Source organism: Zalophus californianus, chromosome 5 (genome assembly GCF_009762305.2).
Source record: "Zalophus californianus isolate mZalCal1 chromosome 5, mZalCal1.pri.v2, whole genome shotgun sequence".
NCBI lineage: Eukaryota > Metazoa > Chordata > Mammalia > Carnivora > Otariidae > Zalophus > Zalophus californianus.
This window is the reverse complement of record NC_045599.1, coordinates 6,483,319-6,543,804: the sequence shown is the minus strand read 5'-3', so window position 1 is coordinate 6,543,804 and position 60,486 is coordinate 6,483,319. Positions and strand designations below refer to the sequence as shown.

The 60,486-nt window shown below is 42.2% G+C and overlaps 1 protein-coding gene across 12 annotated transcripts; it reads right to left on the bottom strand.

The window, feature by feature from the left end:
* Positions 1–3,903: 3,903 nt before the first annotated feature.
* ZFP62 (ZFP62 zinc finger protein) lies at positions 3,904–57,719 on the bottom strand. 12 transcript variants are annotated; one of them, XR_003522033.1, is made up of 6 exons: positions 44,640–44,706; positions 43,017–43,124; positions 34,371–34,498; positions 25,525–25,638; positions 7,674–8,207; positions 3,904–5,313 (listed from the first exon to the last, which is right to left on the bottom strand). XR_003522033.1 is itself a non-coding variant. In XM_027605291.1 (4 exons), exon 4 carries the CDS (start codon positions 34,419–34,421, stop codon positions 31,719–31,721), a length of 2,703 nt encoding a protein of 900 aa, XP_027461092.1. In that variant the 5' UTR covers positions 34,422–34,498; positions 35,010–35,181; positions 43,017–43,124; positions 44,640–44,696; the 3' UTR covers positions 30,629–31,718. The 12 variants fall into 12 exon arrangements, 8 of the variants coding, with proteins under 8 accessions (XP_027461092.1, XP_027461093.1, XP_027461095.1 ...); XR_003522030.1 differs by lacking the exon at positions 3,904–5,313 and having other exon boundaries at positions 5,342–8,207; XR_003522031.1 differs by lacking the exons at positions 3,904–5,313; positions 7,674–8,207 and adding an exon at positions 23,774–24,593.
* Positions 57,720–60,486: the final 2,767 nt, after the last annotated feature.

Here is a 60,486-nt window from a genome sequence, read left to right as displayed (position 1 = left end):
CGTAAGTAATCCTAGTAAAACCCAGAATATTAAGCAGAGACTTGAGATGAAGGTTAGGTGGCAGGTGGAGTACACTGGGGATTTCAATTCAGTCATGGGATGAAAGCTACTTAAGTACACTTAGAATCATAGCACTTTCTTCATTTCATTTCACAGTGAAGGATGCACTGACCCTCTTGTATCTGGTCTTTCCTTATTAAATTGTATTGTTATTTTAATTATTTTAATTTTGAGCATTTCTCCCCAAATGGACTATGAGTTTCTTTAGGGCAGAGACCTGTTTACCTTAAAATACTCATATATTTCTGTATTTGTTTAATTCAGTTAAAATAAATTTGTATAATTTGTTTAATTCAGTTAAAACAAATTTGTATAATTTGTTTAATGCCAGCTTGGCTCCTGGCTCCTCTGATTTTTGTGGTGGAAGATTTGGTTACCTTTTCCAACGTGCAGATAATGAAATATATCCTTCACCCCTGGCAAGGTATTCATGAGGATCAAATGAAACCATGGCTGTGAGAACTCTTTTAAAACTGCAAACAGCAATGTAAATATCTATGGGGTTTAGAAGTTTACAGATAGCAATCGGAAAGTGCCAGGGTGGTGGTCACATTGAGTTTTCATGGGAGATCACTTAATGCCCTCTCCATCTGAGAACAGAGAAAGCCCTGAGGCCCACCTTCCCCCCTTGCCCCTTTAGGAAGCTACTCCTGTTTCTCACCTGGCCTGTCCCTTTTTCAGGGCTCTCAAAGTATGATTAGGCCATAGTGAAAGCTGGTCTGCTTTTAAACACCTTTCTTTAACAATTATAAGTTCTGACTGTCACTGGGTTGTTTTTAAATCTGTGAATTTGCATTTAAACCAAGAGCAGCTTGGGTCAGCATTTCCATAGACCATCTCCATTAGTGAGGGTTGTCCAGTTACCTACTGAGTAAAACACCTTGAATCCTGATGCCAGGAGGCTGTTTCCCTGTACTGAGCTTCCACAGGTGGTGGGTGTAGCTGGGAGAGAGGAGGAGAAGGGGAAGGGAGAAGTCAAGGGAGCACTGTCCAAAATAGAAGTACCTTTTGCCTTCAGAATATATCAGTCACAGGGAAAGAGGAGACTTATTCTCAAGAAAGAATAAAGAAATGTACAAGTAATAAACTGAAGACATTTCAGAAGTACTGAAGAAGTGTTTAGAGGGACAAAAAAAATTAATCTGGAATATCTCCAGGGGTTAAGTGGGTCATCAGCAAGGTCTTAAAGGGTAGGAGAGAGTAACTCCTGGTTTGGGGTCATGCATGCTTTACTTCAAGCAGAACCAAGTTCAAACAGGAATATTCTTACTCCTTATAATCTACGCTGGTTTTGATATCAGGGTGCTTGGACTCAAGATCCTGACTGCAGCGACCAGCTCTCACATACCCCAACCAAATCCTTCAACGCTCCTCATACAGGAGCAGTTCAAAGTACTTGGGAGAAAATGATTACAACTATTAGCCCCAAACTATCATTATAACCTTATCATAATTCCCTTATCTTTTTTGAAATGGGTTTTAAACCAGAATAACCATTTCTAATTATTGGAAACATTTTAAGTAACTTTTAGTAATGATCTTATTAGTCATAAAAAGGAAAGGACATACATAAATCTTTCAAAGTACCATCTCTGATCTTTTGCTAGATGTGTGATTCACTGTTTTCCATCTTATTCTAGGAAAAAGTGTCCACATATGTCCCCCCATTTCCCCCCACCCCACCACACCCCCACCATAGGCTACTTTGGAATATTGGAAGAATGTAAGTTAAAGGCAACCCAGCACCCCAGTAAACACTCATTAGGAATCATCTGGAAACTGTTTAAGGAAAAAAAGAAAGCCACAGGCTTCTGGGAGTTAATAATCCTTTCCTGTGCCTCCCAAATGTCTCACTACAGTGTGGCAATCACCTCTGTGTTGTGTCACACACTGATTGATTCCTAGTACCTGTTAAAGGGCTGACCTTTTCAGGTGATTGACCCTGCTAAATAATCAGACCCATGTGAGAACACGTCTGTGGAAATACCAGGATTGCATGCTTGCATTCTTTTTTTTTTTTTAAGATTTATTTATTTGAGAGAGAGAGAGCATGCACACGAGTAGGAGGGGCAGAGGGAGAGGGAGAGAGAATCTCAAACAGCCTCTGCACTGAGCATAGAGCCTTATGCAGGGCTTGACACAGGGCTAGATCCCCTGACCCTGAGATCATGACCTGAGCTGAAACCAGGAATCAGACACTCAACCTTCTGAGCCATCCAGGTGCCCCATGTGCTTGCATTTAACATGCTTTCTTGAGTGGGAAAAAACAACTGGAATTTCAGCAGAGAATTGGGTGTGTGTTTGTGTGTGTGTTTGTGTCTGTATGCTATTTTATACATACACATATATATTAAATAGATCAGATATACTCAGCTACAACCGAGAGTGAGGAGAATATTCCAAGAAAAAAAATAATTTACTCTTTTCTGGACTTTGACAATACCTAGAATAGCACAGGCACTTCATTCCAGGGAAGAGACCAGGGATCTTTGGTCTGAGGGACACGGAGACTCTGAATTCATCTCCCCTCCCGCAGCCTGGGCTCTACTCTGTGCTTCTCTTTCCCCCAGAAAATCTTTGGAAGTCTTTTATTACCAGCTCAAATGCCACTCCCTCCTTGAAACCACAGTAGTTGTCAGCACTGATTCTTCTTTGCCTTGTATTGGAATTCATCGTGGTGCAGCTGTCCGGGTGGTATTCCTTCCCATGTTCTTCAGTTCCACCCAGCCCCCAGCAGAGACTGGAGTGGAGTGTGAACAGCTGTAAAATGTAGCTAGATGTGAGCAGCCACTGAGGAAACCAAAGTTTTAGTGAAGTGCTGTATGGAAATCCTGCTTGGGAAGCTGTGGAATCAAAACCAAGAAAGAAGGGTAGGAGAGAGAGAATGTTGAAGATTTAACCTGATCAATTTTGAGAAAATGAGGAAAGAAACATGACATAGTGAATGAGGCAGGACTTTGGGCTTAAAATCTGAGTGAAATTTACAGATTCCAGTAAGCCAAATCCCTAAAAAGAGATACAGCCATTGTTCCATAGATACATAGTTTCTAAAATGTTAGAAACTGGGCTGCAAATTGTACCAGTTTGAATCCAGAGGACCAAGGTTGTAGGTAATGGAAAATAGCGGAGGCTTTCCAAGTATATGGTCTCCCTCCTTAAAATGCGAAGAAGTGCAGCCTGAAAAGTAAGTATGGGAAAGCCTGCGCAAAGGCCCGCAGAGACGCAGGATGGACGTCTGTGTCATGTGCACGTGACAGCCTGTTGCCTTGGGTTTATATACCAGCTCCAGAATGGAGTGCTGGGTGGTTCTCAACCTCCATGACTAAATTGCCCCACCTGCCGAGGGGGAAATGAATAATCTCATGGTATTCTTATGAAGACTGGAAGAGTTGCCAGCAATAGTGCCTGGCACAGAGTGAATACAGTATCTTGTTATTTTATTATATAAAATTTGAACAATCTATTTGGAACAAGTAAGGAAACTTTAGGGAAAATCTGATCAAATGCTCTGATTCCACAAATGAGGAAAGACAGTGTCATTAGATGACCTTTAGAAGCTATGTAAAATGCATTTTATTATCTCCTAGTCTTTTAGGGTCATCCTGAAATGGCTTTTAAATGTATTCAAATCTTGACTTTCACTATGAGTCTTGAATGCAGGAACTTGTGTCTTAACCTTATGTGACCCTAACAGTGTTAGCCCCAAATAGCAGATCTTCATAAATATCTATGAGGGTTTTATTTTGTTTTTTAAATACAGAATTTCATTTATCCCAGTGGCAGCCATTTGGACATCAGTTTTGTTGTGTTGGTTTTTTTTTTTTTTTTTTTTAATAGCACTTGGGACAACCCAGATGGCCCTGGCAGAAAGGTCTGGATAAGTAAGGGTTAACAAGGGGAGAGAAGGCCCCAGAAGAAATTGTGGCCTGGGCAACAGGGATCTGTTGATGGATCTCGGCAATCAGAAGGAGGAAGGTGTGTTTCCTGAAAAGGTCTTATGAAAGCAAAAGGAAGGGACGGCAAGGATCATGGCCCATACTTTTCAACTGCCCCTCTCTGTCCACCTGCAGCAGATTCTCCTTCATGTACTAATTCCACAAATGTGGAGCCCCTGTCCTTGTGCTGCTCACTGCCCACTGAAGAAACACGGTGACTATCTTACAACCCAACCCAAGCCATGGAGGGAGGCCCTGGAAGGCCCCCAAGCTCACTACTCAGACTCAAAGCCTTTACTGGGAGGTGAGATTTATTCTTGCCATTAATCAAATGTGAGGCACAGAGGCAGAGAAGATCCCAGCGCCTCCCTAAACCATCCATTTGTGAGCAATTTCAGGCAATGACCAATTGTCTTGGGGTGGTATGGGGGGGGACAGTAATGAGAAGAAAAACCAAGTCCAAAGGTGCTAATTCTGAGGGGATGAAGAGGCTTTGAGGGAAAGGCAAGCATGTATCTTTGAGATATATAGACTTGGAAGCAGAAAGGAGGCTGGGGATGTCGGCTCAGGAGGCGTGGAGTAGGATGCAATTCTCTGTCCTCCCTGTAGGCTGCCCCTCATGGAGAGGATCACTTATGGAGACTGTGATTCCGTCAAACAGCTAGATCGGGCTGGCGACTGTCCTTTGGCATCTCTGAGGTCTGGATGCCAAGGTTCCAAGAGGACCTGAAGGTCAAGTGGACACAGCAGGAGCGGGGTTTGTGCCCCCTTGCCTATCCAAGGGTGACTACTGGATGGGAGAACCCTGAAGGGGGCTGTGGGGCATGTCGCCAGCAATTAAAACTGAGGAGAGCAGAAGGAGGCTAAGCCAAAATGTTCCCCCTCCCAAGAGCAATGCCCACATCCTGTCCAGCCTAGATCTATCCTTAAGATTTAAGATGTTCAAAGTAAAGGGAAACAGGGTGTGCGGCCAGTTGGGTTGTCCGATACAAAACAAAACACCCAGTTAAATGTGAACTTCAGATAAACAAGGAATTATTGTTATTTTATAAGACATACACTAAGGAATTATTGTTTATCTGAAATTCAAATGTAACTGGGCATCTTGGTTTTGTTTGCTTGCTTTGCTCTGCTAAATCTGGCAATCCTAGTGTTGTGTCAACATGCTAAGTGAACCTGAACATTTTTGAAGATGGAATTAAAGGAGTAGTGGCAACTTCTATAAATAGCACTGAGTCCTCCAGGCTCCAGGGTTTGGTTACTGATTCTGGGGTGACAGTACCTTCTCCAAGCACTGAGCCTCTCTTCCTTCTGGGAGCTGTGGAACAAAAAGAGAAAATAGGTAATTGACACAGGCTGGTTTGATTGGCCAGCCAAAGCAATAAGCAATGATAGCTTAGGGATTTCACACAGCCGGTCTCATAGGGTATGAGTGCAAGCATGCCAGCATTTGGGGGAAAAGAGGGAATAGAGTAGGTTGAGGGGAGAGGGTCAGAGTGTTTTGCTTGTATTATGTCATGAAACTGCATCTGTGAGTGGCTGTGTGTATACACAGCTAACAATATTTCTTATTGTAGTTAGGGTCCAAAATGTTTGGAAACCACTGACAAGAGGTTGATGCTTGCAGGGCATTATGGTGAAAACTGTGATGGATCAACAGCCAGGATGAGTTTGCTTCACGCTCACAGGCAAGGGTGAGCTTTGCCTTGTTCTAGAACAGTCACCTTCTGGAACCACCTTACCTTTTCATAGAATCTGCAGTCCCTTGCATATATGGATGGCCAATGCTTCATTTATTTTTTTATTTTTTTTTAAAGATTTTATTTATTTATTTGACAAAGAGAGACATAGCGAGAGCAGGAACACAAGCAGGGGGAGTGGGAGAGGGAGAAGCAGGCTTCCCGCAGAGCAGGGAGCCCGATGTGGGACTCGATCCCAGGACCCTGGGATCATGACCTGAGCCGAAGGCAGACGCTTAACGACTGAGCCACCCAGGCGCCCCCAATGCTTCATTTAAAGTGGAGTTCCTAGTTTTGTGATTTTTGTTCATTTTGCTGCAATCACTTACTAAAAACATACACTGGGATCCAGCATTGTTGCACCCAATCTTAGGCAATAAATCTAATAATAGATAGTATACAAATATAATAAATACTGTGGGACTAAACACACTGTCCAAAAGACTTTAAATTTTATTTATTTCCTCCTCTAAAAGGAAGATTTTTCAAATTTAAAATCCCTGGACCTCACTTGGCTTAATTCCTCAGAACTATCCCAAATGGTTTTGAAAGAGTCATTATTTCTCTCATGCACTGAACATATGATGCTCTTACTTAGGAAGAAGAAGAAAAAAATGTTTACAGTCCCATTTTGTACATTAAGAAACGTGTATAACACTAGCTCTTGATTCAGAAATGATAAATAAAGCTGTTGTATTATCCAATGTTACTGAAACACTGTGTCCTGTGATGTTTTAGTCTTTATTGTTCCAGGGATTTCATTTTTATTTTGCACTTTTTTGGTAAGAAATAGCTTCTTAATCCTAAGCCTAAATATTTGTCCTACACCACTCGCTCTGATCTCCAACGTTTCTGTGAATTTTGCTTTTGTGCATGGATCAAATGGGTTTGCTGTGTTTTTTTTTTTAATGGACAATACCAGATATACCTGGATCTGAAATTAATCCTGACAGACAGGAACACTATAATTTTGAAAGGCATACAGAAGCTTGGAGCCTCAATGCCCTTTGCTGTAAAATGGGCATAATACAAGTACCTACCTTGTAGAGCTGTGGTGGGATTTCCATGAGAGAATGAATGTGAAGTCTGGTATGGCACAGACAATGCTATATAATTCACCACATGCCATTTCTGTTTCCTCTTCATGAAGAATGAGACACATTTTCAACCTCCCTTGTATTGGCTTGGGGCCATGTGACTGGGCTCTGGCATGACTACTCAGTCTGGTGACCATGGGGAACATCTGTTCCAAGTCACATGGCTTTAAGACATAGGAGGTGTCCTACCCCACACAGGACTTTATGTGAGCAAGAAACCAAACTTTATTTGTAAAGACTTGGGGGTTTGTTTTTTACTACAACATTGCCTGGCCTACCCTGACATACACTGGACATACATATGTAGTAAATAGTTAATGAATTTTAGCATTTAACTTAAATCTATGAATGAGTATGGAACAATTCCTTGTGTACATGTTATTAAAAAAAATCTAGACAAAGAATATATAGTGTTCTGCATTTGTGTAAGAAAGAAGGGGAAATTAAAATGTATATATATATAGATACATAATCCCTATATATATCCCTATATACATAAATATATTCCTAGCTGTGTTCCTGAGGAGCCTAGAAGAAATGACACCCTAGTATAGTAGCAGTGGGTACAACTAGCCCCCATACCTTGCAACTCCTGATTTAATAAGTGGTTCAGGCAAGAATAATCGATGGGTACTAAAACCCCATATTCCTATGGGGCAGATTGTCACTCCACAGATCATTACTAGTTTCAAAGAGAAAGATATTCCTTTTGGTATTGGATCCAGTGTATGCCCACTCCCACAGATGCGTTTGGCCCTGCCTGCCTGCCTCTCAGGACCCACTTGCCCTGATAAGGTCCCCGTGATGGATGTAAAGCTCCAGACTCCATTTTGTCACCTCACCTCCTACAATGATAGACATCTGTGCCTTCGGCAAGGCTGTCGTTACACCGGAAAGGTCTACAGAAGCTCCATACCCAAGTCAAACACAGTGGGACCCACAGAAGCCCCGGCTTTCCCAGTGGCTGCCCAAAGGCACTGGAAACAGTCCAGAAGTACAGGGGCATTTACACGCTGTGGGCTTTGCGCCAGAGAACAACTCTTCCCATATGAAACGGTGCATAGAGCACCTCCAGAGATGCCCCACCTGACCAAGTGGGGCTGCTTACAAAACCATGACCAGCTTGGCCACAAACCACGTTGCATTCATTTTCTCTCCTTTTCTGCTTCAATTCTTTTCCCCTGCCTTTTTTGCAGTCATAGGATTGCATCTGTCATAGAACATTAGCCTGTGAACTTGGCCTCAATCTCTGTTTCCGGGCAGACCATTCTCCATGGAGGTTTCGCACTTTCTCAGCCAAGTCATCACTCTCAGCATCTCCACTAGTGGAAAAACCCGGTGCATGAACATTCTTCTGAGATGCCTGCAAAGTATTCCTGGGAAAAAAAAAAAAAAAAAAAAAAGTTTAACCTAAACCTAATTGAGTCTCCAGACCTAACTTCCATTTTAAGGACAATACAGGCTTAAAAGCAAATGTTAAAGAACACCATTCAGATATATTCAGACAAATGAAGAATGGGTGACTTTCTTTAAGTTATTTGGCCTGGATTCTTGAAAAATCAGCTTCATAGGTCAAAACCAAACCGAAGTTAGAGTGGGGGAGAGTTTCCAGATGAACCTCCAGATGGAATCCACAAACCTTGATTAGATCATGGGGGAATTGCCTAGAAATCTTAAGGAGACAATTGGGAAAATGTAAATATGGCTTGGATATTAGTTGTGATTATAGAATGATTGTTAATTTTCTTGGGTGTGATAGTGGCATTGTGGTTATATAGGAGATTGTCCTTGTTTTTAGGAGATTCGTGCTGAAGTATTAGAGATCATGATGTCATATTAGTAAGTTATTTTCAAAACTGGTGTATTTTGGTATGTTGGGAGGAGGGAGAGAAGGAGAAAAAGCAAATAGGGTAAAACATTAACAATCATTGAATCTAGATGGAAAGCATTTGTGGTTCTAGTCTTTCAACATTTTTAAGTGTTTTTAAATTTTCATAACAAAGAGTAGGAACATAAACACCAAAAAACAAAAACAACAAACAACAAACAGACAAACGAAGAGAACCTAGATAAAATTTAGGATGTATTTGTATTTGAAGAAATGTTTTAAGCAATGTTTTATTTTCCTCAGTTTCAAATAAGCAGCCAATACTTTATCAGGGATGAATTCATCTACCTCAGAATGGATATTCACCCCTAAATCGCTGTGCTTTCAAAGTTTTTTTTTACCTCTTGCATATTTCTAGCAGTTTCCCACATAGAAAAAATTCGATGCCGAGTCTGTACACCCGAATTCTTGGCAGAATAGTCAGCAAGTAATATGGAGAACTGCTTCCTTTAAAAGGCTGCACTTATCATGCAGATTGTGAGTACTGAGGAGCCAAGGCACCTTGGAGAAATGATCCTTTAGAGGTAACGTTTGATGGATCCCATACATGCATCAGCTGTCTTCCCGTGCATTCCTAATCTTGTATAGGATACAGACCAGAATGGCAGCTTTCTCTACAGCTATCCTGGCAACAGACAGACACTGATTAACTATTTAATACGGTGGGACACATTTATTTCAGGTTTCTAGTATTAGCACCATCTCTTGCCTCACAGAGAAAACTCTTCCCAAACTTTGTTTAGTTAATATGACTGTTTTATTCGTTAAGGCACAGACAGAGGGTCTCCCGGTCTGCTCTCACTATTCCAGTTGCTTCCATCCACAATAGAATTCCAGGAAAGTGCTCCCCCTTACGTTATATTTGTGCAAACCGAGCCCTCCACAGCTTGGGCGGTCTCTGTCCAGACTTTGTCCAGGAAGGACCCCTCTCATCCCCACGGAATTTTCATGGCACACTAATGTGTGTTCTTCCCTTCTTCTTCTTCTCCTTCTTTTTTTTTTTTTTTTTAACACTTTATTTATTTGAGAGAGACAGAGAGAACCCAGAGGGAGAGGGAGAAGCAGACTCCCCATTGAGCAAGGAGCCTGATGCGGGACTCGATCCCAGGACTCTGGCAGACGCTTAACAACTGAGCCACCCGGGCACCCCATGTTCTTGCCTTCTTTAACAGTAGGACTCCTCAGTGAAGGCTGACCTCATGGCCACTGCATGAAGTTTCTGCCGCATTGATGTTGCATGACAAGCAAGCCCAAATCTCAGTGGCTTCTCCTCCCCTCCACCAAAAAAGCCGTTTATTTTTCTTGCAGCTCTGCTTCAGGCCATGAACAGATTTAGGGGGGCTCCACTTGTCTTATCCTCTGGACCCCTAGCTTCCTGCAGCAGCTCTTCTCATGGAGGGTGGCAGTTGTGCCAGTGGGGTGGGGAGGAACATGAGAGGCCACTTAAGGCCTCGGCTCAGAATGGACACATTGTCACTTCTGCCCACATTCTCCTGGCCAGAGCTGAACATCAGTGGGGTAGGGAAGTACCCCCCACCTTGGGGAACCCTGCCAAGCGCAGGGAGGGAGGAATAATGGCAGCGCCATAACACCATCAACCTCCGTCTCCCTTGTAGCTTGATATGTGCTTGCAACTCAATTCTGGCCAAAAGGATGTGAGGGAAAGCAATGAGTGCAACCTCCAGGCCTTGCACTTGGAAGGACCGGGCATGTCCTGACTTTCTCTGCCCACCAGCCCAGGACAAGGTGGGCTGCAGGAATCACCTGGCCCAGTGGCACATGGCACAGCTGTCCCCACCAGTCCGACCTCTGGACTGTTGTAGGTATGTCATTTACATTGGTGGCTTTTTGCCTCTCCTTTATGGCTTCTGAGAACCCTAGCTAGCACAGCATTCATTCATTCACTCAGCGAGCATTTACTGAGTGTCTTCTTTGTCGCAGACATTGCTCTAGCAGCTGGGAGGAAGGGAGAGTGAGCAGAAACAAAGTTGGCCTTTCTGCATCTTGACTGTGGTGGTGGTGGTGGTCACACAAATCTACACACATTATAGAATTGCACAGAACTAAATAACAAACACTTGAGTACAGGTAAAATTGAGGACATCTGTACAAGATCTTGGCCTTGTACCAATATCGACATCCTAGTTGTGATATTACATTAGAGTTTCGCAAGATGTTACTATTATGGAGAAACTAGGTAAAGGATCTCTGTGTTCTTGCAACTGCTTATGAATCTAATGATCTCAAAATAAGAAGTTAGAAACAAAAAGCCTTGGACTCTGGTCTCTTTTTGCTTACAGTCTAGAATGGTGTCAAGAGAAAAATCCAGAGAGACTTACTTGATATGAATATTTTATTGAGCCAGAAAACAAACTATTCGTGAACAGGAAGACTTCAAACCAAAAGTGGTTATAGCTGCCTCTCAGCTGTTCCAGGGCAACTTACAGAGCATGAGGAAATACATTGTTTTCTCTTGTGATTGCTTACTAGAAACTAATATTCCTTCTACGGTAGAAGCACAGCATAAGCTTAAGTGTGTGTAGGTGAGTAGGAAGCTATAGGTTATGCTGACGTGAAGAAAGCTTAATTTTGGTTAAGGTCAGAATGAGCATTATTGAAAAATCAGGACAGTTTTATCTTTCAATTACATGACTAAGAGTGCTTGGGCTAGGGGTATATTCAAACAGTGGCCTCCACTTTGGTCTTTCTTTAACCATGGGACTCAGAAGATTAAAAAGTCAAAAAGTCACTGGGGCGCCTGGGTGGCTCAGTTGGTTAAGCGCCTGCCTTCGGCTCAGGTCATGATCCCAGGGTCCTGGGATCGAGCCCCACGTCAGGCTCCCTGCTCAGCGGGGAGCCTGCTTCTCCCTCTCCCTCTGCCTGCCGCTCTGCCTACTTGTGCTCACTCTCTATCTCTCTGTCAAATAAATAAATAAAATCTTAAAAAAAAAGTCAAAAAGTCAGGGCGCCTGGGTGGCTCCGTTGGTTCAGCATCCAACTCTTAATTTCGGTTTAGGTCATGATCCCAGCATGATGAGATCAAGCCCTGTGGCAGGCTCCGCACTGGGCATGAAGTTTGCTTGAGATTTTCTCTCTCTCTCTTTCTCTCTCCCCCTCTGTCCCCCCCCCCCACCCCTTGAGCACACTCACTCTCTCAAAAAAAAAAAAAAAAAGCCGCTGATGACAACCTCAACATGGCAGCAGCTCAGCTCCAACCATCCGGATGACAGCAGTGCTCTGAAGCTGGCAGAGGACAGAGCTGCCAGGCAACAGTGCTCACTTTGGACTGGGAACAGTGCTCACTTTGGACCCGAGAGAGATTTAAAGTTCTTTGTTCCTTAAGTAGGGCGTCCATATGATTTATCATCCAAACTGAGACACCTGTGAAAATAATCACACTGGCCCAGCTTCTGCAAACAGATCAGTCGGTTGCTCTGTTTTAACAACATTGCATCATTGAGTCTCTTTGTTCTAGCAGCCTAGCTTCCTCTAACCAGTGGAGGCTAATGGATGCTGCCTTTGTCAGCACAGACTAGCCTAAGAAGTGAGTTGATGTGCTTCAGGGTTTATTTCTTGCTCATACAATGTCTACTATGGTGCAGGTGACCCTCCTCCATCTTCTAGTCGACTCATTTTGAGTATGAACTTCCCAGGCAGCGGGAACAGTGGAAGGGAGAGCTGGAGGTCTACAGAAATTTTTGTGGGCCGAGCCAGGAAGTAGCTTACATCATACCACCCACCTTTCATTGACCAGAACCCGGTCACATCATCACCCCTACCTGAAAAGGAGCCTGGAGAAAGTCGTCCCCCTACGAGCCCAGGAAGAGGAACTCCACCACGGATGCACGATTACAAACTGGGAGAGGACACTAGTCTGGCCTCAGCCTCTTTACCTAGCTCACTACCCCCTGTGCCATTCATAGAGAAACCACTGAAGATGCAGGAAAGCAGTTTAGTACAGCCTAGAGCAGCGAATCAACTTCACTTCTCTCTGGTTTTTTCGGTTCGTAATCTACTGGCATTGATCTCTGAGAACACTGTTTTCTCCAAAATCTGCAGGCTGGAGACCCAAGGAATAGCACTGATGCTGGGGTTGAAGTCTGAATGCTCAATGCTGGCAGAATTCCTCTTGGCTCAGGGGAGGTCAGTCTGTCTGGTCTACGCATGCCTCCGATTAATTGGATGAGGACCACCGCCATTATGGAGGGCAATCTGCTTTCATCTATCAATTTAAATGCTAATCTCTCATCCAGAAACACCCTCACAGAAACATCCAGAAGGATGTGTGGCCACATATCTGAGCACCATGGCCCGCTAAAACGACACATAAAATCAATCACATCCTCCAAGGCCAGCTTTTAATACTTTATATTTCTTGTCTAAAGTGGAAGGAAGAGGGGTATGGGGGGGGAAGGAAGGTCAAGGCTGGGTTCAAATCCCTAATCTTACTCTGAACTCCAGTCTCATTTGTAAAATGTGAATAAGAATGTTTACCTTAAGTAATTCTGTAAAGATTAGATGCTGTGTATGTGAGACACCTAGACCTATGGCTGACTCATAAAGGTCGGCAATTATTAACATTTCAACTTGAAAAGAAAGTCTGCTAAACACTTTGTGTTTCTTTTTACAGCTGCTTCTTACTTGGAGGTGACTCTTGACATTTTCCGTTTTCCCTCTGAAGTTTAGCAGTGTCTCAGCAGGAAGGTTCCTGCTCTCATGCAGTGTCACCATCTCCTGGTACTCAAGTCGCCATCAGTCAGCTACGTCCTACTTTTCCATGAGCCATCACTGAGGACCCATGTAATGTCACATGTTTGAACAACTTACATAGGCACTCCAGGGAAAATCCAAGGGGAAAGAGGAGTGAGAAAGAATCGCCTTATAAATAAAGAAAGGTGGGAGCTAGCAGGAAATGATGCAAGAAGAAAAGTAAATAGAAATCAGATTTTCTACTAATTTCCTTTGTGTTCTTACACCATTTCAGAAATTAGCATCTACATCGATGCCTGATTGGATGATGAACCAATTTTTCTGATCCTCTCATTCAACAAACCTGCAGACTTCTTTATTGGGGGGTGGGTGTTGAGGAAGTTTTAAAAGTGGGCCAAATACAGCCACTTTGAAAAACAGTGTGGAGGTGCCTCAGAAAATTAAAAATAGAGCTACCCTGTGACCCAGCAATTGCACTCCTGGGTATTTACCCCAAAGACACAGATGTAGTGAAAAGAAGGGCCACATGCACCCCAATGTTCATAGCAGCAATGTCCACAATAGCCAAACTGTGGAAAGAGCTGAGATGCCCTTCAACAGATGAATGGATAAAGAAGATGTGGTCCATATATACAATGGAATATTACTCAGCCATCAGAAAGGATGAATACCCAACTTTTACATCAACATGGATGGGACTGGAGGAGACTATGCTAAGTGAAATAAGTCAAGCAGAGAAAGTCAATTATCATATGGTTTCACTTATTTGTGGAACATAAGCAATAGCATGGAGGACATTAGGAGAAGGAAGGGAAAAATGAGGTGGGGGAATCAGAGGGAGAGATGAAGCATGAGAGACTATGGACTCTGAGAAACAAACAGGGTTTTAGAGGGGAGGGGGGATTGGTTAGCCAGGTGATGGGTCTTAAGGAGGGCACGTACTGCATGGAGCACTGGGTGTTATATGAAAACAATGAATCGTGGTTCACTACAACAAAAACTAATGATGTATGTTGACTAACATAAATAAAATAAAATAAAATAAAATAATAAAATAAAATAAAATAATAAAATAAAATAAAATAAATAAAATAAAATATAAAATAAAATAAAATAAAAAAATAAAAAATAAAATAAAATAAAATAAAATAATAAAATAAAATAAAATAAATAAAATAAAATAAATAAAATAAAATAAAATAAAATAAATAAAATAAAATAAAAAAATAAAATAAAATAAAATAAATAAGATAAAATAAAATAAAATAAAATAAAAAATAAAATAAATAAAATAAAATAAAATAAAATAAAATAAAATAAAAGTGGGCCAAAGCCACATGGGAACACATGTGAACATAAGTGAAATGATCTTCCATACGTTGAGCATGGCTGAGGGCTTAGAGTAGGGAACGTGTAAGTTATCAAACTCCTCCTTTGAGCCTTGGTCTCCTGGTTATGCAACTGGCTGAGCCACTTTCCAAAAAGACCCAAACACACTGGCTTTAACGAGACTGACTCTCCAAGGTCACTGGGCAATGATGCTGACGTGTTGGCTTCCCATCGTCAATACATGATATCTACCCGTGGGCTCAAGAGCCACTCCAGTTGTCCCTTTTCCCAGCCAGGTGCAAGAAGTAAAGGAAGCAGAGGACTATGAGATTTATTTTCAGGGAATCACCTGAGAGTTGCCGTTTTCTGCTCACATTATGTTGGCCAGAAGCTTGAGGGAAGCTGAACAGGTGCCCTGCCCAAACTCTGCTGGGTGGGGTCTGATTGCTCAGTGAAGAAGGTGAGCCCAGGTGCCTTGGAGTGGTCAGTAGTTTCTGCTGTACCTGGTTCTTTGGAGGTGATTCAGCTCCCCCTGGAGAGGCTGTCAGACCTCTTGGGCAACCCCCCAATTCCGCCCTCTAAGAAAGAAGTCCTACTTGCGTCTGTTTGAGAGCACTATCTAAATTTCTATCTGAAAAAAAAAGTTTCTACACATAAACATTTTACAGATTCGTGTGTCGAGGCAGGAAGAAAAGCTCAAATCAATGAAATGACTTAGCCAGAGGCACTGGTTACATCCGGAGCTGGCCCCCACCGTTCTGACAAGCAGAACCCGAGGTAAGAGGGTAGGTAACTGTCCAGAGCCAGGCCGCACCTCCTCACACATGAAGCTCATTTGCTCTGCCACCCAATCCCTCTCCCACACTCATACCAAAGAGTTCTCGATCTCCCGAGAAACTAAGAATTCCAACGTTGAAAAATCCCATCTTGCTCTGAGTGCAGTCACCAGGGGTGGTGAGCAGAATCAGGGAAGTGGAAAGATACACGTGCGGGCTTAGGCCATCTCGATTTTGCTAACCGGTGCTTATGGACGCTAGTCTCCTACCCTCCTAAGGAGACTGGGAGGCAGGGTCCTTATCCTCACGTGTTGGCTGGAATAGCTTGAAGTTTTCCCACACAGGAACTTCAGGGGCTGGAGGAGACGTCCCAGGGACATGGCCTTGACCTGTTAGAAACTATGCTAGTATCTGCTCCAGTCTCTTAATGCAGGGTTTGGACGAAGTGGTTGTGTGCCAAGAGTAGCTCTGCAGGGCTCACAGTGCCCACCCCCACTTCCATATCTGGGATCTTTGTGGGTGGGCCCCAGAACAGCTCGGCCCTTAGAATAGGGAGACTGAATCCAGCCCAGGTCTTCTCTGCTCGCAGCCCCACACATCCCTGCCTTCTCCTAAGCTCCTCCGCTGGGATGGAATCTTTCCTGCCCTGCACAAGCTGGGAGACGAGGAGCCTTGGTGGCCATCACCCATCTTCTTGGTCGTCCTTCCATTTTTACAAATTAGAATGGGCTTGTAGTCACAACCCGGATCCCCAAGCTTCCTAGAGCGGCCGAGCAGGGCGCAGGACCCCAGGTCACACTTCTGGAGGCCCCTGACTGCTTTGGCTGGGTTGTGGGTTTGAGCTCCGACTGCAGAGCATGGCCGGGGTTGGGGCCTGGCAGGCCGCAGAGCTTTGCAGAGGCACCAATCCAAGCTGTCTTTGGAGCTCTAGCCCCCTGCCTAGTATACCTCACTCCCCAACTCTTCTCCATACCCCAGCTCCAACCCCTGCCCTGTCCCTGGAGCACTTTCCTTCTCTCTTTTACACACGTCCTTGACCCACCCCAGTTACCATGTGTATTTGCTGGTGCAGCCTCTTTCTAGCAGTGTGTCTGCCTATAACTTTCTTCTTCCTCCTTGGCTCGACTAATGCCTCCTCAGCCTCAGCCTCAGCCTCAGCTGTCAACTACAACACTGCTTCTGCATTGTGCCCTTCCCTGAGCCCCCAGACCAGGTCAATCTCCACTCCCTCCCATCTCTGGACTTCTACCAAAGTGAGGCCCCAGCTCATGTGGAGTCTGATTGTGGAAAGAGGCAGAGGAATAGAGAAGTAGTTTGCTGGCACAGCAGAGTGAAGGCAAGGCTGACTCAACACTGGCTTCAAGGCCAGCAGGTTGGAAAGCAGAAGCTTAAGTGCCAGTGGAGAGAAGAAAGCTGAAGAAGCTGGTGAGGGCAGCAGAGTTGGAGAAGGAGCCCTGGTTTAAAAAGGCAACAAGAGAGAAAGGAAAGTATGCCCAGCAAGACAAAGAGGCAGGTATCATAGGCATCCCTAGTGCACCTGCCCTGTACCTGTTGTCCAATAAATGTTCGAAGGGAGAAGGTGAAAAACTATGGTTGCCTATTTCAGAGGACCTCAGTCTTCTTAGAGAAGTAGGAGGCTTAGGTCTTATAAAATTTGGGCATTGGGAGTCAAGGGCCTATGAAGAAATATTCTCACTTGTTGATGTATTAGTTAGGATTGACTGACTACTGAAGGGTCAACTAATAAAAAAAAGTAGACCCAAAATGCAAGGCTCTAAAATGTAGTCTCTGTGTTACAGAATTTTAATTTTTGCTCACTTAGTAGTCCAGGATGGGTATTCAGGTCAGTATTTACCCAGGCCCCCCGTCCTCTAAGGTCCCAAGGAAGCAGAAAGAATAGGAGGAGCATGCAAAGGAGGTTCTTGCAGGCCTGGTATGGAAAGAACACACACTTACACTCATCTTCCTTTTGAGGGGCCTCACCCATTTGCAGAAAAAGACTGGAAAATGTAGTCTAGCTGTGTGCCCCTAGAAGGAAGAACAGAGTTTGGTGGACAGCTAGTGGTCTTCACTATGGTAGGCAGAGTAATAGACCCCAAAGTTGTCCTAATCCTCAGAATCTGTGAATATATTGCCTCACGTGGCAAAATGGACTTTGCCGATGTTTAGGATCTTGAAATGAGGGTGTTATTCTGGATTATCCCAGTGGCCCAATGTAATCATGAGGGTTCTTATAAGTGAAAGAGGGAGTCAAAATTGATGCAGCATGAGAAAGTCTTGTCTGGTCATTGTTGGCTTTGAAGATGGAAGGGGGCCATATGAGCAGGAAGCAGACAGTCTGGATTGGATTCTCCTCTACAGCCTCCAGAAAGAATGCAACTTCTGCTGACATCTTGATGTTAGGCCTAAGATACCCATTTTGGACTTCTGGTCTCCAGAACTCTGAGATAATAAATTTATGTTGTTTTAAGCCACCAAATTGTGGCAATGGGAAACTAATACAACCACGTTTAGTACTTCCTTTTTTAAAGACACGACCTACTGGTAGTAGGAAGCATCATTTTAAATTCTTTTTTTTTTTTAATATGTTATGTTAGTCACCATACCATCACCAGTTTTCGATGTAGTGATCCATGATTCATTGTTTTCGTACAAAACCCAGTGCTCCATGTAGTACATGCCCTCCTTAATACCCATCACTGGACATTATTTTAAATTCTAAGAAAATAAGACTACGTCTTCATCTTCCACCTTGTGCACAAGCCTACTGACTACTGCATGAGCAATCAGGGGCCAGTCAGGCTGGTGGACTTTAATGTGGAGAGGCTCTAGAACAGTGGTTCTCAAAATGTGGTCCCTGGACTGGCAGAATCTGAATCAACTGAGAATTTTCTGCAAATTCTTAGCCACTCCCTAAATCAGCTCTAGGACCCAGTAGTCTGTGTTTTAACAAGCCCACCACATGATTCTGACACTTGTGCAAGCTTGAGAACCACTGTTCTAGGATGGGAGCACTGTTCTAGATTGAAGGAGACCAAAAAAATGCAGAAACTAAGTTAACAATGCAGGATTCTGAACTGAATATTTTTATTCCAAAGGACATTACTGGGACAATTAAAGAAACTTGGATGGGGTCAGGACATTGGATGGTAGTACTGAGTCAATGTTAATTTTCTGGTTTTGATGATTTTATGGTGGTGATGTAGAAGATCCTTGCTTGTAGGAAATATACACTAAAAGTATTCAAAGGTGATGGGGTGTCTGGTCAGCCACTTAGCTTTCAAATGGTTCAGGAAGAAAAGGAGTTTTATATTGTACTTTCCATTTTACTTTGAGACAGTTTCAAGATTTAAAAAACCAGTATAGAGCACTTGGATGGCTCTGTCGTTAAGCGTCTGCCTTCGGCTCAGGTCATGATCCCAGGGTCCTGGGATTGAGCCCCGTATCAGGCTCCCTGCTCAGTGGGAAGCCTGCCTCTCCCTCTCCCATTCCCCCTGCTTGTGTTCCCTCTCTCGCTGTGTCTCTCTCTGTCAAATAAATAAATAAAAAATCTTTAAAAAAAAAACCCAGCATATACCATTTTTCAAATATCAGCTTGTCAAAGATGAAAAATGTTGATAATACCTAGTGTTGGTGAAGGTGTGGGGAAATAGAAAGTTCTATACACTACTGTTGGAAGTATAAGTTGTTGCAATATTTTTGGATAGCAAGTTTATACTATCAAAAATTTAAGGCAAATTTTGACTCAACAATTCTGTCTTTAGAAATGTAACCTTCAAATATAGCCAATGATATTATAATAGTGTTGTATGGTGATACTTGTGGTAAGCATATCACAAGATATAAACTTGTCAAATCATGTTGTACTCCTCAAACTAATGTAACATTGTGTGTCAACTATACTCAGATAAAAAATTTTTTAAAAACCAAAAAAAAGAGTTTAATTTCTATGATTCTAAAAAAAAAGAAAAAAAAATAAATGTATCCTTCAGATAAATTTCTGTAAGGGTGAGAAAATATATTTTATTGCAAAACTGCTTATACTAGCAAAAAAACTGGAAACAACCCAAATGTTTTTCACTGGGAACTGGTTCAGTTATGGTATAACTATACAGTAAGTTACTAGGAAGCCCTTAGAAAGAACACAAAAGATGTCTATGTCCTTTTGCAGAAAGGAGAACCACCACATTAATGCATGTATGGTAAGCTTCCTTTCTGTGAAAAATTGAAAGCAAAAGTTTGGAAGCAAAAGTGCCCCTTTTGAACAATGCGAAGTGCCATCTCAATTATACTTCCCTTCATGTGCTCCCTGGTGCTGCTGGGTCTGGTTCAGGACCAGTGAGAACCTCTTGTCTGTACAAATTCTTGAAAGTATAACTGTACAGATTATTGGTTTGGATTCCAAAACAGTTATCTTGAGTTTAAAATGGTTGTGTCCTGACCAAAAAAAAAGCTCTAGATCTGGTCAGATCCTAGCCACTTAGGGACCCTGGGCACCAAGGTGAACATCCCTGTGATGTACTGAATCCTGCCCAGATGCTATCTTGCTTCTGATAAGATTTTGAAGCTGGCTGGGGCACCTGGGTGGCTCAGTCATTGAGCGACTGCCTTCGGCTCAGGTCATGATCTCAGGGTTCTGGGATCGAGCCCCACGTTGGGCTCCATGCTCAGCAGGGAGTCTGCTTCTCCCTCTGCCTGCCCCTCCCGCTGCTTGTGCTTGCTCTCTCCCCCTCTCTCTGTGTGTGTCAAATAAATAAATAAAATCTTTAAAAAATATATTTTGAAGCTGGTTAACTAAACGAGGAACTTATTCTAACCCTACAATGGGTGTATGTTTGTGGTACCTTCACACCAGTCTGCAGCCCACCTGAAATACTGCAGTTTGGGACTGGCTAAAAGAGGTAAGCGGAGATCCCCAGATGGAGGCCCCATTTAGTCATCAAGACTATGTTCTGTGCAGAAGTTCTAGGATGGTGTTTGTCTGCTATCTCCTCCCCCTGACTGATTAGGCACTAAGGCACTGTTAGTCTTGGAGAATGGTCTAAGTCAAGGGCTGGTGTGCCCAAGGGCAGATCTCTGCAGAGGCCACGAGAGGGTCAGTCGACTTCAGAGAGGGCTAAGGGGCTGGGGGATGAGGAAGGCCCTGAGGTTGCTCCTCAAAGCCCCACTAGTCATCATTTCTCCAGACAGAATAAACTAGGTAACATCCAAGATTCTAGATGTGGGGGGAAGTGAGAGCAGAACTGGGCAATGATGTAACTCTTCCTCTTAAAGGTAGCTTAAAAAACACTTTTTTTTTTTTTTTTTTGATGGGGAGGAGGGTAGTAAGATCACAGGAAGAAATGTTAGTCAGAGTATTGCTATTATAGTATTTCTGTTGTAACATACCTTTATCTTTATCTTTAGAGGAAAAAAACCCTCCTGATAAGGAAGGTGGAACCTAGGAGCTCCAAGGTTTGTGCTCACTGAAGTGTCTTGTTTTGTTTTGTTTTAATTGTATCTTCAGACGACGGGCTCTAAGAAATAACTTTTTTTTTTGAATAAGTGACTTGGAAAATTTTAAATATGTAATTGAAACAGCTTCAAGATGACTTAACTATTAGTAGATAACTAACATATGTATCTCAGATATTGTTTTGTGGAAGAAGAAAGGGAACTTGCTTGAGGACAGGCCAACTGAAACAAAATTGGGAGGATGGCAGTGTTACCCCCAAAAAATGTTATCCAAAAATTATTTACTAAGTCTAGGAGTCTTTGAGAAGGGATTCTTGTTTTTCAGTTTGTGTTCACTTTAGACTCCTAGCTTTAGACAATAAATTTTGTAGCTCCTGAATCAAGTTCCCTTTTGCTGAAAGTTAACAAAATATAAAGGAGATCTGTAGGCAGTGAAAAAAAAATTTGTAGAAAGTTTAGGGCCCGGGGTTGAGAGCTTGGCAGATAGCAGTGTATCCGTCAAGTTCCAACTAGGAAACAGAAACCACTCTAAGTGTTTGGGCAGCGGGAATCTAATACAGAGAATTTGTGACACACTCAGAGATCAGCATCAGAGAAAGCCCCTGCCAGATCAGATATCTGTATCATCAGATAGCTTTTAAAATAATGTTTAAGCAAATAATGTTTAAGCAAAATAAAGAGACATATTTGGCATACTATAAAAAAGGAAACAAATGGAAAGTCTCTAACTGAAAAATAGGATATCTGTTTAATGGCAGATTACACAGCTAACGAGAGACTTAGTGAACTAAAATGTAAGTTATATCCAGAATGAAGCCTGGGCAGGGAGGCAGGAACAAAGGGATGAAAGTGAGAGGTTGAGGTTACTGCTTAACCGTAGGGGTTATGGCGATAAGGTCTAATACACCTTCCCTGGAGTCACAGAAGGAAAGAGAAAGAGAATGAGGGCACCCAACGGCTGAGAATTTACCCAAGCTGAAGATACGGATCCACAAATTTAAAAGCCCAAAGAATCTGAAGCAGCATTACTATAAAAAAAAAATCCACACCTAAACATACCATAGTAAAACTGGAATAAACCAAAGACACAGGAAAAAAACTTAAAAAGAATGCATTAAACAGAAAGATGAACAGCCAACTGCTCACTGACCAGTGCGGAGGTCAGACGGTGGTGGCTTGACACCTCTACTATGACAAAAGAGGCTCAACCTAGAACTTTATCCCTGGGGAAAAATATCTTTTAAGAATGAGGTGGAATAAAGTAATTTTTAGGCAAACAAAAATTGGAAGGTGTTACCTTTAAAAGGACAGAATGTCCTAAAGGATGTTTTTCAGACAGAAGAAAGGAAAATGACCCCATATGGAAAGTTGAGGAGGCAGAGAAGTAAGGAGTAAATATAAAGATAAATCTCAATAAACATTTAGTATAGAAAACAGTAATACTGTATTTCAATACATATCCATACACCTTTATATGTACATAATGAAAGTTCACAAAAACAATAGCATATAAAATGACAGGTAAATGAAGTTAAAGTATTCTAAGATCCTTTCATTGTCTAGTATGAAGATAAAAGTGTCAATTAACATTAGGCTTTGATAAATCAAGAATGGATCTTTTAAGTCCTTGGCCAGTAAAAGAAGAGAAAAAGTGTGTAACTTCCAAACCAACAGAGGGAAAAGTAGAATAATAGATTAATTGTAATAGAATCTTAACGGAAGATTTCTAACCCAATCTGAAAGAAGTCAAGAGAAGAGATCACAGGGGCGCCTGGGTGGCTCAGTTGGTTCAGCGTCTGCCTTTGGCTCAGGTCATGATCTCAGGGTCCTGGGATCAGGGCCCCCATCAGGCTCCCCGCAGCAAGGAACCTGCTTCTCCCTCTCCTCTGCCCCTCCCCCTCTGCTCGTGCTCGGTCTCTCACTTTCTCTCTCTCTCAAATAAATGAATAAAATCTTAAAAAAAAAAAAAGAAGAGATGACATAACCTAGGTCAGGAAAGCAGTGAATAAGATTTAAGCCCAACCGTAATGGAAATTATACATGGAAGGCCTAATGTTCCTGTTAAAAGAAATTATCAGACTAGATTTAAAGCACAACATGTTATTTCCAAAAGACACATATCCAAGAGACACATCTAAACACATCTTTGGGCTTTTAAATCTAGTGAAAGAATAGAAAGAGATATGCCACGTAACAGCAATATTTTTGATGTTATTAATATCAGAAAAAAATAGACTTTAAATAAGAAAAGGCATTACTACAGATAGAGGCTTTCTTCTTACAATTTCAATTCACCAGGAAGATATAACAATTCTATATTTACATGCATCTAATAACATGGCCTCAGATATATAAAGCAAACTTCACAGATCTATAAGTGGAAATTATTAAATTAAATCAATTACCTCATTAATTGACAGAAAGCAGATAAAAATCCATTAAGAATAGAGAAGATCTGAACAATGCATTACAGACTTGATCTAATGCTTTATCTAGATGAGTGCACCCAGCATCCGCAGAACACACATTCTTTTCTGGTGACCATGGAAGCTTCACTGAGATCAAACACGTGTTGGGCCATAAGCAGATTCCAACAAATGTCAAAGGGTAGCAATCGTGCAGATATGTTTTCTGACCACAGTGTGATAATAGAATATAACTAGGAAGGCCATGTACATTTTAAAAATTAAAAGTACACTTCTAGGGCGCCTGGGTGGCTCAGTTGGTTAAGTGACTGCCTTCGGCTCAGGTCATGATCCTGGAGTCCCAGGATCGAGTCCCGGCATTGGGCTCCCTGCTCAGCAGGGAGTCTGCTTCTCCCTCTGACCCTCTTCCCTCTCGTGCTCTCTGTCTCTCATTCTCTCTTTCTCAAATAAATAAATAAAATCTTTTTTAAAAAAAGTATACTTCTAAATACTCTATGGGATCTGTTGTGATCATTTGTGATTTTTATTCTTTCTTTATTACACCAGAGGTTTATCAATTTTAATACTTTTTCCAAAACACCAACCTAACTTTTGATCCTTTCTATTGTGTCGTTTTGTTTCATTAATCTTTGCTCTTATTTTTATCTCAACTTTAAAAAACAAAACAGATCACTAGTCAATTTAACAAGGATGTTCGTATAGAGATTTGCAAAATACAAAATGCTTTTTCATGAATCCTTAAAGCAACCTTGTGAGTTGGATCATTTCCCTCATTTTACAGATGGGGAAATTATAGACAGGAAAATTCATAGTTGTTGCATACACTGGAATGCTGGCCCTTAAGTTTATATCCAAGACCAGAGGAACTTCTGCTCTCCTCCAGGGCTTTGCCCTGCCAACCCCTGGACCTCTTCTTATGCTTTGAGATCTTAAGGGACACTCACCCCCAAACAGCCATGGTTAAGATGGTGGAGGTTTGACTCCCACCAACCCTTTCTGTATTAATTTCCAGCCCATCTATTGCCAGGAAAACAGGGGGACGGGGGAGAAGCAAAATGCACATAGTAGGAGTGGGCAGGATGCCTAAGCTGGAGAAGCAAGTGTGAATCAGCCCTGGTCCCATCCAACACTCTTGGTCACTGGAGGAGCTGGAAGCTTCTTCTGCTGACCTTTACCAGCCTGAAAAAGCAAAGCATCTTTGCTTAGAAACAATGGATTGCTTGCTTAGAAGCAAGATGCAGCTGAGTAACGAGATCCAAACAATCATTTTTCTCGAATCTCATCTTAGGTTATACCTGTGTGTGGGGTGGTCCTTGGAATATTTTCTTGGCTTTCAGATGAGGCTGCCTTCCACTACCTGACGGTCTGGTCGCTAGAGTCCTGGGACAGGGGCCACCACATGGCAAGACTTACTTCACACACCTTTATGCTAAAGCTTCACATTCCAGGCACATTTCTAAGGCCTCTAAACACTAACTTCTCCAACTCGCTACTATTATTACTCCAATAAGAGACAGCTGAGGACACACAACATAAAACAGAAGACTTAATTACTTGCCTAAAGTCATCTGGGATAAGGGAAAGAGCCCTTGTTTGCATCTGGGCTTTGTGGTGGAAAGACCACATTTTGGCTACAATACTTTGTAGTCTCTCTACATGGGATTCACACAAACTCCTTCCTGAGTATAACCGATACTCTCCACAGTCTGAGAACTGCCAGGTCTAAATGGGAACACCCTGTAGAAAGAATTGTGTTAAAATTTGTGACTTCTTTCTCCATGTCTCCAGGCTGGGGCACTCAGCTGGGGCTGGAGAAGAGGCATGGAGAAACTTCCCAGTCTGAGTAATCCCCTGGAAGGGGTTATACCCAGTTTTTCAAGGTCCTGAGGCAGACTTCAGGTCCCCACTCAGCTAACTGGTCCTCAGCTGACCATCTCTCGTTTTTTAATCCCATGAGGGAAAAGTTCCCTTGCATTGCATGACTGGTACTCAGTACCACTTCACCCCTAGAGTGTCCATACATAAACACAGATGAAATTATTTTTCAGGTTTTCACTTTCAAATTCACTAATAGAGAGTGCATGCCTATGGAAGGTTTTTCGATACTTACTATTGATTAAGATTTCTCCTTTCTGTTTTCCTCTCCCTCCTCTCTCCTCTTGCTTCTTCTTCGAGTTCCCTAAGGACTGAACTCACTCCATAGTCTTTCCCATACACTCCACATCTATAAGATATGAGACCCTTAGTAAGTTTTGGTAAGTTACATTTTCCTAGGATTTTTTTTAAAATTTCATATAACATTTCTAACTTATTGTAATAAAATTATAATATAATTAATCTTATTGTTTTAATACCTGTAGCATTTGTAACATCAAACTTTAGAAATTCTCTGAGACTTAGGGCCTGGGTATTTATTCAAATGGTTGCAACAAGGAAAATTCTCAAAGGAACTGTCTCTCCAAACACGAGGAATGAGATGGGTTTTATAGTGGAAATAAACTAAAGCAACAGTGTTCACTGCAGTTTTGGTGGGCTTTGGTTATGTAGGTGGTAATCTTTCAGAAATGGATTGTGTTTGTGATTTGGCTCACTTATGTTACAACCTGTTCTCAGAATTGTTGACTCAAGGAATTTAGAGGGAGTGGGTTATTCTCTCAGTAGTAGGGAGTGAAGAGGTCGGTGCATGTTCACAGAGTAGAAAATTTTACAGTTCTCCTTATTCCCTTTTATTCCTGACTTTGGTTTTCTTTTTTCTTTGATCAATCTCACCAAAGGGTTGTCAGTTTTATTAGTCTTTTCCAACACACACATGCATTTGGTTTTGTTGATCCTCTATATTGTGTTTGTTTTCCTATTTCATAAAGGTCTACCTTTTATTACTTTCTTATTTTAACTTTTTTGGGATTTATTTTGATTGTTCTTTTTTCGATGGTACTTAGGTGATTAATTGCTAGGTTTTCTGATTTTCTAAAATATCTTTTTAGGCTATAAATGTCTCTCTAAGCACTGCTTAAGCAATATCCCACTGGTCTTGATTACAGTGGTCAAAATATTTTCTTCCTTGAGCCATGATTAAGAAAAGTATTTGTAAATTTCTGAATATAATGGGGATGGCTTAAGTATCTTTTTATTATTAATTTCTAACTGAATTGCATAGTCAAGCTAACATACTCTGTATGATTTTAATTCTTTAAAATTTGTTATGGTTTACTTTATGATCCAGCATATGATCAATTCCTGCCCCAGCTTGAGATATAATTGACATGTAACATTGTGTAGGTCAATTTTTGAAAATGTTTCATGTGTGCTTGAAAAAAAATGTGTATCGTTAACACGATGGTGCAGGGTTCCATGTATTAGAGTACTTACTAAATCAGTGTTCAAATGTGTAACTTTACTAATTTTTAATATTCTTGTCCTATTAATTACTGAGAGGTATCAAAAAATCTCCCATCATGATTGTGGATTTTATATTTCTCCTTTGAGTTCTGCACATATTTGCCAACTCTGAGCTATGTTACTAGGTAGATACTAACTCAAAACTGTTATATCTTTCCAGTATGTTCTCTTCCCTGGACATTTTGTCTTAATGTAATAAATGATTCCCTTTATCTGTAGGAATAGTTTATGACTTAAAGTATCTATTTCATCTAATATTAGTAGAGCTACACCAGTTTCTATGGATTACTATTTGCTTCAAATAATTTTTCTATTCTTTTACTTCCAAATCTTGAGTCTTCTCATATTTAAAGTGAGTCTCTTGTACACAGTATACAATGGAGTTTTATATTTTTGTTTGCTACAGTGTGAATGTTCGTATACCCCACAAATTCACGTTGGAATCCTAATGCTCAGTGTGGTAGTGTTAAGAGGTTGAGAATTGGGAAGTGATTAAGTCATGCAAATGGAGCCCTGATAAATGGGATCAGTGCTATTATATGAGACCCCAAAGAACTTCCCAGCTCTTTCCACCACATAAGGGTACGATTAGAAATCTGCAACCTGGGGGCGCCTGGGTGGCTCAGTCGTTAAGCGTCTGCCTTCAGCTCAGGTCATGATCCCAGGGTCCTGGGACTGAGCCTCGAATCGGGCTCCCTGCTCAGCTCGGAGCCTGCTTCTCCCTCTCCCTCTGCCTGCCACTACCCCTGCTTGTGTTCCCTATCTAATAAAATCTTTAAAAAATTAAATGTGTAGACTTGGGGCGCCTGGGTGACTCAGTCGTTAAGTGTCTGCCTTCGGCTCAGGTCATGACCCCAGGGCCCCGGGATCGGAGCCCTGCATCGGGCCCCCTGCTCCGCAGGAAGCCCGCTCCTCCCTCTCCCACTCCCCCTGCTTGTGTTCCTTCTCTCGCTGTGTCTCTGTCAAATAAATAAGTAAAATCTTTAAAAAAAATAAAAGATAAATGAACGTGTAGACTTGTGTTTTTCATCAGCTCTGGAAAATTCTCAGCCCCAGTCCCTTTGGCCCTTTTCTTCTTTCCTTGCCTTCTGAGACTGTGACTTTACGTGTATTTATATGTAAAACTTCCCAATGAAATCTTCCCTTCTCTATTTTCCCATATTTTTCTAACCCCATGCTGCATTCTGGATAATTTTTTCACCTTTATCTTTCAGTTCACCAATTCTATTTTTAATTTTGTCACAATCTGTAGCCAAACGCATCTTTAAATATTTCAAAAAGTTTAAAATTTTTAAATAAAAAATTAAAAAAAACCCATATATCTGATAATATGTGAAGTCTACATCAATCTGTTCTAGTTTTGTCATGTTGCCTTTCCCCCTTGTGCCTGGTTGTCTTTGCTTACTTACTAACCAGTCGCTCCTGAAAAATTACCTTTAAAATTTCCCTGAGGTCTAGATTGAAGAAGTCCTCTTCCAGAGGTGCCTTGTATTGCTTTGGCCAGGGCTCAGGTTGTGTTTACCTGGGTCATAAGGGACCACAAGGTGTTAGGGACATTTTCTTTTCCCTTTTTCTACTGCTCTGCTCAGTTACAAGGCCAATGTCTCTACAGCCCCCTGGGACTGAGGGATGGTTTCTCTTGAGGTTGTAGCACTTTGGTAACCCAGATTAACTTCAGAAAGTTCTCGTAGAAGATTCACCACCTCAGGTGGGCCTGGCCCTGACTTTGTCTTTCTCACTCCCTGTGGCTGGTTAAATGGGACCCAGCTGTGCAGCATCAGCTAACAGGTTAGGACAGAAGTTGCTTTAGCGTTCCCTTCTCTGATGACAGGATCTCATTTTTAAACTATCCTGTTTAAACCACAGGCTTTTTATCTTCAATGCTCTTTTGAGAGGAAGGGGTGGAATGCTATTTACATTTTTAAAAATGAAGTCTTTCATTGTTGTTGGTATGATATTGACCCAAGTAACCTACCTATCTTTACCAGAAGGTACTGTCCTGCCTTCTCCATGTTGTTTTTTCTCCTTTCCAGACTTTGAGGTTTTCCAGTCCAGATCTTTACTTTATGTACTTGACTTCTATCCTTCTGGTCTGCCCATGACATTGTACCATACATAGTTAACAAAATCCAGAGCTAAGAGCATCTTGACCTCCTCAGAAATAATACCAAGCACTTTAGGCCACTTTCATGCAGATCTTCCAGCTTCCAATTTAACCAACTATGGTCTAACATTTCAATTCTATCTTTAGTCCTTTGAATTAGACTCTGCCTTTTTGAAAAAGTGTTTTGATTTACCTACATGTTGGCAAGTTTAATTCTCTTCTTGTGCATCAGGCACTTTCTCTGGAAAGAGGTGGGGGATGGTACTCCTGAAACACACTCCAGGCCTGAGATAAGCCTGAACAGCTCATTGAATCTGTACCACAGTCTACCTGGCACAAGTGGAAATCATGAGATCAGCTTAAGCAGCATGTTACCGGCCCTAGGTGGACTGGAGGCCTGTTTCCTGTGGGTCAGTCAGTGGAGGCCTCAGTAGGAGCGTGTCCTACTGCTCAGAAGGCTGGAGCACTTGGAATCCCCATTTGAGTGGTAGCCACCCTTTCTCATTATTTCATGTTTCTCTCCCAATTGTAGGTGGTACATTAGGTCCAGGTGGAGCTCACGTACATGGGTGTGTGTGCATGGAGGAGTGATGCTCAAGCCACGGGTGGCCTCAAGTAAATGAAAGATTGATAATACCTGGTAACTCCTTGGAATTGATATTCTATGGCCTTCCTTTCTGCCCACTATGCACTAACCCTGGAACGACCAGCCCCTTTTGAAGATGTGTGAGCTTTTTTGATGAGGCTTTTAATCAGACCATCCTATTTCCCCCTCCTCCCTCTTTAAAAACCCAACTGTCCCACCCAGATATCACCACTGCCTCCCTCCTCCCCATTGGTGGTGGTCACTGTCCTCTCAACACTGCAGTGTTTGGTTCAGCATCCATTAGTGTGGTTTTGCTTGTGGACCTTCTCCCTTACCTATCCTTTATTTACTCCCGCTGCCTAGCTCCTAGGACAGGGGATTGTGCCTAGCAGATCCTCAACGAGTATTTGCTGAATCCATCAATCCAAGTCTGTGGAGAGGGCCAGTGTTCTGAGAAGGACAGAACAAGTGTGGCTGTGGCGTTCCAAAGGGGAGCCGAGTGGCAGAAATGCTCTTTCCCTCCCCCTTTCCATCAAAACTTACTGGTGGAGGCTTGGAGAAAAGTGGAAGAACTATACCCCTAGAGAAAGTCATGGAAACTATGGGAGGCTAGAACGGGGCTAGAGACAAATCCTAGAGAGCCAGGAAACTATCTAGGTAGAGACTGCTCTCTGGGAAGGAGAGTGGATTTTGGAGCCAGCGAGACAGGACTAGGATTCAGCCTCTATAGGCAGGTGCCGTCCAGAGTATTCTTGGACAGCTTACTCGACTCTCAGAAGACTCTCCTTTTACCCTTTGAGTCACCTAGCTAACAGCTTTAACACATAAACAACATTTTGTTAAATTCTGTCCCCAAAAGAACGATTTCTCTGAGGTGACACATCAGTCCCACAGCCTGCCCACTTCCAGGAGCTATGATCCAGGCCCAGTATGAGGATCAATCCATTCTGCACTTCTCCCGGTAAAGACGCCACCTAATTTCTTGTGAAACCGGAGCTACTAGCCCTATGGGAAAGTCCCCTGCTGCACTCCCTGCTTTGCATTTGGTCTCACTTACTCAACAAAGATAGGACAAATTGTTTTCTCTGTGTACTGCTCCATCTAAAGTCAGTCAGAGCCTGTTTTCTTTTGAGGAATTTCTTTATTGGAGTTCCACCTTAACCTCACCGTGACTGTCTGGCCCTTCATGGCCAAGACAGAGTGGGCCCTGAACAAAGTATTCATAACATTTTACAACAGACAATACACACGTGTAGTGCATGAAATCTTCACAGTAACACATTCCAAAACAATCAAACATTTAACAGACTATTAAGAAGCATGAATTTCCTCCAATCCCTCCAATTATCAATAGCTACTTAGCTTTCTAGCTCTTCCAATAAAATCACTTTCTTAGCATTCCTATTCACAGGAATCCCTGAATCAATTATTTTTGTGTAGGTGCAAATTCATGTCAAAGACGTGTTCCATTAGTTATTTAGTGTGCTGAATTTCTGTCTATGGTAGAACCTGGTATTTGTAGCATAATATGTGAGGTCTTCACTCATCACACTTCATTCATTGAGGGGGATCATTTGAAATTTTTTAAGTTTTGCCCATTCAACCAGTGTATTACATTACAACCGTATAGTTCAATCAACTTACATTGTTTTTAAATGACTATTTCCTGCTAGATTCATGTCTATACTTTTTACTCTTCCTACAACAAAATCCAATTTTCTTTCAAAATTTATCATCACCCCTCACAAATTATTCAATTATATCAAATTTGTACTTCATGATCACTACTATTAAATAAATTTATGTTCCCTGAAGCTTCTCTCTCCCTGAATGTGCCTGTTGGGAGGCTCTCCTTGTATTTTTTCCCACTGACCAATGTATAATTAGGATTCAAAGCTATACCTGAATTTCCCCATTTATATTCACAGAATTTACCCAAGTAATGAACTTTCTGTTGGTAACTATATGACTTCTAAGTGAAATCCCTTCCTCATCCATGTGTTTTTATGTCCAGAAAGGTCTGCTTATTTTGAAGGTTTTTAAATCACTTTGTCACGTTGATAGGTATTATCCCCAGTATAAACTATTTTGTGTTCCATAAAGGCTCAACTACCTTGACATTGGAGGCTTCCTTGCTGGCTATAATGAAGATCACACCAAAGAGTACTTGTAGTTTCCTTTATGCTATGTCAATTACAAGCCATGAACAAAGAGCTCAGATATTCATACATTCATAAGGTTTTTCTTCCATTTGAGTTGAGACTTGGTAAGCTCTGCCTCCTATAGACATGCTCATTTTGGTCCCATCCCGAGCATTCCCTCCCTCGTGAGTTCTCTTCTGTGATATGTCGCTGTGACTTCCCATACTTGTCACATTTAAAGATTCCTCTCCAGCATGGGTTCTTTTATGCTTGGTGAGATTTGATCTGATATTAAAAGCCTTCCCACACTCATTACATCGGTATGGCTTCTTTCCAGTGTGGATCCTTTTATGTTGGTCAAGAACTGATCTGTAATTGAAGGATTTCCCACACTCGCAATTATAGGGCTGCTGCCCACGGTGGACGCTTTTATGGTTAATAAGACTTGAGTGGGAGATGTATGCTTTCCCACACTCATCACATTCATAGGGTTTCTCGCCTGTGTGAATCCTTTTATGCACTGTGAGGCCTGAGCTGTTCCTGAAAGCCTTTCCACACCTATCACATATGTAAGGTTTTTCCCCTGTGTGGATCCTCTTGTGTTGAGAAAGGAGTGAACTGTAATTGAAAGATTTCCCACACTCAATACATTTGAAGGGTTTCTCCCCAAGATGGACTCTCTTATGGCTTATAAGAGTTCTGCTTGAGAAAAAAGCTTTTCCACATTCATCACATGTGTAGGGTGTCTTGCCAGGGTGGGTACTTTTATGGTTAATAAGGCTTGAGTGTGAGATGTAGGCTTTTCCACACACATCACATCCATAGGGCTTCTCCCCAGTATGGATTCTTTTATGCACTTTAAGGCTTGAGTTGTTTCTGAAGACCTTCTCACACCTGTCGCATTCATAAGGTTTCTCTCTAGTGTGGACCCTTTTGTGTTGAGAAAGGAGTGAGGTGTAATTAAAAGATTTCTCACATACATCACATTTGTAGGGCTTCTCCCCAAGGTGAATTTTTTTGTGGTTTATAAGGGTTCGGTATGTGATGAAGGCTTTTTCACACTCATCACACTTGTAGGGCTTTTCCCCAGGGTGTACACTTTTATGATTTATAAGGCTTGAGAGTGAGATGTAGGCTTTCCCACATTCTTCACATTTGTAAGGTCTCTCCCCAGTGTGGATCCGTTTGTGCACTTTAAGGCCTGAATTATTTCTGAAGGCTTTTCCACACTCATCACACCCAAAAGGTTTCTCCCTTGTATGAATCCTTTTATGTTGCTCAAGGGCAGAGCTGTAATTGAAAGATTTCTCACAATAGGTACATTTATAGGGCTTTTCCCCAAGATGGATTCCTTTGTGGTTTTTAAGGCTAGAGCGTGAGATATAGGCTTTCCCACACACGTCACACTTATATGGTTTTTCCCCAGTATGGAGCCTCCTGTGGACCTTTAGGCCTGAATTGTTCCTGAAAGTTTTCCCACACAAATCACATACATAAGGTCTCTCTCCAGTATGAATGGTTTTATGTTGAAGAAGAAGTGAGTTATAGCTGAAGGATTTTCCACACTCCTTACATTCATGAGCTTTCTTCCCAGGGTGAATGCTTTTATGAACTGCGAGGCCTGAGCTATAGCTGAACGCTTTGCCACAGACCTCACACTTGTAGGGTTTCTCTCCTGTGTGGATCCTTTTGTGCACTATAAGGCCTGAGCTGTTCCTGAAGGCCTTCCCACATTCATCACATTCATAAGGTTTCTCTCCAGTGTGGATCACTTTATGCTGAATGAGGAGAGAGCTATAATTAAACGATTTCTCACACTCATCACATTTATAAGGTTTATCCCCAAAGTGGATGCTTTTATGGTTTAGAAGTGTTCTGCAAGTGATGAAAGCCTTCCCACACTCATCGCATTCATAAGGTTTCTCGCCTGTGTGGATCCTCTTATGGACCCTAAGGCCGGAGCTATTACTGAACGTTTTCCCACAGATGTCACATTCGTAGGGCTTCTCCCCTGTGTGAATCCTTTTGTGGACTCTGAGACCAGAGCTGTTCCTGAAAGCTTTCCCACACTCACCACATTCATAGGGCTTTTCTCCTGTGTGGATCCTCTTATGCTGGTCCAAAACTGAGCTATAATTGAAGGATTTCCCACACTCATCACACTTACAGTTCTTCTCCCCAGAATGGGTGCTTTTGTGGTTTATAAGGCTGGAGTAGGACATGTAGGCTTTCCCACATTCCTCACACTTATACGGCTTCTCCCCAGTATGGATCCGTTTGTGGACTCGAAGGCTCGAGCTGCTCCGGAAAGTCCCTCCACAGTCATCACACTCGTAGCGTTTTTCCCCCGTGTGCATAATTTTATGTTGAACAAGGCGGGAATTATATTTGAACGATTTCCCACACTCATCACATTTGTGTGATTTCTTAACAGCAATGGTTTTCTGCTGTAGACCAGGGTGAGAGGTTCCATTAATGTTCTCCACACATTTGTCTTGTTCACTGCTTATCTGTTCTATAGGGACAGTCTGGTGTATAACATGTTTTGAACTTGGACGTAAGCTTTTTTCAGACTCCTCGTCTTCCTGTTCTGTCTTTATATTTGCTGTGTTCTTGGCTTTGCCAATCTTTTCCTTGATGCCACTTTTGTCTTCCTTCATTCTTTTTCCCTCAGGATTTTCCAGTTGATTCTCTACCTTGCTATTCCAATCACAAGTTTCACCAACCTTATATTCCTGTATACGATCCTTGTGAAGACCTTCCACTTTTGGCCACATAGATTCTGCATTTCCAACATTTTCGTACTTTTCAGTTGATTTCTCATCCTCAGTGCCCCTCGTCTTCAAATGTGACACTAAACCAAGAAAATGAAAATGATACCTGTTCACTTTGAATAGAGGAAACTGGAAGAATTACACCCAAATTTACTCATTCACGTGACAAATGTTTATTGACTGCATGCTGTGTGATTAAGTACCATTTTTAACTGCAGGGGATACAAGAGGGGACATGCCAAAATTTCTGCCCCTATGGAGCTAATGTTAAAATGTTAGAGCCCTGGATTTTCAATGGAACAAAGAGTTTTTCTATTCTTGTTTAACGGTTTAGCGTGAGGGCAAGTTGAAATGGGTTGAAATGATGCACAGAACCAAGGACAACACTGATCAGTTTTTGGAAACGACCACCTGGTCATGAAAAAACAAAAAGAAGAAATCTCTGAATAAGAGGGAACAGAAAAATTAATAAGACAAAAGAGACATAATGAGCAGAACTAAAGAGGCAAAGCTAAAAGAGGGAAGAAGTCAGTAGCTAAGTGGTGGCAGTGGGGCGATGGTAATGAAAGCATGGAGAGAGTCATGACAGACCTGAGAAATAAGGCAGACTGCAGCTTCCTGGGGTGGGTCTGGCCTCCTGGGCTTCCCCTCCAAGGAAAACCTGACCCTGGAAAGTGGGGAGTCAGGGAGGTAATCTATATGAAGAGCATGCTCCAGCATGCCAGGCAAAGAGGCTTCCATTCCCACTTGATGAACAAGCTAACTGCAATCAGAGCATATTGAAGATTAGAAGATAAAATACAAACCACCAAGCAAAGGAAATACTACTACAGGGTTCAAATACCCAGCTGCATGACCCTGAGTTATTTAGTGTTGTGAACAACACCTACTACTTGGTGAGTTCTACATGCATAATTATTACTATTTATTATTTGAGGCTGGGTTATTTGATCAGGGTAGGAACCTAGGTATAAAGCACAGGACTCAGGAAAGGTAAACTCCTTCCTAAAACAGATTTTAGGGCTCAGGTGGGGATTCTTTGTTCCCCCTGAAAGCATCCACTTGTCTCTACTACTTTGGGCACAGCAGTCCATGTTGCTTAAATGTGAGAGCTCTACTGGGCAGGCAGTGGAATTCCATAACCATCAACAGCAACATGCCTTTTATCTGTGCTCTCAATCCTGCACATCGGGGCCCATGCTGTCTTCATTCCCTTTGGCCTTGGCCCCTCCACCTCTATTCATCCTCAGTCCTCAGGAGAGAAAGATGTTCAAATTCCTACAGCCATAAAACCAAATCCTCTAAAATAAACATACAAGGGACACCTGGCTGGCTGTCGGTAGAGCATGAGACTCTCGGTCTCAGGGTCATGAGTTCAAGCCCTATGTTGGGCCTGGAGCCTACTTAAAATTAAAAAAAATAAACAAAAATTGAGAGAGAGAAACATAAAAGGGCTGTGAGTGGGGACTAGCCACATTAGGTATTGAAATATACCACAAGGCCTCTAACTAAAGCAGCATGGTACCAGTGTATAGACAAAAGGAACAGAAAAGAAAGTCCAGAAATACTACTAATGACCCACAGAAATCAAGCACATGATAAAGATGATAGATCAAATTATTGGGGCAAAGATGGTCTTTGGAACAGTGTTGGAAACAACTATAAAGCCATTCTTTACACCACACTCAAGAATATAACTCCAAATGGAGCAGAGCTCTAAATATAAAAACGTGTTGCCATACAAATACTAGAAGAAAATATGAGTGAATGCTTCCTGTGTAGAGAAAAAGTTTTCAAACTATGACTCACATGCAGTAAAAGAGGATCGATAAATTTGACTGTGTAAATATAAATTACATGGCAAAAATGCTATAAGCAAAATTGAGAAATGACAAATGAAAGAAAATATTTGCAACGTGCATCATTTATATAATAGCTAATATCCTTTATATAAACATTTTTCAAAAGTTGAAAAAATAGACTAAAATTCCTATAGAAAAATGTGCAAGAGATATAAACAGACAACTCACAAAAAGAAATATTAAAATGTCCCTTAAACATGTTTTCAATTCCACTCATAAGAGAAATGCAAATAAGAACTACATTAAGATACCACTTCTCATCTGTCATATTAAAAGAATGACAACACACTCTGTTGGGGAGGCTGTGGCGGAAACAGACACTCTCATATATTAACAGGACTGCAAAGTGGCATAACTCCTGCCAATATCTAAGTGAACTGTATGCATTTACACTTCAATCCAGAAATCCCATCTAGGAATTTATACTGACAATCTATTTCCAACAATACAAAAAAGTATATGTGCACAAAACTATGCATGGTAGCATTCATTGTAACTAGACAATCTAGGAAACTACCTGAGTGTCGCAGCACAGAAGACTGGTTAAATAAACTACGGCACATATATGCAATGGAGTACTAAGCAAGAATGAGGAACATCTCTATCAGTTGATTGAGAAGGAGCAATTTCCAGGATACCATGTAAACAGAAAAAGAGCATATATGCTATGCTTTATGTATGAAAGAAAAATAAGAAAACAAACATATAACTGCTTATCTTTACAGTAATAAGAGAAACCAGAAATCAATAAAGCCCCATTACCTGTAAGTGGTGGAGTGGGGAGAACAGAGCAAAGGGATAGGGAAGAGAGACACTCTAAGTACATATTTTTGCATAGTTTTTACTATGGAAGCATGATAATGTTCTGCATATTCAAAGAATAAAATTAAATCAATGAGAATTGGAAAAAGGAAAAGCAGCTAAACCCCAAAGCAAACAGAAACAAATAAACTCATAGGAAGGGAACAAAAAGAAACAAAGAACTAACCCGTAATTTAGGCATATAATATCACAGAATATGTAACCATATACTATATTCTCTCAGTCTTGGCAAGGCTGGAGGGGGTGGTACAGAAGCCCTGAAAACAATGGAATTTTTAAGCAGCTTTGTTTTCTGCAGAGGTATGGACAAAGTAATTTGAAAGAATTTTAGATGTGTTGAGGGACTGAGTAAATGTGTTGATTTTGTTGCAAGCCAGGGCTCTCCTGGAGAAAGAAACATAAATATGGAATAGGGGAAGGCAAGAAAGAACCCTGGGCGGATGAATCAGAGGTTACGCAGGATTTCTAAATTACATGTGTGCGTGCACATGTCTACACATTCACATGTATGTATACTCGTATGTGTGTATATGTACACATATTCCCTAGCTCTCTGCTGAAAAGCTAAGAAGCAAAAAACACCTAAGTAGTAATAAGCACATCCAGCACCCTGTTCTTGATCTCCCATTGCCTACTAAAAGGAAACAGAGCTCCTCAGAGAAATGGCAGATTCTAGGCTGTGGCAGGATACACACAAAATGAGTTCTTCTCTTTCCTTACCCTTCCACATCCACAAGAGCCCTAAGACCAGCTGATTCTATTACCTCAACAGTTCTCAAGTCCCTATCCCTAATTCTATTCCCACTGCTAAAGGCCTTAGTTTAAGCCTTCCTAAAGTATCCTTCTGAATTTCTGCCATAGTCTCCCTACCTTAAGTTTTGAAAAATGCACACCTGGTCACTCCCCAATATCAAGTCTTCCCAGGCTACTTAGTGTGGCACTTGGAGCCTTCTGCATCTGGCCACCTTACTGGACACTAAATGGGCCATGCTAACCCATCCCTCACTGCTACTGCATTCACTGATCCTTGGCCCGGCTGGACCTTTCCCCTGACTTTGATAGGCTAATGCTTCATCCACTTCACACTGTCTGGGATTCCTTGTGTGGCTACTGACTGGTCTGGTCTGCATGAAATCACAAATATTTCACTGCGTACCCTTCTGACCTAGGTAGACACCAGAAGCCTTCCTGTTTCAGGTGTGCTTAAATTAACCTCTTGTTTGGATGGAGGCACAGTGTACTATGACCCGATGTAGTTCACCCAACCTCTTAATGACTGAACTCAAAGCAAATATAAATGTGCTTCTTCACTGAAAATTGATGGTTTGCAATGAGATTCATATTAATCAATGCTGAGTCTAAGAAAAGGTCAGTGAAAACATAGGCAGAGAAGTGCCAAGACATAAAAAGCCAGAAATAGGATAAATGCTGCTGCTATGGTCTGAATGTTTGTGTCCCCTCCTCCCAAATCCATGTTACAATCCTAACCCTCAAAGATTATGGTACTGGTGGAGGGGTGGAGGGTGGGGCTATGAGAGGTGCTTAGGTCCTGAGAGCAGAATCTTCGAGAATGGGATTAGCGTTCTTATAAAAAAGTCATCACAGAGATTCTTTGGTGCCTTGATCTTGGACTTCCCAGCCTCTAGAACTGTAAGAAACACATTTCTGCTATTTATATACCATCCAGTGTGTATTTTATTATAGTCCAGATGGACTAAGACATCTGCTAAAATATAAAGACAACCAAGAGTTTCTAACAAAATATTAAGTTATCTTTACAAACAATAACATGTATTCTAGTATCTGTTATCTTTGAGGTTTAATGTTGCCCAAAGAATTTAGATTATGATCCATATCCTGCTTTTTTTCCCCAGGCACTGGGTTGGTCCTGCGGATGTAGAGACAGGTAAGATCTTGTCATCAAGGAGCTGGCAGACTAATAGATCTGCAGGAAATAAAAATCTGGCAAAAAAACAAAAAAACAAAACTAACACATGATAAAAATAGCAGACACAGGACACAGATGAGAGAGGAGAGGGAAGGGACTGACTCTGCTTTGGAGGATTAGGGAAGCTTCAGAAACAGAGTAGTTTCAGCAGAGGGAAGAACAAGTGCAAAGGAATTAGTTTGCACTGCCCTCTGCAGCAGAGGGCGGTGGGCCCAGCTGGACAGGTGGGCAAAGGTAAGGGCTGCACCAGGGTGTGCCCTTCATACTACGGAGTACAGACTTGATCCTGCGTTTTAGGCAAAGGAACAGCAAACTCAGATATAAATTTTGGAAGATCACATATTCTTTTAAATCAGGAGTTGGTAACCTTTTCTGCAAAGGGCAAAATAGAAAATATTTTAGGCTTTGTGGGCCATATATGACTCTGTCACTAATTTTTGTTTGCTTTTAAACATCCTTTTATCTTTTTTTCTTATTTTTTTAGAGACAGCGAGTGCAAGGGGCAAAGAGAGAGAGAGAGAATCTTAAGCAGGCTCCAAGCCCAGCATGAGCCTGACATGGGGATCAATCTCACAACCCTGAGATCATGACCTGAGTGGAAATCAAGAGTCAGTTGCTCAGCCAACTGAGCCACCCAAGGCCCCTTAAACATCCTTTTAAAAATGTAAAAACAATTCCTAGCTTGCAAGTCATACAAAAACAGACTGCAGGCCCAGTACTTTGCCAACCTTTGATAGATAATATCAAAGAATCAGAATTAATTTAGGATGGTGTGATAATGGCACTATAGTTATGTTAGAAGTGTCTTTTTTTTTTTTGGTAGACTAAAGTATGCTAGGATGAAATGGCATGATGTCTGAAATTTCCTTCAAAATACTTTAATAAAGGGGGGCCTGGGTGCCTTAGTTAAGCATCTGCCTTCAGCTCGGGTCCTGATCACAGGGTTCCTGGGTCGAGCCCCACATCATGCTCCCTGCTCAGCAAGGAGTCTGCTTCTCCCTCTCCCTCTGCCTCTCCCCCTGGCTCAGGTTCCCTGACATGCTCTCTATCTGTCAAATAAATAAATAAATAACATCTTTTAAAACATTTTTAAATACTTTAATAAAGAAAAAATAAAAAGGGAAAGGTGAGACAAATGTAGCAGAACCATGATAATTACCAAACCTGAGCTACGGGTGTGTGGAGTTCACTGTACTATTTTACTTTCCCGTGTGTTTAAATTTTTTCATAAAAAATAAAAGAAAAAAGATCACTCATACTAGTTGCAGTGGATTAATGAATGGAGAAGAGAACTCAGTCCTAGAGTCTGGAGGAGGTTATTATAAGCCAATCAAGAAGACTGATGTGCCCTATAAAAATACCAATAGCATTTTCCACAGAGGTAGAACAAACAATCCTAAAATGTGTATGGAACCAGAAAAGACCCTGAATAAACAAAGCAACCTTGAAAAAGAAAAGCAAAGCTGGAGGCATCACAGTTCTGGACTTCAAGGTATATTAAAAAGCTCCGATGAACAAAACAGTATGGTATTGGCACAAAAACAGACACATAGACCAATGGAACACAATACAAAACTCAGAAATGAACCCACAATTATATGGTCAATTAACCTTTGACAAAGCAGGAAAGAATATCCAATGGAAAAAAGTCTCTTCAACAAATGGTATTGGGAAAACTAGCCAGCAACAAGCAAAAGAATGAAACTGGACCACTTTCTTACACCATACACAAAAATAAATTAAAAATGGATGGGGCGCCTGGGTGGCTTAGATGGTTAAGCATCTGACTCTTGATTTTGGCTCACGTCATGATCTCAGGGTCATGAGATGGAGCCCCGTGTCAGGCTCCCCACTCAGCAGGGAGTCTGCTTGAGATTCTCTCTCCCTCTGCCCCTCCCTGCACTTGCATGCATGCTCTTTCTTGATCTCTAAAATAAATAAATCTTCTTAAAAAATGGATAAAAGACCTAAATACGAGACATGAAACCATAAAAGTCCTAGATGAGAACACACAAAGTAACTTCTTTGACACTGGCCAGAGCAACTTCTCTCTCAATACATCTTCTGAGGCAAGGGAAACAAAAGCAAAAAGAAACTACTGGGACTTCATCAAAATAAAAAGCTTTTGCACAGGGAGAGAAATAATCAACAAAACTAAAAGGCAACCTACAGAATGAAAGATGTTTGCAAATGACATATTTGATAGCGTTAGTATCCAAAATATATAAAGAACTTATAAAACTCAACACCCAAAAACCAAATAAGCCAATTAAAAAATGGGAAGAGATGAACAGACATTTTTCCAAAGGAGACATACAGATGGCCAACAGACACATGAAAAAATGCTCAACATTATCAGGGAAACACAAGTCAACAGTACAAGGAGATACCACCTCATACGTGTCAGAATGGCTAAAATTAGCAATACAAGAAACAACAGGTGTTGCTGAGGATGCAGAGAAAGGGGAACCCTCTTGCACTGTTGGTGGGAATGCAAGCTGGTGCAGCCACTCTGGAAAACAGTATGGAGGTTCCTCAAAAAGTGAAAAAATAGAGCTACCCTACAACCTTAGTAGCAACTGCACTACTAGGTATTTAACCAAAGCATAGTGATTTGAAGGGGCACATGCACCCCAATGTTTATAGTAGCATCATTTACCAGAAACAGCTCAAGTGTCTGTTGACTGACGAACAGATAAAGAAGTGGTGTAGATGTATACACAATAGAATATTACTCAGCCATAAAAAAGAATGAAATCTTCCCATTTGCAAGGACATAGATAGAGCTAAAGTATTATGCTAAGTGAAATGTCAGTCAGAGAAAGACAAATAGCCATATGATTTCACTCGTAAGTGGAATTTAAGAAACAAATGAGTAAAGGGGATAAAAAAGAGAGAGAGAGAGAGAGACGCAAACTAAAAAACAAACTCTTAACTCCAGAGAACAAACTGATGTTACCAGAGGGGAAGTGGCTGGGGGACAGGGGAAACAGATGATGGAGATTAAGGAGGGCACCGGTTGTGATGAGCACCGGGTGTTGTACGGAAGTGCTGAATCACTATATTGTGCACCGGAAACTAGTATTACACTGTATGTTAACTAACTGGAATTTAAATAACAACTTAAAAAAAAAAAAAAGACTGATGTGTTGGCTAAGTCATATATCCCCCATGACATAAGAGATAATCACTCTAAAAGCACAACTCCTGCATAGAGCAGGCTGGAAAGGCTTAATTTCTTAAAAGTTCTACAAGCTGGATGGGAAACTGCTAACTCCTCTCTAGTTGTCAGCAGGAAGCATGACCCAACAACCAGCTTTAGATCCACTCCTTCCAAATTACGCATGTCCCACAACCTCTGGACACCTCTGTACTTGTTGCTCATATTCTACTACCAATGCCCCCAAAAGCCTGTGTACAGAGTAAGAACCTGCCCCTAATTCTTGCCGTCCCTGCCCCAGGAGTCAGGAGCCACTTCTCAAGAGCCTGGACAACTCACAGAAGAATTGTGGCTCGCTCTGGCCAAAAAGTCCTGCCTATTAACAGGCTGCAACAAGCAACACATCTGCAGCTACTCTGGATTTCCAGATTACCAAACCCAACATTCCACAAGTTAATCTGCCATCAAGTGTGACACCTGCATTCTGTAGCTTAAGTTCTTGGATATTACATATGACCAGAGAAAGAAAAAGAAAAAAACAAGGCATGTGAGCACAAAATGCTTACCAATTCAGAAGAAAGAATACCTAGGAAATTGGAGAATGAGACAGATGAAAGATGGAACCAACAAGTGAGAGAGTGATATACAGGAGAGAGAATATACTGTGTGCTTTAGTTATTATTGCGTTTAGTTATGAATAAACTATAAATGGTTAACATGAGTTGGTTCTATTCCTTAAAAGTAGAAATAAGGATTAAAGGTGATTTTTTCCTTAAAGTAAAAAATGAAACAGAACATTCTCATACCTGGTAGCGGTGAAGAGATTTCTAGTCATCCTGGGGGAAAAGGTAAGCAAAGGACATTCTGAAAGGGAGGCTGAGAGATTTTTCTGAAGCTAAAGGGGCAGAGAATGGCTGGAAGGGAGTCAGTAAGAGAATTAGTTTATTAGGCTAGCATACGGCTAAGCATCATAAACACAAGATCCCGGAGAGAAAACCTACTTGGTTTTATTTGTCCTTTAAACACTCTACAGGAGCTGTTATAATAATGATTTGGCATATTTAACAATTTACTAGTAACTGGCTGAGTTAAGGCAAAACAAAAATTATTTTGATTGATCCCTTCTTTAAAAACACTTGCTAACATATGCCCTAGTAGAACAGTCATTGAGTACACCATTGTTGAAGTAACAAAAAACTGAAAAAAACCCAAATGGTTCTGAATAGATCTAAAAAATTAGGGAACATTCAAAACATCCAAACAATAGCCAATCCGACACCCCAGTGCTGTTTTGTTTTTTAGAGCTCTTTGTGTTCTGATGATCCCTTAAAATACTACTGTATTTAGTAAGAGAAAGAAGCCAGGGGACAGAACTCTGGAGAGTACCCTGTCGCTTTGTGAAAAAAGGGGAACTAACTACGTTCACATTTGCCAGCACTTGCATAAAGAAACTGGATGGCTACACTCTAACAAATGTGATTATCTAGGGCTTCGGGCATGGGAAGATGACTGAGCCGGTAGCAAACCTTTTTCACTGGTATCTGCTTATATTTTAAACATCTGAATCATATGAATATTAAAACATATTAGCGAACATACTTAAAAATTTATTAACAAAACCCTCGTGCTCTCAAAAGGACAACAGCCCGGTGGCCATCTAGTCCAAATGTCTTGGAGCAAGCCTCGCACCGAGCCCCAGCACTTCCCCTTTATCCTTCGCATCCCCACTGGTCCCTGCGTCTAGGGGCCTCTCAGACACTCCCCCAGCGAGTCAACTCAGCTTTGGGAGCCCGGGGCAGGCCGCTCCTCCCCCAGTCTGTACACTGGTGAGCTTCCCCAAAGCAAGGGCCTGGAAGCGCCTCCCCGGGACTCCGTCCGCACCTGTGGCAGAAGCCTCTCAACATCATCCCCCCAACCGTGGGGGAAAAGGGAGGGGGGCGGGGGGGAATTGGGGGGGATCGAATCAGATCACCCCTAGGGGTCCCTCTAACGCTCCCAATCACTAAGTCCTAGGGCCAAACTTAACTGCAAGGGGGCATCCCAACGGGGTTACTTTAAAGCGCTCTTGTCTAGGGTTCCCCTCCGGCCCGAAAGAGCAGCGAATAGTAGAGAAAAGACCCAGGCCCCAGCCTTCCTCCGGACATCCGGCAGCCCCAGCCCGGCCCGGCCCGCTCGGACGGCCAGAAATGGGGCCCACAGACACACCGGTGTGTTCCAGGGGCACGCCCCACACCCCTAGGCCTGCCTGAGGTCCTCCCTCCGCTCCACTCCCCCGGAACGTGCCTCCTGAGGTGCGTTGGGGGAGCGGGGACGCTTCCCCCAGTTATCCCGCCCGAGACCCGAGGGGCAGCCGAGACCCCGCCACTTAGGGAAGGGCGTGGCAGGCGAGGGCCAGGGGCGGGAGCGCGGGCAGCCGCGGACTCACGTACTGGCTGTGACGGCGCCGCGACAGCAGGGCCGCCGGCGGGACAAAAGCGCGGACGGCCCGGCCGGAAGGGCCCGCGCCGGCTCCAGGGCACTTCCGAGTCCTCTCTGGGAGGCCGGAGGACGGACTCGATGATAGTTCCCCGTTCGGGCACGTGACCCGTGGTGCGCTCGGAGGGCGTGGGCGGGGAGGGAGGCTGGTTTGTGTACAACTTACCCAGTCCCTGCCTCTTGTAGGGCTTGGGGCCGCAGCCGGTAAAGTGCAGGCGAAGCTTTAGGTTTTCGGGGAGTTTATATTCCGGGGTGGGGCTGAGAGTAAGGCAAATGACTGGCTGGGTAAACACCGAACGACCTATGTACCTGAACACAGAGCGCTTTACAGAGTGAGGCCGCGGGGGCGCCCCCGGGAGGAGGGGGAGCACCGGGGGCCTGTGGGACCCGTCCGACCCCTCCGAGAGCTCAGCCCGGGCCAGGCGCTGCGGCCGGAGAGTTCCGGCCCGCGGAGGGCGCCCAGAGAAGAGCCTGGGCTGCAGGAGCGCAGCGCGGGGCGGAAGCGCCCCAGGTCCAGGCTGCACCCTCCGATGTCGCCTCCCAAACCCCCGGCCTGGAAGGACTTTAAAAGTGATCCTTTTTAAATAACATCTAGATATTTTTCTTCTTAAGTCTGAGTAATTGCAAAGGACACATTTTGGCACGCTGTGAATGCTGACGTTTAAAAAAACAAATCCGCTTATTTCAGACGTATACAACGAACTCTTAAGTCCCCGACGATTTAATACTCTCATTCGCTTTTAACAGAAATTTTTTACATTGTTTCAGATTTTTCCTTGAACCTATCTTTTTTATTTTATGTCCCTCACAGGATTTCTGTCTTAACCTAAAATATTTTCATTCTCACTGAATGTTAACCTAATGTAAAATTGTTTAATGCCTTAAGTTTTATTGTTTAGCATACATCTCTGTAATGAAATTAGAAGTTTACTTTTTTTCTCACTCAAATGTTAATTGTTTTCTGGCTTATTAGCAAAATTGTGTATATTGCTAAATTTTAATATCAGTTCTTAGCCAAAAGTTGAAATATTTGGAAGCAAACTTTTAAATAAGGAGCATTTTAAAAAACAAGTTAGGCAAAGTGCTTGGATGAATGTCACTTCTAGCTGGAGTGAACCCATGTTCAGCATCAATTCTATGTCTAATTTTCATTTTTTATACATGTAGGTGCGAGGTAAATAGAGGGAATAGAGGGGGTTTCCTTGTAGCAATGGGTTCTTGATCACATGTGGCTCCATGCCAGAACTCCACGCATCTCAGAGTGAGTCTGAGCCAATATGATGTGTGTTGTGTGTTAGAGGAGACCAAGACAGCTGGGAGACCCTAAGAAGGAGCAGAGACCCAGGCCCTTTCTCAAGCCACGCAGTTTTAGGCAAAAGCACAGGCAGGGATTGAAGTTTGGGAGTGGATTTCCCTAGAGCTACCCCAACAGGTACCCTGGCCAATGTAGCTATACAGAGCACTTCAAATGTGACTCGTGTAGCTGAGGATCTGGTTTTTTTTTTTTTTAGGTTTTATTTTATTTTATTATTATTATTTTTTATTTAAGAGAGAAGGACAGAGATAGAGCATGAGCAGGGAGGAGAGGGAGACGCAGGCTCCCTGCTGAGCTGGGAGCCCGATGTGGGGCTGGATTCCAGGACACTGGGATCGTGAGCTGAGCAGAAGGCAGATGATTAACCAGCTGAGCCACCCAGGTGCCCCTGAGGATCTGTTTTTAATAATCTTTTATTCAAATATGCACACGTAGGGGTGCCTGTGTGGCTCAGTCCCTTAAGCGTGGGATTTGGTTTCGGCTGGGGTCATGATCTCAGGGTTGTGAGATCAAGCCCTGCCTGGGGCTCCCTGCTCATCAGGAAGTCTGCTTCCTCTCTCCTTCTCCCTTTGCCCCCCCACCCCCGCCTGCCATTGGGGCATTCTCTCTCTCTCTCTCTAAAATAAATAAATCTTAAATAAATAAATAGGCACATGTAGCTAATGTTCTCCATACTGGACAGTGCAGCCCTAGAAGTTGCTTCATGCAGTCCTCATGAAATGCTGCCAGAAGAATTCACATGATGAAAGGTTCTGGTGTTAGTTGGCCTGCCACCTATGGCAGGGAAGACTGGGTTTTTCTCGTTAGGCAGCAGGGTGCCTAATATTTATGTCCAGGTTGGGAGGTTTTTCTCAATGAAAGATTGTATGCATGTGGGAGGAATCACTGGGAAGCTAAATAAGTCATCTTAATTAAAGTGATATTTTATTTATTTATATTATTTTAGGTGATAGTTTTTCCTCCATGAGCTTTGTCATACTTCAGGCACCTTTTGTTTGGCCTTGTGTCTACACACATACATCCTAGCCTTTTCCAATACCTGTCTCTTCTGGAGATCTACAAATCAGAGCAGAATGTCTAGCCCTGCCCAGATCAGTATGCAAGCCATTTTTTATATATGGCTACTAAGCACATGAAATGAAAAAAAAAAAAAAAGCACATTGAGATGTGCCTAGTCTAAATTGAGATGCGCTGTAAATATAAAATCCACATCTGATATGTAAGACTTCGTAGAAAAAGAGGATGTAAAATAATAGTTTAAAATGTTGATTACATGCTGAAATAATATTTTGGTTTTATAGGGTCTGATAAATATATAAAAAATATCATTAAAATGATATTTTATGATAAAATATATCATTAAAATGAATTTCATCTATTTCTTTTTATTTTAGGTGTGTTTACCAAAAAATCGGAAGTCATTTATAAGGCTCACATTACATTCTGTTAGGTGGTGCAGCTCTAAGAGCCCAATAGGTACAGCGATGACATTGTCCTGAGTTTGCTCTTGCTTTGGAGCTCATCTACCTCCTTTGAAGCAGTTCAAGTACAGATGAATGTTAAGTCCCAAAGGAACCTAATACCAACTCCACTTTTAGTCGTTGAATTTGGTCACGAATTATTAAAATAAAAGTCCCCCTCCCACTATAACATATGTATCAAGCTCATTACATAAAATTTGGAAAAGAAAGAAAAATTAGAAACACCACTTTTAATCCTGTTACCTAGAGACAACTACTGTTAACATCTTAATAAACTTCCTTTTCTACTACCAATTTGCAGATGTTTTTCAGATGGTTGTAATAGCAACTACATCTGCAATTTTTATGTACTATTTTTACAAATATTATACAGTATCATTTTCATGTAACAACTCTTTGTGATGCTCCATTGAACTATGATCTCCTTCTGCTGTTGATCTTTGAGATTCTTTCCAAATGGGTCTCAATAAATAAATAAATAAAGCTGTGCTGTAATAAAAAGTATACAAAAGCTTTTTCCATGCTTTCCTTGGAACACTTGTCAAGTAGAATAGAGAATCAGACAAGGATGAAACCCATCACTACCATTATTTCCTACTACAGATGGACAAGGGGAAAAAAAGTAGAATAAATAATGGAAAGCAGGAGTAAAATTATCCTATTTGTAGATAAGAGGATTTTATTTGTGGAAAGCCCATGAGACTCATCAAAAAAACAACAACAAAAAACCTCTAGAATAAACAATAAAAGAATTCTGTAAGGGGTGTGGTTTCAAAATTAACATGAAGAAATCAATATTTTCTTTATGTACTAACTACAATTAAAGTAATGGAAGGAAAGATTACATTTACAACAGAAGCCAACAAGCAAAAGACCAAATACCCAGGAATTAAGAAGACACATTGAAGACCTATGTGAAGAAAAGTTGCAATGCTCTAGGAGTCACAAAAGATGAAATAAATTTATGGAAACATTCTTGGATGCACTATTTGCATGAATGGAAAGACGTTATCAGAATGATGTCTTCTCTTTCTAAGTTAATCTATAACTGTAATGATCCCAATAAACAATAGCAACAAAATCTTCTTCAGCAACACACAATTGATTCTAAAGTTCATGTGGAAAAAAAGATCATTTGTTTCTATCTAGAAAGTGCCTGAAAAAATAATACATGTGATAAGGTTGGGGCATTATTTTTTTTTTAAAGATTTTATTTATTTGACAGAGAGAGACACAGCGAGAGAGGGAACACAAGCTCGGAGAGGGAGAGAGGGAGAAGCAGGCCTCCTGCCGAGCAGGGAGCCCGATATGGGGCTCGAACCCAGGACCCTGGGATCATGACCTGAGCCGAAGGCAGACGCTTAACGACTGAGCCACCGAGGCGCCCCAGGTTGGGGCATTATTATAGCATATGAACAAGCTGGTACAATTCAAAGACACAAAGTCTAAAAATAAATCTAGTCAGGTCTTTAGTATTTGATAAAGGTAGCATTTCAAATCAGTGGGGAATAGATGGTGTAAGGACAATAAACCTCAGTCTTTATATCAGGATAAACTCTAGATGTATCAAAGACATAAAATGTGCCCACATTATGGGGCACCTAGGTGGCTCATTTGGTTAAGCGTCTGCCTTCAGCTCAGGTCAAGATCGGTCCTGGGATCAAACCCCACACTGGGCTTCCTGCTCAGTGGGAAGCCTGCTTCTCCCTCTCCCTCTTCTCCTCCCCTCTGCTCACGTGCTCATGTGATCTCTCATGAGTAAATAAGCAAATTAAAAAAAATGTGCCCACATTAATGACCCATAAAAGTAAAAACATACTGCTGCTTCTACCACCTCCATAAAAGTATTAGGGAAAAAAAAAACCACAGACACACCTACACAGGAAATTTCTTTGATCATTTTAGAGTGGGGAAGTTTTTGTTTTGTTTTCTTCTTTGCTATAACACAAAATCCAGAAATCATAAAAGTAAAAACTAACTAATTCATACACATAAAAACAAAATATTTTTGTATGACAAAACCACCATAAGTAAAAAAAAAATGAATAACTGGGAAAAAATATTTGGGTCTTATATCAAAAAAGGTAAATTGAAGGAGCTTGGGAAGATGTCAGACTAGGAGGACCCTGAGCTCACCCCCTCCCACATTTACAACTAGGGATCATCCACATCCAAGTCAATAAACCAGAAAGCAATCTGAAGACAAGCAGAACAAACTCCACAACTAAATACAAAGAAGATGCTGCAGCTGAAAGGTTGGGAAGGTCAGTGAGGTAGAAGGAGACTGTCTGCAGGAGGGAGGGAGCTGGGTACATGGAGAGGGCAGAGAAACGGGCCCTGGCACCAGGGAGCTCACATGGGTTAGACTAATCCCCAAAATGTTTGGCTGTAAAATCCAGAGGGGCTGAATCCCATGAGTTTGTAAACAGTGGGACTTGAAAAGTCAGTAAAACCCTGGAACTTTAAAAGTCAGCTCACCCCACACTGGACAGGCAGGAAGGGTGAGTGACTGCTGGGTCACCACCCTTAAAGAGACAGCAGCCTGTATGGAGAGGCAACCTAAAAATGGCAGTTTGCACAATTCAAGGGGCAAACAGGAGACAGATCTGTTCACACTGATTTCAGAGAGTGCTGGGAGCCTTCTCCAAAAACAAGGGAGCTGGCAGGTGCCATTCTCCTCCCTCCATCCACAGAATAAACACAGAGCCATCTAAGGGAGTCTGCAGACACTTGCTACCTAACTTGCTAGCAGTGCCCCAAGCCCACCTGTTCTCCTAAAGACTCATCCAGTCCAAGCCTGCTAGCCTCAGCCCCCAGCTCTGGGTGAATTTTTTTTAAAGCTGTGCCAACATCCAGACCAGTCACCTGGTGCACAGCTGCCATGGCAGGCCCTGCCCAGCCTCCATGCCACACCCTGCGGAGCCTCCCCAGCCACCATTGCGCACACCATGCCCAGCCGTGGATGTGCACCATGCCCAGCCTCATGCACACGGCTGCCCTGGCACACAGCTCTGCCCACTGCAGTGCTTCGGAGGAGCTGACATAGGACTAGTGGCCCAACTCAAATTTTACTATCACTGTGGCCCTACTCCCAAATTCCCCAGCAGCCATGCCCCCTTGGAGCTAGCCTGCCTGGGTCCTCCTAACACCACAGAGAGCAAGCACAGCCCATAACAGGAGGACAGTCAGCACAGACAACAAGGGCACCGAAAGGAAAAGTGACTCAGACACAAGGTGTAAGCAACACACACAGGATACTCTCCTGAAGTGTCAGGTTCTGGGGAACAGGGGGCACTGAGGGCCAGGGCACTCTGGGATCTCATCTTCATAAAGTCATTACTTTCAAGAGTGGAAGACACAGCTGACTTTCTTTCTTTTTTTTCTTAAGATTTTATTTATTTATTTGTCAGAGGGAGAGAGAGACAGAGAGAAAGAGAGCGAGCACAAGCAGGTGGAGCTGGAGAACAGGCAGAGGGAGAAGCAGGCTTCCCACGGAGCAGGGAGCCCGATGCGGGGCTCAATCCCAGGACCCTGGGACCATGACCTGAGCCGAAGGCAGACGCTTAGTGACTGAGCCGCCCAGGTGCCCCATACAGCTGACTTTCTTAACTTACATAAACAGAGAGTCAGACAAAATGAGGAGACAAAGAAATTTATCTCATATGAAAGAATAGGACAAGGCCACAGCCAGAAATCTAAGTGAAACAAATATAAATAACATGCCTGATAGATAATTTAAAGCATAAGGAACTCACTGGACTTGAGGAAAAAAGTGGAAGACACAAGAGAGATCCTTAACACAGATATAAGGAAAAAACATAGCAGAGATAAAGGGCACAATAAACAAAATGAAAACACGCTTGATGGAATGAACAGCAGGCTGGGAGAAGCAGAGGAATGAATTAATGATCTAGAAGACGGAGTAATGGAAAGAAAGGAAGCTGAACAAAAGAGAGAAAAAAGAGTTATGCAAAATGAGAATAGATAGACCTAGGGAACTCAGTGACTGCGTCAAACATAATAACATTTGTATTATAGGAGCCCCAAAGAAGAAGAAAGAGGGGAACCTGGGTGGCTAAGTTGGTTAAACATCTGACTCTTGATTGCATGATCTCAGGGTCGTGAGATGGATCCCCCTGTGGGGCTTCATGCTCAGCAGGGAGTCTGCTTGAGGATTCCCTTTCTCCCTCTGCCCCTCCCACTCCTGCTCTCTCTCTCTCTCTCTCTCTAAATAAATAAATAAATAAATCTTTTTAAAAAAATGGGCAGAAAGGGGCGCCTGGGTGGCTCAGATGGTTAAGCATCTGCCTTTGGCTCAGGTCATGATCCCAGGGTCCTGGGATCAAGTCCTGCACTGGGTTCCTGCTCAACAGGGAGCCTGCTTCCCCCTCTGCCTGCCACTATCCCTGCTTGTGCTCTCTCTCTTGCTCTCTCTCTAATAAATAAATAAAATCTTTAAAAAAAAGGGCAGAAAACATGAATAGACATTTTTTCAAGAGAAGACATACAGATGGCCAACACACACATGAAAAGATGCTCAACATCACTCCTCATCAGGGAGTTGCAAATCAAAACTACAGTATCACCTAACACTTGTCAGAATGGCTAAAATTAATAACACAAGAAACAACAGGTGTTGGTGAGGATGCAGAGAAAGAGGAACCCTCTCACACTGTTGATGGGAATGCAAGCTGGTGCAGCCACTGTGGAAAACAATGTGGAGGTTCCTCAAAAAATTAAAAATAGAACTACCTTGGGGCACCTGGGTGACTCGGTTGGGTGTCTGACTCTTGTTTTCAGCTCAAGTCATGGTCTCAGGGTCATGAGATCAAGCCCTGCATTGGGCTCCTTGCTGAGCGTGGAACCTGCTAGGGATTTTCTCTCCCCCTCTCCCTTTGCCCTTCCCCCACTTGTTCTCTCTCTCAAAAAAAAAAAAAATAGAACTACCTTATGATCCAACAATCGCACTGCTGTCTATTTACCCAAAGAGTGCAAGAACACTAATTCAAAGGGATACATGCACCCCTGAGTTTATAGCAGCATTATTTACAATAGCCAAGATATGGAAGTAGCCCAAGTGTCCATCAATTGATGAACAGATAAAAAAAATGTGGCGTGTATTTATATATACATATATATGTAGGTATATATGGAATGCAATTTTCTTCAGCCATAAAAAAGGAATGAAATCTTGCCATTTGCAATGACATGGATGAAGCCAGAGAGTATTGTGCTAAGTGACATAAGTCAGTCTGAGAAAGACCATATAATTTCACTCATATGTAGAATTTAAGAAACAAAGCAAACAAGCAAAGGGGAAAAGAGGGGGAAAGGACAGAGAGACAAATCAAGAAATAGACTCTTAATTAAAGAAAACAAACTGATGGTGACCAGAGGGGAGCTGGGTGGGGGGATGGGGGAAATAGAGGGTGGGGATTAAAGAGGGCACTTGTCATGATGAGCACCAGGTGTGTATGGAATTTTTGCATCATTAAATTACACACCTGAAACTAATATAACACTGTAGGTTAACTGGAATTAAAATAAAAACTTAGAAAAAAGGGGTAAATATCCATGATACACAAAGAGCTCCTCCAAAACTGATAAGCAAGACCAACAACCCAATAGAAAAATACATTCACAGAAAAATATTCAAATGACTCATAATAAAAAATGCAAACCCAAAAAAGCACAGACATCCATTTTTTTCTCTTATCAGAATGGCAAATATCCAAAAGTTTGATAACAAACTGTGGTCCTGAGAACAGAGGGAAAGCCCTCTCCCTGCCCTGCTGGTGGGAGTGCAGACTTTCTCAACCTCCAAGGAGGTACTTGGCAGAATGGATCACCACACACACACACACACACACACACACACACACACGCACATACCTACACACACACACACACACACCTTTTGCTGCATCAATTCTACTCTAGAAATTCACCAATGCTGGTGTAGTTACACACCCGTGAAATCGTGTGTGGAAAATTTTTTCACTGAAGCATTTTTAAAAGTAAAGATTGAAAAAAACTCTGAACGTCCAAGGTAAGGAAGTGATAAAAGAAATTATTATACCTCTGTGTGTATTAGTTTGCTCGGGCTGCCATAACACAGCACCACAGACTGGGTGGCTTAAACAAGAGAAATATATTTACTCAAAGTTTTGGAGGCTAGAAGACCAAAAGCAAGGGGTCAAGAGGGTTGGTTCCTCCTGAGAGCTGGGAGGGAGCATCTGTTCCATGCTTCTCACCTGTGGTGGTTTGCTGGCAATCTTTGGCATTCCTTGGCTTGAGTATGTTAACAACCCACCTTTGCCTTCATCACCATACAGAATTCTCCCTGTATGCATGGCTGTGTCCAAATTTCCCCCCTTTATAAGGAAACCAATCATATAAGGAAACCAACCAAACCTAACCATACAGGTTAGGATCCCAACCTACTCCCAAATGACCTCATCTTAAATAATGATGCCTGCAGTGACACTATTTCCCAATAAGGTCACGTTCTAAGATACTCAGAGTTAGGACTTCAAACTGTGAAATTTCGGGGGGACATGATACAACCCATAACACAAAATGGACTAATATTCAGCCATAAAAAGAAACAGGAGGCTCTTTATAAAATGGTATGGGAAAATCTGTAAGATGCAAAGAAATCAATTCCAATTACACTATGCTATACTTTGTGTAAGAAAGAATGAAAGAATGAAAGAAAGAATGAAAAGGACATGTACATATTTGTATATGTTCATAAAAATATCCCTGAAAGTTTGCACCAGAAATCACTAACATGGGTGTCTCCTCTGCTGGAGGAGAAGGATGGGAAGCAGAATTTTTAACGCATATCTTTTTTATATCCTTGCATTCTGAACCATGAGAATGTACTATTTATTAAAAAATACATTTATGCATAATAAAATAAATTTAATCAGATTGCTAAACTACTCTCAAGAAGAATTATACCAATTTATGAAGCCCCCAACCATGAGTACAGAGTGCTTTATATGCTCGACTCTCCAGGATTGGGTTTTAGCAGGTTTTTTTCTTCCTAAATCTGCAGGCAAATAATAATAATAATAATAATAATAATAATAATAATAATAATAATAAAAATCATATATGATTGTTTAGTTTACTTACCCTTACAGTGATATCCTCCAGGGACCACCTTCCCTCCTTAGATCAAGTATAGTCTTTTTGTCTGTCATAAGAACACATTCTGTTATCAAAGAAATTCACCTTTTGAATTTGCCGTTAATGTTTCTAATGTCAGTGAGTTCCTTTCACATATGGAAGATTTAAAGGGATGTGTAAAATCTGTGTGTGGCAGGTACACCGTTGAGCTGCCAGAGAGATAGGAATGAACCTGGAGTTACTTGAATTATCAGTGGTTCTTAAGGATTACTCACAATCCCTGGAAAAAGATCTAGAAGGAATAGCAGCCCAACTACCATTCTCATTTGTGGGCCCTGTGCAAAAGGGGATGTGTCTTTTTTGCAGAAGTCCTGACTGAAACTGCATCTACAATGATAATTAACAATAGTGAGCACTTTTGGGTGCTTATTTTGAGCCAGGTTCTGTTCTAAGTGGTCTGCATATATGGATAAACTACTTCTTAACAACCCTATGATGAAGGTACTGTCTATATAATCCTATTCTACAGGTGAGGAAACAGAGAAGGTAAGCAATTGCCCAAGGACACACAGCTGGGCAGTTTTGACGCCGGGATCTTTAACATCTTTCGGGGACACCCGGGTGGCTCAGTCGGTTAAGTGTCGGAGTCGATTTCGGTTCAGGTCATGATTTCAGGGTTGTGAGATCCAGCCCCACATCAGGCTCCACACTCAGCGCAGAGTTTCCTTGAGATTCTCTCCTTCTCCCTGTGCCCCATCCCCCTTCTCTCTTTCTCTCTCAAATCAATCAATCAATCAATCAATCAATCAATCTTTAACATCTTTCAAATGCTCTGTCCTAAGAACATCTTTGGCACCTGCTGGTCCAAGCCCAGCTGCCTGGTCTCCTCTTGGAGATGCCATTCTTCTCCATTTGTCACTCACAGACCACAGGGCACCAATACCAAGAGGTCATGGAGATGCCACTTGGCAGGAGGAAGGAAATGTTTTTTAAAAAGAGGCAGAATCGAACTTTCTGTTGTATACATGGGCCAACTCACAGTTATATAAGGCTTTGGAGAAGTTGAAAATCAGAGGAATTGTACTTCATTCCCCTAATTCGGAGGGTGAGCTCTTGGAAAATGACATCCTGCTCTAACGCATTTGTCTTGAGTTAGTGTTGGGCTCTGGGTTTCTTATTTTTTTTTAATTCTTTATTTAAATTCAATTTAGCTAACATATACTATATTATTAGTTTCAGAGATAGAATTTAGTGATTCATCAGTTGCATGTAACACCCAGTGCTCATTCCATCACGTGCCCTTCTTAATGCCCATCACCCACTTAATCCTTCCCCCCACCCACCACCCTCCAGCAACCTGTGGTCTGTTTCCTAGAGTTCAGTGTCTCTTATGGCTTGTCTCCATCTCTATTTTCATCTTATTTTATTTTTCCTTCCCTTCCCCCATGTTCACCTGTTTTGTTTCTTAAATTCCACATATGAGTGAAATCATATGGTATTTGTCTTACTCTGACTTATTTCACTTAGCATAATACCTTCTAGTTCCATCCATGTTGTTGCAAATGGCAAGATTTCATTCTTTTTGATGGCTGAGTAATATTCCATTGTGTATGTATATGTGTATATATGTATATATACCACTTTATCCATTTCATCTGTCAGTGGACATCTTGGCTCTTTCCATTTGGGTTCTGGGTTTCTTATGGGGCTAGGTAGCTGTACAATCCTACACTGGTACTTCACTTCCCTGGGTCTCAGCTTCCACATGAGGATAATAGGTAGGAATAATACCTACTCTATAGGGTTGTTGTGAAAATGAAATTAGTATATGTAAAGCACTTACAACAAGGCCTACCATACAATAAGCATTATATCAGTATTAACTATCATTGTTGCTGTGGTTACATTCCTACAGACACTGGGTCTTGAAGGGAGTGGATCATCCCCCTTTATCCACTGCGGAAGAGATAGGACCCAAGGACTTGGAAGAGAGACTTTATGCTGGGTCATAGTTTGACTCCTTCTTCTCCTTGGATCTAGCTCTTTCGGAGTCCATTGAAGCATGTAGGGGAGCAGGCCAGGAGCTAGCAGGGGTGCCCTGTAGGGGCCCTTAAGAGTGCCCAGGGTCTATAGGTATTGAGTCTTATGAAACATGATAGCCTGGTCTTGGCTGGGCTATAGACAATCATGGTCAAGCCTTAGGTCCATATTTGTACCTGCATGATGGGCACCATGGTCCCTACAACTCTGGTGATAATCTGTCTATACAAAGAACTGTAATTAAGCTGGAGCGGACAGCAGTGTAGACACACGTACAACCTGGGGAATATATGGAATACCCCAGTGACCCAGAGAAAAACTCTAGAAAGTACTAGTACTAGAAGTACTACATGTACTACTTATGACAGGTACTAGAAAGAGGCAATGGTTTCATCAGGATGGGCTAGACTAAGTGGCAGTAACAAATAAACCCTCTAACTCAGTGGCTGAACACAAGGTTTATTTGTTACTCATGTAAAGTTCTGTGCAGACCAGACTGTCCTTCTCCATCTTGCAGCCATAAAATCTGGAACATGTGATCTTCAGTGTTGTCACTGTAGGGGGACAGAAAGCTGGAAGATCCTCTGGGATATTTTTAAGGGACAGGCCTAGAAGTGCCTTATATCCCTGAGGCCCACGTCTCTTGGGCCGGAACCAAGTCATAAAGCTCCCTTCTAACTGCAAAGGCAGCTGGGAGGTAGAAGAGCTTGTGGATATTTGGTGAACACTAATAATCTTGCCACGGTCAGGGAATCTCAAAAAAGGCAGAAAGAGAGAGGCCCTACAGCCACACTGAACTCTTGCACCCTGAACTGGCATCATCCAACCAGGTGGTCAGGAGGCCTCATCCATTACATGGGATGGTGACACTTACATTCAGATACCCAGGAATCTTTCATTAAACTTTGGAGGGTTCTTTCCCCTCCAAGGCCCACTTATGTTATATTTTCATTTATATTTTGCTGTTTGTTCTTTGTATTAGCTGTGTGTTGCTGTGGAATGGACTACTTGGTAGCTTAAAACCAAAAACATTTGTTAACTCACAGTTTCTTTGGGTCAGGATTTGAAAGCATCTTAACCAAGTGGTTCTGACTCAAGTTATCTCATGAGATGGTCGTCAAGATGTTGACTGGGGCTGCATCCCCTCTGAGGTGCACCTGGGGGTGGAGAATCTGCTTCCAAGATGGCTCCTCACATGGCTTTTTGCAGGCAGACTCAGCTCCTCACCCTGGGTCTCTCCATGGGCCTGCTAGAGTGTCCCCCTGGAATGGCAGCACATGATCAGAGAAAGAGCAAGGCAGAAGCCATAAGTGCTTTTTATGCTCTAGTTTCTGAAGTTGCACTATGCTCTTTGTTAGAAGCAAATCACTAAGTCCAGCCCACCCTCAAGGAGAAGGGAATTAAGCTCCATTGCTTGAAAGGAAGAATGTAAAAGAACTTGTGAACATATTTCAAAACCACAACAGTCTTCCTAGAATTCATTTTAGAATGTGAAACTCTCCCTTTCGAAGGGCTGATTGCTGCATTTTTGTATCCCCTATTGATTTGAAATACTTTATTTCATCATATAAATTACTATTTAGAGGGGCGCCTGGGTGGCTCAGTTGGTTAAGCATTGGACTCTTGGTTTCGGCTCAGGTCATAGTCTTAGGGCCATGAGATTAAGCCTTGTCAGGTGCCACGGTCAGTGGCGAGTCTGCTGGAGATTCTCTCTCTCCCTCAGTCCCTCCCCTGCTCGCTTCCTCTCTCTCTCTCTGTCTTGAATGAATGAATGAATGAATGAATGAATCTTTTTAAAAAATTCTTATTTAGAAGAGGGTCTGCTATAGGCATTGATGTGTTAGCTAGTCTCATGTTTAAGTAGCATTATTTAGTGCAGCAGTCCTAAAACTAACCCAGACCACAAATTCCAAGTATTCTAGGGTTTCGACATAAAAGTTATTACAATATACAGTACTGAGTGCAACAATAAAGTGGTAGCATGGGAATTGGGAGAGGTGGAATGTAAAGGTTCTCCAAGAGAGAAAGTTAACAACAGCTATCCTTGAGGGCATGGCAACTACAGTAGGCCTGGCAGTGATCATGCCCAGGGTGAGGTAAACCAGGTGTGTGTGTACGTGTGTGTGTATGTTTTGAAGGCAGAGCTCTGCATACAGGACTTGGTGATAGATCAGACAGACTATGGGGGAGGTGGCAGGAAGAATTGCAGTTGGACTCCATCTTTTGTTAGAAATTCTGAACTTTAGGTCCTGGGACTTCATTCTTCAGGTGTGGGGCACCATAAAAGATCTGAATCATGAAAGCAGCAACATCTCATCTGCATCCCGCAGAAATGGCCCCTGGTCCAGTCTAAGACAAGGCACAGCGTGGGGCACTGGGTCAGAAGATGGGATGGTAGGGGGAGAGAGCTGGCTCACGCATCACCTGTGAGCACATCCAGGCCATTTGCCAGGACCAGCGTGGGAGGGTAAGGTGGGAGTCTTCTGATTGCAACAGGGAGGGACCTGCTCTGGAAATGAGTGGTTTGCCCCAGGATCTGGGCAGATCCACAGAGCCACCAAGACAGATGGTCAGTGCCAGTACCCCCATTTTCCACTTTGAGAAGTTTCAATTCGACCAAACAAAGGATCTACAGCAGGACACCCTCCCCCAGCTCCAAGAGACACAGAAACAGGAGAAAGAAGGCTGCCATCTGGGAATGAAACTATCGAAGTTCAAACATAATAAAGAGAATCAAGCTTTAGAAATAAGCCAAGAAAATGTCTATACAAATGTGATTGAGTTTATAAACATCCCAAACCCTAAAGATGCTAAGAATGCAGTCTCAGAGAAGCAGGGCTAGATTGGGATTTCTGTTTGTGAACTATGTCTGATACTGTTGTATATGCCCCACCCCCTCTTTTAGCCGTTCCATCTCCCTTCTCAGCTAATGGGGCCCCCAGATTATAAAGGGTAGCAATACTCCCAAGCCAATCATGATTAGTATAAAATGACCAAATACAATGATTCTTACTCTCCTCTTCCTGATACTCAGTTTCCCACCCCCCACCCCACCTTTTTGCAACCAAAGGCCAGGTGACCATTTGGGGCCATTGGGGTGTGTGAGCAAGTCTGCTGTGGACCTCAGGAATGGTTTTTCTTAAAACAAAAACAAAAGAAAAAAAAGAAAACCAGCACAGAAGAGAGCTGGCTGATACTACATGTTCCCTCCTATTCCTGCTTCAAGGTCCATATGATGCCTAGAGCTCCTCCTGACTTCCTGTAAGCATAAAGCAGCACACAGGAAGATCTAAAGGCAACTGCTGGTGATGGGGTGTGATGGTTAATTTTGTGTCAACTTGACTAGGCCACAGGATGCCCAGATATTTGGTCAAACATTACTCACATGTCTGTGAGGGTGTTTCTGGATGAAATTCACATTTGAATTGGTAGACTGAGTAAAGCAGATTACCCTTCCTGATTTCATCCAATCAGTTGAAGGCCTAAATTGAACAAAAAGGCTGATCCTTCTGCAAGTAAGAGAGAATTCTTCCTGCCTGGTGGCCTTCAAACTAGGACACTGGCCTTTTTCCATACCTTTGGATTGGAACTGAAATGGTGGCTTTTTCTGGATCTTAAGGGTGCTGACTGGTGCTGCAGATTTTGGGACTTCCTGGCCTCCATAATCGCATGAGCCTGTCTCTTTCCCCTATTGTTTTTGTCTCTCTGGAGAACTCTAATACATGGAGCAAGGCTGATTCTCCATTGATGCAAAGATAAAAATGTAGGAGGAATGTGAAAGCTACAGAAATATAAAGTGTTGGGAGAACAGACTGAGGTTTCCCATGG